General features: G+C 44.8%; 2 protein-coding genes and 1 long non-coding RNA gene across 4 annotated transcripts in view; 1 reads left to right on the forward strand and 2 right to left on the reverse strand.

The window, feature by feature from the left end:
* Window positions 1-22,744: 22,744 nt before the first annotated feature.
* LOC108799344 lies at window positions 22,745-38,570 on the reverse strand. The gene is made up of 3 exons (XR_001942024.1): window positions 38,505-38,570; window positions 33,483-33,489; window positions 22,745-22,757 (listed from the first exon to the last, which is right to left on the reverse strand). It is a non-coding gene; the product is annotated as an uncharacterized LOC108799344 (long non-coding RNA).
* Window positions 30,912-38,182, forward strand: ENG (endoglin). Of its 2 annotated transcripts, none has more exons than XM_018571200.1 (5): window positions 30,912-31,007; window positions 33,210-33,467; window positions 34,557-34,617; window positions 35,647-35,748; window positions 38,043-38,182. In XM_018571200.1, the coding sequence occupies exons 1-5, from the start codon at window positions 30,933-30,935 to the stop codon at window positions 38,159-38,161; spliced, it is 615 nt and encodes a 204-aa protein (XP_018426702.1). In that variant the 5' UTR covers window positions 30,912-30,932; the 3' UTR covers window positions 38,162-38,182. The 2 variants fall into 2 exon arrangements, with proteins under 2 accessions (XP_018426702.1, XP_018426701.1); XM_018571199.1 differs by having other exon boundaries at window positions 33,210-33,464; window positions 34,554-34,617.
* A 23,523-nt stretch (window positions 38,571-62,093) lies between the features above and the next one.
* The window catches only part of FPGS (folylpolyglutamate synthase), a 37,565-nt gene continuing 29,454 nt past the window's right edge, over window positions 62,094-70,204 (reverse strand). The window contains exons 12-15 of the mRNA XM_018571196.1: window positions 69,331-69,481; window positions 68,751-68,826; window positions 68,440-68,506; window positions 62,094-62,860 (exon numbers count right to left, since the gene is read on the reverse strand). Coding sequence (XP_018426698.1) covers window positions 62,436-62,860; window positions 68,440-68,506; window positions 68,751-68,826; window positions 69,331-69,481 — 719 coding nt within the window. The 3' untranslated portion in view covers window positions 62,094-62,435. The remainder of the gene's footprint in view (window positions 62,861-68,439; window positions 68,507-68,750; window positions 68,827-69,330; window positions 69,482-70,204) is intronic.

Raw genomic sequence — 70,204 nt, forward strand, 5'->3', positions numbered from 1 at the left:
CCTTAACATTTAATTTGTTCTGTACATGGGAACCTAGCGGGGGCAGGCCCTATTAGTCTGACTTAATGTAGTTCATTCTGAATGAATTGTTCTCATTTGGACTCTGTAATATGTCATTTGTGACAATATCCAGATCACAGAGAGCTCAGGGGACATTACTCATGTCTGCCTGCAACTTGCTCCTCACTTCGGAGGGTAAGCAGAACACAGGGGAGGGCCGGCTTTTGTATTGGAGATAGAGATATAACTATTGCTGGCTTGTTTTTACCTAAAGGAAACTCATGCTAAGATGTAGCCATGGAACGTAACATCTTAACTAAAAAGTTGGCAGTGAAGGATTATAGCTTCTGGATGGATTATAACTTCTAATGTTTCCTGTAGGCCTCCCAAAGTGCCTTTGAAAAATCTAGATGTCAAAACTTTGTATGTGTATATGCATAGGTGCGGCTCTTTGTCCTCCCACGTAGCAATACCCAAAATGACTCTGGGTCGTACAGAGGGTTTGCCTTTGCTCCACTATGAGAAAGTAGTTGGCGTTTTGCTGGAGGACGAGGGGAGGGTTGTCGGGTATGTCCACTCAGCCTTCACTAGGCTGTGTCCACTCAGCCTCCACTTGGCTGTGTCCACTCAACCTCAAAATAACCCCTAAATCAACACTTTATGTTAACCCTAAGGAATCTGTCTATCAGAACATTTGGTATTCGTCCATCGAAATTGCATGTACATTTGTTCCATGTGAATAAACTAGCTATTGCGAGAATGGGGCAAATCAAACGTTCTTAAGGCTATATTTTCTTTGGGTCGAATGTTCTCCAAATAATATGGGCAGTAGTGAATGGGGGAATACTGCACTGTGGCCACTAGATGGAGCTGAGGATCAGAGGAAATAATTACGTCTTAGTAACAAGAGATACAATGTAACAATTCTAGAGACAGCTGGAGGGAATTGGCAGATAACTGTAACCATTGCTACTACGGGGAGTTTTGCTAGAAGACTAGCCATGCACATTTTTTTTATAAGTAGACTAAACTCCAGAATTAAAGTATCTTAACTAGGAGAACTATGGGGTAAGAGTTTTTCCCCATAGGTCTCCTAAGGGTCACGGGAGGACATAAACTAGTGTCCTCCCGTCACCCAATCTCTGAGCCTGGCGAAGGGGACCCTGTGTGGCCCCGAAAGCGCTTGCCAATGAGAGACAGCATCTGCCAATAAATGAGCATCTAATTGCTGTTATTATTGTTGTTGGAGTGCTGGTGACGTCTTTCTATTTGTCTACGTGTGGCAGAGCCATCCGCAGTCATTTCGAGCACCCGTCTTTTTTGGGAGAGTCCGGGTAAGGAGTGCGGCAAGTTTTCTTTTTTCTTATCCAAAGCTCAGTATATCGCGAGCTACAGCTCGCGGTATAGTGAGACAGCTGCAGCCGGGACGGATTCCGACATTACTGTCGAGATCCACCCAGCTGCGTGAGTGACAGCTGGCTCTGCCTATCTAGAGGCAGAGACAGCTGTACCCGCCCCCTCCCCCGTCCGTTCCGCCAGTCAGCGCTGGAGGATCGAAGCGGGGAGGGGGGAATCCCTGCAGGGAGCCATAAGTGACAGTCATGGCTCTCTGCAGGGACATGATCGAGAAGTGAGCGAGCGACGGTATGTGTTCGCTCCCTTCCCGATCTATTGAGCCGACGTGTGACAGATTAATTATCACACATCAGCTCGAACTATGAGGTTGAGTTAAAATCACTCACCTCATAGTTCTCCTTTAACAAAAAATGTATCTTATTTGTGTATCACTCGGCTGTAGATCCTCCAATCATCTCTGAATTGGTGCTGACACTGTCCTTCCTTCTCCAACCTCGCTCCAGTCATAGAATACAATCCCAATACAAATTAGTAAACTAAACATGAGATTGTAATCCATCACAGAAGCGAGCTTTGATCGGTGGCTACCAACACACACAGGGACCATGGGGAACAAAAGTAGCCCCCCTCCAGAAGGAAGGACAGTGTCCGCACCAATTCAGAGATGATTGGAGGATCTACAGCCGAGTGATACACAAATAAGATACATTTTTGTTAATAGTTAAAATACTTGAATACATTTTTAAGATGTAATTACTGAGTTTAGTGTCACTTTATTGAAACTGGTTAATGGAAAGAGGTTTAGGGAGGATGTTAGATAAGTGTCGTGTTCCTGCGCCTTAACGAGTGCCAGCGATTAAAATACTGGCCAGGCATATAAAAACACAGACCATCTGTGAGTCCTTCACACTCCGCATTCTGATGGGTGTAATTTTTGCCTCTCTGACGTCACATTTTGCAGCCAAGCACAGGAGAACACAGGATGTCACCAAAAATAAAAACAGGTTTTTTTTTTTTCCCAAAACGGCTGTTTTCCTGTTTACTGTAACAACATTAATTCTGTGGGGGATGCTGGATTTTTGTCATAGCATCACCCTGGCAGGGCCACTGTTTATGTGTTTTATGGCTTTGTTTATTAGGTTTGTTCAAGTGTGAAAGTCAGTTAGGTTAAAAAATCTAAATGCGCATTCCAGCAGCCAATCACAGGGTAGCTTCCAATAGCCACTCAATAGCTTACACTAAACTGCTGACAGCATGCTACTGATTGGCTACTTTGTGTCAAAGTCAAACTTAGCTCTATTTCCATTCAAAGAAAAGAACAGCCAAAGTGATCATTTAAATGTTACCAGATGGTTTAAATCACTGATCAATCATTGATCACCAATATAAAGGTGGCCATACACTCTACAACCATCGCAAGACTTTAGTCTTGCGATGGTTGTAAAGGGATTAAAAAAACGTACGATCTGCCTATCTTGGACAGGCAGATCGCACTCTCGATCATCGCAAGCCCGCCCTCCTGAGGGGCGGGCTTCCGATGACCGCAATGCTGAACGTGCAGTGTGCGCGTGCGCACACAGGCCCGTTCAGCATTTATCTTCCGAGCACCGTTCTAACCAGCCGAGAATCATACGATTCCCGGCTGGTTTTCGAACATGCTGGTTCGATAGAAGACGTGCGACCGTACAGTAGAAACGGTCGCACGTCTCCGTTCACACTGCTCGATTATCGTACGAAAAACCGATCGCATACGATTATCGTACGATAATCGTGCAGTGTATGGGCACCTTAAGGGGGTATTTCTCTACTAACCACCAATGTAAGGCGATCTTTCTTCACTGACCACCAATGTAAGGGGATATTTCTTCACTGACCACCAATGTAAGGGGATATTTCTTCACTGACCACCAATGTAAGGAGATATTTCTTCACTGACCACCAATGTGAGGGGATATTTCTTCACTGACAACGAATGTAAGGCGATCTTTCTTCACTGACCACCAATGTAAGGAGATATTTCTTCACTGACCACCAATGTAAGGGGATCGTTCTTCACTAAACACCAATGTAAGAGGATCTTTCTTCACTGACCACCAATGTAAGGGGATATTTCTTCACTGACCACCAATGTAAGGGGATCGTTCTTCACTAACCACCAATGTAAGAGGATCGTTCTTCACTGACCACCAATATAAGGGGATCGTTCTTCACTGACCACCAATGTAAGGGGATCGTTCTTCACTAACCACCAATGTAAGGGGATATTTCTTCACTGACCATCAATGTAAGGGGATCGTTCTTCACTGACCACCAATATAAGGGAATATTTCTTCACTGACCACCAATGTAAGGGGATATTTCTTCATTAACCACCAATATAAGGGGATATTTCTTCACTGACCACCAATGTAAGGGGATATTTCTTCACTGACCACCAATGTAAGGGGATATTTCTACACTGACCACCAATGTAAGGGGATATTTCTTCACTGACCACCAATATAAGAGGATATTTCTTCACTGACCACCAATGTAAGGGGTTATTTCTTCACTGACCATCAATGTAAGGGGATATTTCTACACTGACCACCAATGTAAGGGGATATTTCTTCACTGACCACCAATGTAAGGGGATATTTCTTCACTGACCATCAATGTAAGGGGATATTTCTTCACTGACCACCAATGTAAGGGGATATTTCTTCACTAACCATCACTGAAGACACCAGTTGCCTAACGCTAACCAATAGCATAATTGTTTTCTGGAACAACAGAGACAAGTTAAAAGTCCTTCAATCAGGTCAGCAACTTAAAATGCTCATGCCAAAGAAATAGCATGGCAGCTAGGAAACTGGCATTTTCAGGGGAAGAGAAGAATAACAGCCTCCATATTTCTATTATGACAGGTCCTTTAGGAGGATAAAGCTTGCCGTTAGACCTTGTATGACCTACAGCAATGTAATGGATTTTGACTCTCAGTGACAAGAGCTAAAAAAGTTGAGTCAGAATGGTGGTTATTGCCAGTAGATTTCCATTGCAAGGCCAGTGTTGGCAGATAATTATATTATCAATAGCCAGTAAACTGATTAAACATATTGTAGCACAAACCAAGACCGGCTGCATTACAAGACGAACACATAAGATCACTTGACATGTCCTAGACTGTTTTGTGTGCCGTAGCTGAGCGACTGATAAATAACAGCTAGGAGAGGATATGGAGGAGGTGGTGACATAGCGGAGCCTGAACCAGCTTTGTTTAATTCACTTGTAATTTGTCAAATAATGTCAATGTGTTTTCTCATGGTTATGGAGCAGATGGTGGGGAGGAAAAGCCAACAATACTTAAGAGTCCTCAGAGACAACGAAATAAGGAATACATTCCAGCAGAATGATCAGACTTTAACGAAGGGACACAGTTGTGTATTTTTCTTATTTGTCTGGGCAATTTAAGTTGAGCGTATGATGAAATATCCCCAAGCAGAGATACAAGCAGATTAAAGCTGGCCATACACTGTTAGAATGTCATTTGAACGTTAGTCCATCAGGACATTCAATTTTGCCATCATTGGGTCAGCTAATTTAATTTGAAATCCATAAAAAATTCCATCCAGACCGGCTACTTGAATGGAATCCCAGATGCATTAAACAGGTTGCTTTTCTAGAAACCTGAGAGAGCCAATGAATATACACTGAGTGGCCAGATTATTATGACCACCCCATCAGTACTTCGTTTGGCCACGAGATGACTCCACGAGATGACTTTGTTGGGCCGCCTCGTGACTCCACGAGATGTTGAAAGGTGATGCGAGGAATCTGACACTGCACTTGTTGCCCTTCTGATGTCTTGTACCAGCCTTGCCACTCTCAGTTCTGCCCTAACATTGACTAGTCGCTGACGGCCATAATTCGCATGTTCATGACCCAGATTTTCGGCTGACAGTCCGGTCTTCAAACACTTTAACAATGAGCCTCTCTTGAACATTTAACAAATTCTGCTGTTTTGCTGATACTCGCTCCATGGCTCCGAGCGCCAAACAACCATCCCACGTTCAAAGGCTGTTAAATCGCGTTGTTTCCCCGTATCTTCAGAAACAAATCACTTCTACTGTCGTGGTAAACAACCTGCTTCCCTATTTATAATGGTCTGGCCCTCTAGCAACTTCAGCGCAAAATTACAGCTAATTAAAGCTAATTTGACTACAAACGTCAGGTGGTCATAATGAACTGGCCACTCAGTGTATAAGTAAGGCATAGTAAGATTTTACCTTTTACTACGCTGACTGTAATTAACTTGAAAGCCAAAGCTTTTTTTATGTGAGTCTAAGGTGCCCATACACCTTACGAATATCGGCCGATTTTCGTAGGCGATCGCGCTTTCGTCCGATATTCGTAAGGCTGATGGGCAGTGTACAACCGCAAATACCGTACAATCAATCGCCTTTTGACTAACCAGCAGGTTAGAAAACTTTGGTCGTTCGTACGATTTTCGCAAGGTTGGTGGCGTTTACGTAAGTCAAAATGCGTACGATCTACACTGCACATGCTCACACGGAAATACGTGCGGTCGATTACCACAATTCGTCCAGGTGCTTTCTTTTAATTACCGCTGATCCAACCTTGCGATAATCGGGGCAGGACGGGGCCGCTGTATGAAAATCGTACAACGGTTCGAGCATCGGACGAAAAGTGTCGTCTGATGATCGCAAGTTGTATGGGCAGCTATAGGTGGACTTAGGCTGGCCACAACACTCTTCGAATATCTCACCTTCAGCTTTGCTGGCTGAACGAAAGAAATCTATCGATTCCTCCATCCCTGCTAAACAGCATAGATGGAGGAATGCTCACTGCTGGCTATTGTATGCAGCAGTTGCTGAATACCCAGACAGTACCTACATCTGATGTAGGTACTATTCAGCCAAACATTTTCGGACCAGCTTGGAGGGGTGCTGACAAGACCACCCATGGTTCGAATTCTGGTTTGTTCATCCAAAACCAGCCAAAATTCAATCCCAAGTTTGGCAAGTTTAAGATATATCTCCTAATAGTCTCCTTATAGGAACACAGAGAGCAAAGCTGAAATATAAGAGATTTCCCCCAACTTCCTGTATAGGTGCTATATCTCACACAGATCAGGAAACAAAAGACAATCCTCCCAAAGGAGACAGAGACAGTATTTCAATTCTGACAAAATTCTCCTCAACAGGGAAACAGAAAGGACTTAAAACCTGACAGAAGTTCTAAACTTTCCCCAGTCTATGTAGAACTAAAAAAAAAAAGGTTTTGTTGGAGCTGAGCTTTTAATCGGATTGATGGAACTTTGTCCATTAGCATTGCGCCCTGCTCTGTTAGAGCCGGGTAGTGTTAAGTGAAGTTCTGTGGAGCAGCAGAGAGACATTCATGAGGCTGAGAAGCTTGTTCCAAGCCCAGCGTCCATCCGTCTGCCTGGCTCCATCCTGTTAACATTAACTCGGGGTTGAAGTGCTCTTCTATCCTGTTTCTTGCTCTGCTCTGGGGATTGGGAGTTAGAACAGCAGATCTACAGGAACCGGCCTAAGTTCCTGAGTCTCGCATACCGGCATGGTTAAAGTTTCTACAGCCAGCTAAGTTTTAATTAAGATTTTGTAGCTTCATCTGCTGGAAAAAATAATTTCAAGGAGGTTTTTCTAGAGGTGGCCAGACATTAGCCATGGGGATGAACAAGAAAAACCCCTAAAGTGTTTGTAAACCCTAAGGCCTCATTCACACGAGAAACGGCCGGCACGTACAGCTCCGTGCTGCGTGCACGGCCGTATCTGGCAGCTCCAGGGAAGGACAGGTGCTGCGTGTGATTAGTACGCAGCCCCTGTCCTTCTCTATGGGACTACGCGGCCGTACACCACCCTACGCTCACCTCAAGCGCAGGTCCGTAAGGGTGCGGGTGTCCTGTCAGCATACAAGTACGCTCACCAGCACCCGCACAGACGTTCAGGGCGGGTGAGCGTAGGGAGGCGTACGGCCTCGTAGTCCCATAGAGAAGGACGGGGGCTGCGTACTAATCACACGATACTAAAACTAGTATGTTAGTTGTTTGTAGGTGCTGGCAAGTTAAACCACCTCTGTTAGTGAAATGTCCATTGAGATGCTGGGTCCAGTGGCGTCACTAGGGGACTGCCAGGGGTGCGAGCTGCGCCCGGGTGACACCATCGGATAGTCATTTTGGTGTCACCCCCTCTGAAGAGTCGGGCACTCAGTCATGGACCGAGAGCCCGACGGTTGCTGGAGAGAGAAGAGGACTCGGCGCAATACCTTTTACCGCCTGGTGAACATTTCCTCCTCGCTCTGCCGGCATCCATCACCAAGATGGCCACCGTCAGGTAACAGCAAGTGACGTCATCACGTACATGGCGGGGTGTCATCCGGTAGCTGCTCAGGGTGACACCCCGCTTCGGGACGCCCCTGGCCGGGCCTGGCCATTATAAGGGGCTCCCACCATCCATGTTTGATGCAATTAGTGTCCGCTTGCTATAGGTTTCTGCACCGTGCATGTGGTTCTTTTCCCTATTATGTTCATACGTATGTCAGGCACCACATGCTGTCCTACCTTCCTCTTCCAGGCATTGACACTGAGGGGGATTTATGAAAACTGGAGTAGACAAAATCTGGAGCAGTTGCCCATGGCAACTAATCAGCTTCTCTCTTCAGTTTGTTCAGTTAAGATTTGAAAATGAAAGGGAGAAGCAGATTGGTTGCCATGCATATCTGCTCCAGGTTTTGTCTGCTCCAGTTTTGATAAATTCCCCTCACTGTGTCTGACTGAACCTAGATGCCATTGCCATTCTCAGTGTTGTTTTGCTGCCTGGCTCTAGGGAGACACTGAGACGCGTCGTGACGCTGGATCCTGTACATGACAGGGGGAGGGGAGACTGTATTTATTTTTGCTTCCAAAGAACTTCCCTTTTGCATTTTCCTCCCTATCTGATCCGCTGAGCGCCTCTCTCCCGGCACCCGCCAGCGAGACTTTATCTGATAATGACATAATGTGGTGCCAGCTGGCCTCAGAATGACGCAGGGAAATGTTACAGGATCTCGAGGTAGCTGCAAATACCACCCGACTGCCCAATTGCAGCCACTTTACCGGCTGGAAAAGCAAATACACAAAGATCAACACCTAAAGCAGCCCTAAAAAGGGTATCTTTAAAGCAGTAATGAATATTCTCATGGCTGTGCCCTTACTTGCTTAAAGGCATAGTCCACCTTTTCAAAAAAATCACAATATGCATAGATATTAAAGTGGAAGTAAAGTTTTGAATTGAAAAAGTGTCAGCACTTTTTTTCTGGCTTCTGCATGCGCAGGTCAGTGTGCAGGGTTGGCTCAATTCCTTGCCGAGACCAAGTAACTCACGTGCACATGCTGAGGAGTTACATCATCTATGCCTGGACCAATCAAGCGACCAAAGTCTCCGAACCTGGAAGAAGACAAGGGAGCGTTGGCGAGGGAAGGCAACTTGGACATCGCTGGAGGGGATCCCTTTGGCATTTAAGACTGCCACAATTGGCTAGTATGCTGTACATACTAGCACAATATAGCTAACAGCTCCTGGGGGGGCCTCTACTTCCACTATGATGAAATTAAAAATGTACGTTTATTAATTTTTTGCATTTTAGCCTGTGAAGCATTGCAACCACAATAGTGGACTGTGGGTGCAATGCCCAGGCTCCTGTAGACTGCTCGTCTCATGTCCTGTCTGTAGCAAGGTACAGACTTTCAGTTGTGGAACAGTAGGAAACAATGAATGGACTAGAAGTGCGATAGCATCTCTGCACTTGTACTCCATTGAGAACTAAGTGGGGGCTGAACGAGAACAAAAATGTACAGTGTATGGCCAGCCTTACAATTAGTAGCAGTGTTGTCAGCCTGCTGTTGGTCGTTGAGCTAGCCAACACATCTTTGGCCCATTGGCCAATTAAAGCAGTTTAGCATTGTCAGCTTGCCATGCGGGCTCCTTCAGTCGGTCGTTGAGCAATCTACCCCCAGACACATCTTTGGTCCATCGGGCTCCTTCAGTTGTTGAGCTGCTCCTCCTCCTTGGTTTTTGAGCTGCCCAACACATCTTTGGTCCATTGGGCTCCTTCAGTTGGATGTTGAGTTTCCCAACACATCTTTGGTCCATCTGGCTCCTTCAGTTGGATGTTGAGATACCCAACACATCTTTGGCCCATCGACCAACTGAAAGAGCTTAGTGTTGTCAGCCTGCAACAGGAAGTGCTGGTACTGGCAGGTAAGAAACAGGTTGACAAAAAATTTTTTTTTAAGAAAATCATATACAGTGCAGCATGATGTCAAACATACTAAAAATATATCTGGGGTTTGCATAAAATTTCATGATCTGGGTCCTGAAATTTCAGCTGTCCTTCCAAATTGATTTATTCAGACAATTTCCACACATAGACCTAGTGGGTTGTCTTTTTTTTACCAGCGCTGACGAAGGGCTATTAAAAATATGTTTTCATACTAAGTGTACCTGTCCTCTATGTACCATAGAGCAGCTATTTTGGAACTGGACTAGTGTTTCCTGAAGAATACAACCTGTCTTTTCACTGACCTGTTGTAAAAACTCAGGGCTTAAACAGTGTATCAGTCACCCATGCACAACGGGGAAGCCATTGATTGAACTGTATCCTATCAAAGCAAACAAATCTATGAGGGGTGAGGCCCTTAAGCTGGATGTACACGGTTAGTTTTCTGTTGGAAAACCATCATCTTTGGAACATTCATTCGATGTTATAATAGGTAATGGGGTTAAATCAATTAGACAGGTACACTTTAATACTCTTTGCCCCAGCCCCAGGTCACTAGCTTCATTTGAACAAGTTTGTAAGCTTGGTCAGTGGTGGTGATTTCTCTGCAGAGCGTGTACCACTTTAATACTTCTCATTGCAGCTATGACAGGTTGAGGAGAAATAATCCTTGATGTAGCAGCCAATCAGAATTCAGATCTCATGCCATTGTAGGCTGCTGAAATGTACATTTTGATTGGTTGTTATGGTTTACATATCTGCCAAGTGTCCTTTCTGCCGCACAGTTTTCCACTATACAAACTAACCCGCCAGGCAGGAGGGTGGCACGCAAACTGCCGCATCAGGTGGCTTACGTAGCTCACTGCTATCTTTTCATATCGCCGAAAAGTGACCCCCTAATTTATCTTGGGAATTTTAGCAACTGTACAATTTCAGAAAATAGCTTGCCCTTGTTTTATTTCCTCTTTATGGGCCTCTAACAAAAAATCTCATAAAAGAAAAACATGTTCCTGCAGCAACCGGATTCTCTGCTTCATTTACCCATAAGAGCATGTCACACTAGCCATGCTGTCGCCGGTAGTCGTAGAATTACTAAAGCATGCCATACACCTGGAAAATGTTGCTTCAAATTTTTCGTTTTCTGAGCATTTATTTGATTTTCCAATGATTAGCAGGGTCTAATCGACATTCATAGGGTTATTCACAAAAGGGTGAAGGGTTTGGAGGAGGCAGGAGAAGTGAACAATCTAGGACAACATATCTGAACTGGAAAGTGAGCTGAATTTTTCCAAATCAGCTATTTCGGCCTAGATTGTTCACTTCTCCGGCCTTCTCCAAACTCTTCACCCTTTTGTGAATAACCCTGTCAGTTTCTACTGTAGTGGCGAGGAAATTAGAAGGAGCAAGGTGGAAATTCTAACCGTGAATGTGATACATATTGTAATACTCATGTGTTGAGTAACATGTCTGTGATTCCATTCAAGTAGTCGGTCTTTGGAACTAACTTAGTTGACTGAATGATTGCGAGAACAGATGCTAGAATTAACGATTTCGGACAAACGTTAGAACTAAATTCTAACAAAGCTAGGCCAACTTAAATGGGACCTCTACCCACCCATTTAAAGTCTACCAAAACAGTTACTTTCAAGGCATGCCAACTGTCAAGGTTGCTTATTTCAGCTCTCAACCGAACTTTTAAGTCCTCAAACTGCAATAAAAATAGAGGTTAAGATGGCACCTTCCTTGGCTGCAAAAAATGGGAGAGAGTGTAGTTCCTATGGTGTCATTCCTTTGCTAGCAGTTAAAGGAGAACTATGAGGTGAGTGCTTTTCACTCATCCTCATAGTTCTAGCCGACCTGTGACAATGAGACTGTCACAGGTCGGCTCAGTAGATCGGGAAGTGAGCGAACACATACCGGCGTTCGCTCACTTCTCTATCCTGTCACGGCTCTCTGCCGTGACAGGGGAGGAACTGGATTCCCCCCTCCCCGCTCCGATCCTCCAGCGCTGACTGGCGGAATAGACGGGGAGGGGGCGGGTACAGCTGGCTCTGCCTCTAGATAGGCAGAGCCAGCTGTCTCTCACGCAGCTGGGCGGATCCAAACATCCCAGTCAGGATCCGCTTCAGCTGCGGTGTCTCAGCGGTAGCTCGCGGTATACTGAGCTTAGGGTGACGGGAGGGCGCTAGTTTGTGTCCTCCCGTTACCCTAAGGAGAACTATGGGGAAAAGCCCTAACCCCATAGTTCTCCTTTAAGGCTCTGCACCTGAGGGAATGATGTCCATGGCAGTTCCATCTTGGTGATGGTGTCGCCAGGAGCTAGGCGTGCCACCTTTTCTTCAAGCGAAACCCGAACATTCTAGCCATGCACAGACATTTCTTTGGGAGAACGAGTCATGGCTTTTTCATATGTAAATAGCACTGCCCAGTCATATGTAAATATCACAGGTGAGACTATTTGTGGGGGGCCAATAACCCCTATCTTAATTTTGGTTGCCCCATGTCTGCCTGACATCTTGTGTCTGGGTTTCTGCTGCCATGTAACCCGGACACAGCATTCAAAACCCGAACTGTTCGGGTGAATCCTGGACTGGTGGCAACCCTACCAGGGGCAAGGCCTGTAATGCTCTGGAAACATGAAAGGGATACAATGGTTACTATGGGCTGCAAGACCCTTTCTTCCTTCTTTGATCATAAGGCCTTGTTATATTAAATAAGCCTGTGAGTTTAGCAGAGCGTCCATACAGTGTGCTGACTCAGTCGCAGTCGCATTCTCAGTATATGGCTCCTGCTGCTACAGAGGCCATCCACAGAGTCAGTCTGTTCTCCATAGATAAGGGTTGTTTTCTGTGGAGGCAGGAAGCTGCGCACAATGGTGACTGCTCAGGTCTGTGACCCACTACGGAGTTTGGATGTGAGCCCCACTCATTAATTAAAGCTTCTATTAATCCAGTGTGGAGCTTCCGTGTGTCCGTCCTCACCCCCTCGAGGCAGGAAGCTGCCCACACATCCAGAGGGCAGACTGCTATTTTTACTATGTGTCTGACTGGAGAGCACGTGGTGACACACAGGGGAACTCCGGCTCCCTAAGACTGACCCTTCTGCTGCTGAGTGACATGGTGGGACAGTCTATGACTCAGTGACAATGCACCAGCCATGAAGTCTTGAGTAAAGAATGATTCAACGCTAATGAAAAAAAAAGTAGAAAAAATGGAGACCTGGTGAAATTATATTCCTCCCTGCCAGGAATGAGCAGAGTGATTTTGGCTGAATTGACTACACGGACTACAAGCAATCCTTACAATGGGCAATCGTGACAATACTCAGGCAACAATAAGGAAATTGCCCATTTCTTGCCAGGCAAGAAATGGGCAATCTTGACCAACTAAAATGGGCAATTCTGACCAACTCAAATTAACAATTGTTACAATATGCGGACTCTAAATGGGCAGTTGTGATGTAACACGGGCAACAATTAGGCAATTATGATAATAACCAGGCAATCCTGACCATATGAAATGCTGAATGGGACCCTCTATAGAGGACTACAAATCTCAGCAGTACTTTATACAGCAATGCTATTTTTTTATTTTTCCTATTTTTCCAACTTTTTTTGTGTGTGGTTGCTACAGGGGATGTGGGTTGGGTTTTTTTTTTTGGGGGGGGGGAAGCGGTGGCCCGAAAACAAGTCTTGCACCAGGGCCCTTTGTTCCTTAGGTCCGCCACTGCATAGCGGAAATGTACAAATTGTTCTGGTCCATGAGGGGTATACAGGTGTGAAAGCTAAACTGATTAATATAGCAAATTTATAAAGTTAGAGCCAAAGGAAATCTCACCGCTCCAATTCCTTAGCCACCATCAGGACTCCCCAGGTGCTGGTCTAATAGGTGTGTCTCCACCTTGGAATGTAGTAGTATACGAACAGACCGCACTATCCAGAGAATTCCAATACTTCAGTCTTATTGAAATTCACGGAAAATCCAGTATAACAGTGAATAAAAGTGTATAAAGCAACAAATACCAGCACTGCACACCCCCAACCAGCTACAACCTCTCACATATTTCACCGGTAGGCTTATTCATAGAGGTATATAATGTGTTTAAAGTTTATAAAGTGTTAGACAGTGAAACCTGAATTGGCCAAGTAGAATGATGGGCGTCCATGGTTCCTCTGGCCAACCCCGAGACAGGGATTCCAGGGATGAAAAAATAGTACAAACCACCCAAGCCTTGGAATTGTCCTTGAGACTCAGGAACACATGGATTTGTGTTAACACTTCAATTCTTTTTGTTCCAGATCCAATCTCCCAGCGGTGTCAATTGGAACCTGCGGACGAAAATTCCGGGATCACCGCAACTGGCCAGCGTCCTCTCGTCTTAAAGGGCTGTGTGGGGAAATTCACAGATCAGGAAGTGTATGTGCTCAATGTAATTACACCCAAGGATAACCCTGTGAGTCTTTATCAACATCAATTTTTTTGTGGTAGAGTGTATGTTTAGCCAATACCTTCTTCCAGCTTTGGGTAGAAGTGGAATCTCTATCAGGTGTTTACCGCTATCCAGGACTTCATTAGAGAGATTCCCCTCACTTCCTGTCCTGGTGACAGAGATAAAAAGTTGGCTGTAGCCTTCTACTCTGCTAATGGAAAAAAATATTTTTGTCTCTGTTGCTTTTGGAGATTCTTCCTCATTTACTGTCTGTTAAAACCACAGTCACCAGGACAGGAAGTGAGGGTAAATCTCTCTAACGGAGCTCTGAAAAGACATAAAACCCCAGTATGGGTTCTAATTCTTCCCTATGGCATCTAAACTTGAAAATACAAACAAAAAAGCAAGTGCAAACTCACATGTCTTGGTCCACGATTCCAAATTAGGCTTTATACATCAAGTATTAGATGGTCCAGGCCTGCAGTAGTCCAGGGTCAAGTACAATGTATATTGAACTGTATGTTGCTAGCCTCATGTTCAGGGCCGGATTTACTCCCTCTGCTGCCCAAGGCCGGATTTACTCCCTCTGCTGCCCAAGGCAGGGAAGCGGCGGCTTCCCTGCTATACATTTAGTTCTGCTTGCCCAAAGCAGGACTAAATGTAGAAAACAACTACCCGCCCGGCACCCGGAACTGCATGTCCCGTGCATTAGGAGATAGGAATTCCACACCCCTGCTGCCCCTCTACTCCCTGCTGCCCCAAGGCCGGGCCTTGGTTGGCCTTATGGGAAATCCGGCCCTGCTCATGTTTCAGTAAAGTGGTTAGTATTAGCCATGACCTCTGAGGGCAATACAAGTATATGAACTTCTGTCTTGATAGCCTCTGTTCCCTGTAAGCATATATAATGCAAGGTTCAGGTCTTAGAAACTGCTCTAGTGTTAATCATTATATAACCCCAACTTCATAAACATGGTGCCAGCCTTGTGGTGGTGCAGCGGATGGAACCACAGAACGCAGCAAGGGGGACACAGATATCCGACACACCCAGTAGTACCAAATCCTGAATATTCTCCTGAATGCCTTAACACTTGAAGAACGTGTGTCAGAGAGAAGTATTAGGAATCCTCTTTTGCAGGCTTCTTGCTTTAGAATTGTATTTTTCAAGTGACAGAGTCGCTTTCAAGATCTGGTACAGTATAAGCATGATATAGCAATACAAATAGAGAATATTATTTATAAAGTTGACCATTTTGAAGCCCCTGCTCAGAATATTGGCATAACCAAGAAGGGTGTAAAAATGGAGTCCCCCTTTAAGCCATCCTGTCTTGTGTCATTGTGTTTTTATTGATGTGTGCTTTCTGTGTACATAGTGCACAGGTTATAGTAGGCTGGGTGGAAGGGGAAGCACCGTGCTTGGCTTGCAGAAGAATTACTGGAAATGGACCTTAAGTTACCATCTTAGTTCAGTTCACGTGAAACAATGTCTGCAAATTCAGGGTGTAAAAATAGAAAGTGAGCCGAATCACCAGGCGGCATCATCCAGGGCGACATTGTGTCGATAGGGGATTTAGTTTGCTGGGTCAGCGTGGTGACAAAACGCCCTTCTTTGTGAGGGGTGCTTAGCTCACCGATACCGTCATGCGGTTTAAAGAACATTTTCTCGGGAATTTCTCTTGTTTAACTTTCACCTCGGTGAAACAATCCTTTTCTCTAGAGCTTTTATTTTTTTTATCTTCACATTTTTGTGTTTTAATCCTAAGTAAAAACAAATGTTTTGGCTACCCTGGGGGAGGCCTGAATCAGGATAAGTGATTGCAGAAGAGACGTGAGCCTGGAATTCATTTAATGCTGTTTGTTTTTTTCCCCCAAAATGTTATTTGACTTCATTTAAAGTACAACTCTACCTTTATCCCTTCACCCCTCCCCAGTCCTAATAAGCAAAACAGCACTAACTCCCTTCCAACCTCCCACCTCCAGCTGCTTACTTACCTCCACTGCAAAACTGTAGCCTCATTTTATTGCAAATTATTATGGAGCCTTCCATCCAGGCAGCAGGGGAAGCTATAAGCCCCTTTTCACATTTTCCTTTGCTCCTTTGTTGTAGATCTTTCTGCCTTGTTCATGGTTGTTGTGTTGCATCATCTCTGGCATTCTGTGATCCCTTTTCTCCATAATGCTATCTTATGTGTGTCTTGCCTCCGAATACTATCCATTAGCAAACTCCAAAGCAGATAATAAATGCCACCTTACATAACAGGCAATAGTCCTGCATGTGGTAAGGACTCTCTCGATTTCACCAACAACCACCTCTTTGGATAAGTCCTACCACTTGTCAGAGCTGTGTCATGGCTGGTGGAAATACACGTTATGCCCCCAAAGAAGGAGAATCGTCATCTCCATTATTCGCTGCCTCTACTCTCTTAACCTTCAGTCTATGACCAATCCCTCAGCAAAATCTCCCACTGGAAAACAATCAGCTGCTACTTCTCCCAGTTCCATCTTCACCAAAACTAATTACTAGCTTTGCCACCTCTCTCCCTTGTCCACTATTAGCTCCCCTTCTACCTTCTTCTCGCAACATTAATCTTTCTTTTTGGCCCCTAACTACACTCAGACTGACTTCACTTAGCCTCCTCCAGCTTCTGCCCATGATCAGATTCCACTGCCTTCCCTCTATTCCCGTGATGATAATCTAGGATGATCACCTATGTGCCTTCTTTGACCTCCCATGATGATCTCCTCTTTCACGTCATTGAGTAGCTCATAGTCTGCCTCCCCTCTTTTCCCCATCCATGATTATATTTAACTCCTCATGTTACTTGGTCAGCTCATGCTCTTCTTTTGCTTTCCTCCCCGATCAGCTTCTACTCTGCTTTGTCTTCCTCTCACAATGTTTCATGGTCAGCTGTCCCCCTTCTCTCCTCTTCAGCTGGTCATGATCAGTTTCCATTCTCTCTTATCTGTCCTCCTCTCCCTTCCGCAAGGTCATGATCATTCACCCATCCCCTGTCATGATCAGTTTCCATTCTGTCACATCTGTCGCCCTCTCCCTTCCTCAAGGTCATGGTCATTCATCCTTTTCTTATGGTCTAATGTCAGCTTCCCCTCTTCTTTCTATATCTATATATTCTTATATCTATATTCTTTCTACATCTTCTTGGGGAACTAAAAAAAAGTGTAAACTGATCCATGAACTGGGATCACTTTACACTTTTTTTTAGTTCCCCAAGAAGATCAGCTATTATATCTAGATAAAATATTTTCTGATTGGGCAATGATGTATACTGGTTATTATTGTATCACTCAGAGCTCAAAGCATATATAGATAAAATATTCTCTGATTGAGCAATGATATATACTCACAGCTCAAAAAACATTCAAACAACAATAAAGTATATCTAAACCTAAAAACAAAAATGTAATCAATTGCAGCTTCCCAGTACTTAAATATGGTGGATGCATAGTATTCTTTTTCAAGCTTTTCACCTATATTTTCACCTGGTGATCCGGCCAGTAACACACTTCCTGTCCTAGGGTGACAATGTTGACTCACCATACTGTATCTATAGAGGAGGAGCGTTGTCACCTTAAGACAGTACTACAGAACACCTTTCAGAGTGCACTGAACACAAGACAGCTCTGTATTTTTTAGCAAGATCAAACAGATTTAACAAAACACTTCCAATAGTATATTTAACAGGCCAAAAGGGAGCAAATAACAGAAGTTCATTGTTAGGGTTTCCATACAATTTAATCTGTTCATGAATAGCACATATTTGATGATGATGATGATGATGATAATAATAATAATAATAATAATATCTGGCTGATATATTTTATCCAAGATTCTGAATTTGGTCATCTCAAGGGAAGGATCAGAAGGAGAAGCCTCACAGAATCCTCCTGTGTTCATTATAAATGCCGAAGAGAGCCTGTTTTTGAACATCAATGACACAGGTCTTCCAGTTACTGTTATTGTAAGTACTATTGAAGGTGTGTGTATGTGTATTACATATCATAATGAGAATGGAAAGATATCATGCAATTGTCCAAAACAAGATACTAATGCCACCTTAATCTTACAGTACGCCATTTGTCACACAATCTCATCAGAATCTGGTCACTTCCCTAGAAGTGGAGGTGATGCCAGAGCAGAGGTTTCTTTGGGAAATAATATTTTACAATGTTTAAAGTTACAATATATGGAAGAGAGCTGTTTTACTATCAAAAGATTTGCATTGCTGTCCTCCCAGTCCTGAGAGTTACACAGCCCTGCCAGGCAACATAGCCAGGCTGGTGACCTGACTTTTCTCTGCTACAGTTAAGCCATACAACTTGGTAACCTCCCTGTCCAGCTGCAGCAACATATGCAACTGTTTACATCAGAATAGGATTGCTGACCTTGTTCTGAAAGTTCTAGATGCTTGGCAGTCATGCTGATCCTCTGGTTTGAGTTCATTCTGAGTGGCTAACACCGACTAAGTCACAAGGTCTGACTTCATGGGCTGCATACTCTTTCCAGGTCATTGTCATGGCTATAAAAAAAATGGACTGCTTTTATCTTTTACTGGCCAGCTCATTCATATATACAACTGCAAAAAGGTGGGCTTTAATGCCTAACCGCCACAAATATGTGTCCACCGTTCTCTGCTGAAAGCAGGCTCACTTTGTGCTCCCAACACGGCAGCTCCCGATCACTATTTATGATCAGGACTCAGGCAATGGACTTCTGAATATGTGATTGATGTGATTGGCTGTCACAGTGATCACATATTGGGGAGCCAGTCCCTGCCTCTTTTCATTAATAACTTTCCACATTGCACATTCCCATGTTCACATATATGTTTTATTTATTTTTTATTAGCATTCCAAATCAGTTCAGATCTTCTCATCGCACCGTAATGATTCACCTTTCAATGATACGGAGAGTGAGGAACTTTTACTATGGGCAAGGCGGAAATATGGGGAAGTCTCCTTCTTCGCTGAGCTTAAAGATAACCATAACATTCTTCTGAAGATGAGGAAAAGTAAGTGACAGTGAATATCATTTCACATAAGGTGCTATAACACGTAGAGGTGATCCCCCCTAGACTTCCGAGCCCACATTTCATATTTTAGCTGAAGCTTTAGTACTTTTTATATGAGTTCATGAATTCAGAGTCTGTCTATCCTGTGGTTATAACCTGTCATTGGAATACAAAGGGGGTGATTTACTAACCTAAACACACGCACACACCAGGTGCGTGTGATTTTCACACAGCAAAACGTATTTATCAACCAAAAAGTCTCTAAAAGCACATTTCCACTAATGCCATATATGGAAAAATCATGCACATGATGCATATATAATGCTGCTTCACAGTTTAGACAAAAATGGTTAGCTCATGCATTTACATTCCTGCATTCATCAACACAAGCAACACAACATAGAGCTAATTTACACAACATCACCTTGCAATTCATGCTTGGCTTTGCACAACGCACCTGCTGGGTGTGTACACACTACAAAGGTGTTTAGATTCCACCCATAGATCATGCTGGGAGGGAACACACTACAGAGGTGTATACATGTTCGTGGTGTGTTTATAAGGTTAGTAGATCAACCCCAAAGAGTCAAACTGTAAAAGAAAATGTTGAAAGCTAACCTATCTAGCGGGTGGTGAGTCCAGTCTTTGCGAAGCTATGGGTCCATAGAACACTTCCAACTGTAGGATACACAGCAGCTGGCAGCTTGAAAAGTTGAAGATGTGGGACTGGATTCCAATGTAGTCAATACTGTTCTTCACCTAGACACCGGACATGACTCTGACTGCGCCAACAATGAGTGTAGTGTGATCTGGTAACATCAAAGGGCCCATTTACACTATTGCGTTGCATTAAAGGAGAACTGTGAGGCGAGTGAAAATCACTCACCCTCATAGTTCTAGCCGACCTGTGACAATTAAACTGTAGCAGGCCGGCTCAATAGATCACGAAGTGAGCGAACACATACCATCGCTCGCTCACTTCTTGATCCTGTCCCTGCAGAGAGACGTGACTGTCACTCACGGCTCTCTGCAGGGATTCCCCCCCTGCCCGATCCTCCAGTGCTGACTGGCGGAATGGACGGGGGAGGGGGCGGGTACAGCTGGCTCTGTCTCTGGATAGGCAGAGCAAGCTGTCACTCACGCAGCTGGGTGGATCTCGACAGTAATGTCGGGATCTGTCCCGGCTGCGGCGTCTAAGTATACTCGTGGTATACTGAGCTTTGGGTGACAGGAGGATGCCAGTTTGTGTCCTACCGTGACCCTTAGGAGAACTATGGGAAAAAGCCCTGACCCCATAGTTCTCCTTTAACTGCCATTCATTTTCTATGTGCCCCCTTGTTGAGTCTGTGTTGATCAATGCAGCTCACCAGACATGGTGTGAATGAGCACCAAAAGAATATATACAAGTCATTGTAACACCCATTAAATAGACCCTGTCACCAACTTGCAGATAATGCAGTGAAAATTAAATATTTTACATGCTTCATTGCAGCGGTTTTCCTTTCAATAAATTAATTTATTCACTTGCAATGTACTTTTTGAGCTTGCTAGCAAATTTGATAACTGCAGAAAGAGTCAATTCCCCGGCACAGCCCCTTCCACCCTCCCCATTGGCACATCATAGCCCTTTCCTCTTCTGAGAGTATCTAAGTACTGTTCCTGTTGGCCCAGCTCCCCTGCCCCTCCCCTTACCTTCCTATATAACCTTTTTTGTAGCTGCTGTGGAGGAGCGTAGGGTAATACTGTAGAGCGGGGTAGCCCTCCAGCTGTGGTGAAACAACAAATCCCATCTTCTCTCTGCCTCTGGGAGCCATGCCTGTGGCTATTAGAGTTTTGCAATACCTCATTGGATTTGTAGTATCACCAAAGCTGGACTGCCGACGTTTGGCCACTCCTGGAGTGTCTCTTGAATGACAGCTCTGAGTCTGCTGTGCTACTGAAAACACATCCAAAATGGTGGCACCCAGTAGCAGTTAATATTTATATTGTTATATTTTAAAAAGCTTTGGCTGGAGTTGTGCATTAATAAGGAGATTTTTGTTTCTCCCAGGTAAAACTGGACCCGAGTTTTGTATCCCGCAGGACAATTTCAGCTTTGGGGATATGCTGCAAGCAGTAAGTGAAGGCACACAGAGCATAGAGAGCTGTAGTTACAAAACCTCAGGGCCAGACTCAAAGGCTGAAATAAATGCCTACATTGTACAAGTGACCCACGATGGACCTCTGTCAAGGTACGGGTAACCTTTGATCGTTCATAACTGTCTGTGAATGGAAATTCGTTTTTAATTTTCCATAATGTGAGCCATTAACCCCGACACTGAATGCTGATTAGGGGTCAGTGGCATAACAATCACCATAGCGACCCAGGCTGGCCAGGACATCCCCCTGGTGCCGTTCGGGCCGCCTGGGTGCTGCTATTCACATGTGCAGCGGCGCGTTCCTCCTCACAGCCGCTGCTGAGTCGGTGACAACCAGCAGCTTCGGAGGAGGTGGCTGGGCCCGTCATCGGCAGCGATGGAGGAGGTGGGGCCCATTGATCGAGTAAGCAGGGCTTAGCGAAGGGGGAGGCGGGCCCTGCCTCCTCCATCACTGGGGCCCGTCTCCTCCATCATGAAGGAGGCAGGGCCCGCAAGCGATCGTGGAGGAGAAGGAGGCGGACAAAGGATCGGAGCAGACAGATAAGAGGGCTTGACCGCCCATCTGAGACCCTGCAGAGCCCACCATAGAGAGTATATGGTGGGCTCTGCAGTGTCACCCTCAGGTGGGCTGTGCGGGATCTCAGGTGGGCTTAACTAGAAATCACAGGGCCCCATACAAAAATTTGCTATGAGGCCCTGTGATTTCTAGTTACGCCCCTGGTAGGGGCGCTGACGTTCAGTATGTGTATGCATTCTCTGGGTCAGTGACTCAAAAGGTATTGAAGTCAACCAACATTTTCTTAAAAATGGGTGAACAAGGTCCTTCAAACCCTTGGTGAACGACAGGTCATTTACAACCCCTTAGCCATAAAGTATGGGGAGCCCTCAAAATGTGTTGGCTGTTTTGTGTTATCCTGTTATGAACTAGTACTAATATTTAAAGAATTTGGACCTTTTTTGTTTGACGCTATCATTAGAATTTGTACATGATGATCCTCAACTCTGCGTTCACTTTTAAAGGGGTGTCCTGTTGTGGGGTGAGCAGCCTTACCAGAGACAATGTTCCCTGTTAAAATTTTACTGACTTTTTAAAAAGTAAAATCCGGCTCCTTGTTTTCACTTTTTGGGCACTAATGCATTTCCAGATCATGTAGATATTCCACCGCACACCTGACCATTATATCCCCTGCTTCTCTTTGTGGGTGCCGCATGAATACAATCAGAAGAAAAGCACACCAATGTATCATCATCCACCAATGCCTTTATTGACATTGAAATCAATATATCAAAAGTTGTAGTGATGTTTCATGACTAATATAGAACAGATGTCCCAATTCCTTTGATGTCAAGACTGCTATAACCGCCCAACCTCCCCTATTCCTCCCAAAAACCAGACTACACAATGTTGGAGTTAAATTATACAAAAATATAAAACATGACCGAACTATAAATCAAGCATGAGGTTTCAGGGTCTTTTTGAAGGCCAAAACGTATTAACCGATATGCTGTCTCGGCGGAAAACTTCTTGAAACTGTTAGGCCCCCAGCCGCACCACACCACCTCAGGGACAACCTGCACGTTGACCGTGGACACATCCATATCTAAGTGACCTCTTCACCTACCATAAATCACCATGACTTGAGGACCCATACCAAAACAGGTCCCCAACCGTTATCAACCAGACCTATTTTCCACCTTCAAAAGACCCCAAACCACCAACACTGCTATGACAGAAAATAGACTACAAAAAACCCCCAATAATAGTGTGGGTGGGTGAGAAGTTCTCTCCAACGATCTCCGACTACAGCCAATGAGACCCTCCTCCTCGGACCACCCCCAAAGGCTCCGCTCAAACTTTGAACCTGACCAATGGTAAGTGACCCCACCCTGTTATCCGTCCCTTAATTAACTCTTTATTTTCCTTGTCTCCCCTCTTCACTTAGTCATGTAAGCCCCTCGCCTATATTTATTTTTTTTGCTTCGGGCTTAACCAGACCCTGCAGGGTCTCCTTATGATTCCTTCATTGATGAAGAGACCCTGTGAGATCTCAAACCGTCACTACATCTTTTGATGTAATGTTTTAAACATCAATAAAGGTGTTTTTTTGGATGAAGAGACATTGGTGTGCTGTTGACTTATCTTCTGCTTGATGAGTTTCAGGGTCACGTCGCTTTATCAGATTATGATAATGACTCTACCTTGTGCAACAAAAAGAATAGAACTGTAGTCCCATGGACTACTGACCACAAGGAAAAATGGTAGGAAAGCCTACCTATTATTTCTAAATAAACAATGAGACAGAATTTTGACCATTATTGATTATACTTGTAGAAAGCTATACTTGTCATGTCTAACTAGTGATATGCAATTCTTCTCACCCTGTTTTCCAGTCACAAAACAATAGACATTCATGCCAGTACTGTCAATGGACCATGTGGTAAGCCGCCAATGTTATTCCTGCTGAGTGACCCCGACTACATCTGGAATATTCTGAGTAGAGAAGATATCGGTTTAGAGGTGAGATAATGGTCATATGTCTTCATGAATTAACAATGACCTTTGTTATCAGGAAGTGTGTTAGGATTGCAGTAGACCTCCCCCATATCTTATGGTGGGATCACCGGGTAGAAATAAAGGAAAAAAGGCCTAACAAAAGGTAAAATAATGCAGATGCCATATGGAAGGACTGGTAGCCTGCAACATATAAAATGTTTCATCTTGGATTTAGATACTCTTTAACATAGGACGCACAGACATTTTTGCACGCCTTTTTTGGGGGGAAAAAGTGTGTCTTATGGAGCGAAAAATAAGGTAATTAGCATGACTTTTTCATTTCCTATATTTCCTGGCTTCTATGTAAGCACCCAGTTCTATTAAATCCCAAGTCTAACTTGGATAATATGTAAAAGGGTCGGAATCATAGCTGTTCATTGACGTCTGTATTCTCATTTAGGAGATATCTTCCAACTTCCCATGCCTTTGGTAGGTTTTTGACAGAACAGGAAGTAAGGAAAATCTACCCTCCTACTGTCTATTTGACAGGTGTCAGACAGGACAGAAAGTGAAGGGAAATCGCTCCATCAGGGACACAGACAGCAATAAAAAATGCATCTTGTTATAGAGTGTGAAAGGTAGATCCCCTGTGGGGACTATATTAATTTGGGAAAATTGACCTCACTTTCTTTGCAGGTGACAGAACAGGAAGAGATGACAGCTCTCTTTAAGGGGGGCATGGAGAGCATGACAAAAGTTGTCACCATTTCTCATTCTGCCCAAAGCTAAATCGTTTCAGCTCTATCAAAGTTTACATTTTTACATCTGTAGGATTGCACAATCCTGAAGGGCAGACTGAAAGAGAGCTCCTAAGGGGTCATCTCTTTACATTCCTGCTTACATAATCAGTGATGGAAAGTTGAATGTTTTGGTGCCTTTTCTATGATGTATAGTAAGGAAAGCACCAGGCACATTGTTTAATTTTTATTACGGTCACATTTGCTTAAAACCAATCCGCTTTGGTGGTTCAGAAGGTCCCCCTTCACCAAGGCAAGGTAAAAGCTGGAGGAGAGACATAGATGCCTACTTGAAAAATATGGAACAATCTCAAAGAGTAGTTTGGAAGGATAAATGGATCTGCTCCAGACACCCAGTGTCCATTCCTCTCCTCTAACTTTCATCAAGGTCTGATAAAGGGGAGCCCCTGATGCATGTTGTCTCAATAAAATTAACGGTGGGATTTAAGACGTGTCTGGTGCCTCCCTCAGCTCACACTAGTCGAAGACTTGCCAACTCATGGTCATTATTTTTTGGAAAGTTGTCTAAAGGGAAATTGATTCCCATATACCAGACCTGAGACTGAACTGGAACAGCTATTAGACCCCGCACTCCAGTGCCCCATAGCTTTTTGTAGTTGTGGTTCAACTTTAGGCCCAAATGATTCTGATGCTGGCCACTCGCCAGGCACATCACCACAGTTGGAGTCGTTCCCACTGTGATTCTCGGCAACACTTTACTAGCAGCAGATTCCCCCGTGTTGACATGGGGCTTAACGGCTTTTCATTTTGTACATTTTGTATTTATTTTTTCAGTAAATATTTTTGTCCTTACTGACATTTGGGGTTTTTTCATTCCCAGGCTTCAGGAAAATATAAATTAGGTGATATAGAAATATCTACTGACCAGCAGCTGACATATAATACAATTGTGGAGAAAGCTGAAAATATGAACGTGGATACTATATCGTTAATACAAGTTGCCTATGCCAGATCCGTAAATATATCTATGTCATGTGGTAAGTTCTAGCAAGCCCATATAATACACACACACATATTTATATATGTACACAAAGGGCATGTGCCGCGGTTTTGTATACACTTATGGTCAGAAAAAAATGAAGATTATACAAATATTTTTAGGCAAGAAATATTGCATATAGATATTTTGTATTCTCTTTGGTGTTGTTCACAGAGCTCAGTAGCTGAAGTTTACATACAGGAGTGAACGAGCCAGAGCAGTGACTCCTCCCCTTCCATCACTGTCACCGGGCTCCATAGAAATTTCCACCAAGCTCTGCCTTTAGAAAATCCATAGTGCTCTGTGAATCCAGTGATAAGGGTGCACGTTGTTTGAAATGTTTCTTTGTGAAGTAGAGATTTTATAGAAGTAGTTATGAACAGCAATGGAATGCTGGTTTAAAAATCCGTGAATAACATTAACATGAAATTGAGCAGAAAACCATTCTAGCAGTATCTTGTAAGGACTTTGTCAGCCTATCTTTGACTACAAGCACACCTCTCGACTGAGATGAGAAAGAGGGACCACAATCAGCAAAATGTATACATGTATGCCGGCCTGGGAGTGGACCCCAAACCCACCATGTTGGGGAGTTTGTAAAGCTGTGAGAAATGACGCTTAATGGTTTTTAATGGTCTCCCTTCTTATATGACTATAGTAAACCAACCAAAAATGACAACTCCAACTCCAGTGAAATCTGAAGGGCCGTGTTTCAGGACTCAGTCTGTGTGTACAGATGAATACTTGGTCATCAATCTGGAAAAGAACCCACAGGTAAGGCCGACTTTAGATATACTAAACTGGCTAACTGGCCCGCTGTCCAGGGGAGAACCTTTGGCCTGGAGGTCAAACACATCATGGTGGCCCTTTCATGGTATGGACACATTTTTATGGGCAACAGAAATTGTACCACACAGGTTGTGCCTTTGATTGGTGGGCATGGTGAAAGGTGGGTGTTTAGGACATGGTTTATTGTGACACACCTTTACAACTTCCAACATCAGCTTCCTCTTCAACGCTCTGCACTCATTAACAGGACATTTGAGAGCCGCAAAGGAAGTGCAGATCTAAGCAAGGGGCAGATAGCTTATACAATGTCCAATGGGCCCTGCCGATATCAATATCTGAATGGTGAATTATGTCGACTAAGTGCTAAAACTCCAGAATATCGTATTATTACTGGCCTAGGGGCAAATGGCCCCCAACCATCCAGCCCAGATCTCCCCGGCTTCTGTCTTTAAAGGACAACTTCACTTTTAGCTCTTAATATCCAGCTTGACCATGCACAAATAAAAAAAAAGTAGCTTTCGCTGCCATACTAACCCTATCACTAGAGCTTTCCCTGTAGATCTTGCTCCAGTCCTCTTCTGGTTTGAATGACATCCAGCATGATTTGACCCACTTCCTGTAAACCTGAGTTCATCATGGCACCGCCATGTGCTCACAGGACAGATTTGTCTATACATTGTATTTGCTAGATGTGATAATTATGTCAACCAGGCAGGGCAGTGGTAGGAGAGTATCATAAATATGTCAAAAGATCCCTTCTGTGACTTAGTTCAATGTTGCCTATATGATACTGAAGATATGTCTGCACAGGGTGACCACCGTCCTGCAGCGTTGGAAACTCGTGGTCACCCCATTCAATAAAGCTTCAGTGAGAGCAGAAACTGGAAGGATCCACGGTCCATTTATTGAATGACAAATCCAGCATCATTCAACCGACTTCCTGTAAACACCAGAAGTCATAGGCACGTTCCTGGGAATTCATTAAAAGTATAAAATGACTTTGCATTATAAAAGTACCCTGTGCACTTGGTCATATGTTGTTTATTTAAGGGGAGGTATTGGAGCTCAAAATGTTCATTTTTTATTGACCCCTAGGTGAACTGTCAGCTTCCAGAACCTGCGAACGTATACCTCGGGGAGCCTGAATGTACTGCTAAACTGGAAGATAATTCACTGGTGCTTGTTGTTTCCAGGAACGAATGTATGTCCAATTACAAGTTTGGACATATAATGAACCTGGTAAGTAAATCAGGCCTCTATCAAGAGTAAAGCACAATGCAGTGAGAACAGTATCATTGCAAAGTTTACCGTATGTTTAATGACTATTAGATTTTTATATATTTGCTCCTTCTTATTATGGTCATTCTACTAAAAAGAAAGCCTAGTAGATTAGTCACTAAAAGGGGCACATTTTTAATATGCGACTCTGCTGTTTCTACTACCAAATCTAAACAATGGCTCCCTGCAATAAAATACTCTGTATCTCGAGTCCAAATTCCTCTGTCTTCAGAGGCTGCAACCTCCAGCAATGTCTCCAACATTTGACACTTCCAGGAGTGTTAAATGTCTGTGCCCCCCCCATCAGATGCCATGGTTTCTTCATCCAATAACACCTTTATTAACACCCATTCAGCATATCAAAAAAAGAGCAAAAAGGGACCCTGCGAGGTCCTGAAACGTTGCTCTGTTTTGGAATGGTCATCAATAAAGGTGTTTTTGGATGAAGATCAGTAGGTGTGCTGGCATATTTTCTACATGGATCACATGTGGTGACATCCACAAGTTACTACAGCCCCCGACAAGAAGGGGTATGTCAGGTGGGTGTGCCGTGGTGATATCTTTATGAGGATGCAACACTCCTGGAAGTGTCAGATGTTCACAAAAGGTTGCAGCGCTGGAAGACAGAGGTCACACTTGACGCTCACTAGAGAGATAAGTATTTGCCGAAATCTGATTATTTGAATTGGATTAATTGCCCCCTCTGAAGACAAAATGCGCATTATTTTTTCTGGGCCCTACCACAGGTTCAAACAACAAAAATACATTGTAGTAGATCCCACTGTTGGTTGCCTGAAGAAGGGACTGCCAGGTCCCGAAACGTTGCTTTGTGTACGATGTGTATAATGGTCTGGCCAACTCGCAAGCAACTTCAGCACGAAATTATAGCTAATTTGCCCACAAACGTCAGGTGGTCATAATAATCTGGCCACTCAGTGTATAACTCTGCATACCTATATAACTTATATAGAACTCTATGTACCTACCTATATAACGCATATATAACTTTGTAATCCTATATAAGTAATTTTTAGAACTCTGTATATCTGTATAACTCAATTTCTCTGTTTTTCTTTTCTTTTATTTCCAGCTAAATATAAAAAGTGAACAAGACCCAACTGAGCCAATGGTATGTGACCATGCATTTTAAAAATCATTTATACATTATAATTAAAAGGCCAAATTTTATTTAGTTTTTTTGAGTAGGGGAGGGTTATAACCCTAAGAGAGGGAAATCCCTGGTGGTCAGCAGGGTCACCAGAACTAGTATCCCCATTTCCCATCTATTCTTGTTCCGATGACAACCCAATATTCGGGATTTCCTTTTCACTTTCAGTGTCAACAGGACAAAAAGAGTGAATACATCTCCCTAACAGGGACCCAGACAGCAATATAAAACCTGACAGGTGTTCTGATCCCTCTCCAGTCTATCCAAAACTAAAGAAAGGTTTTGCTTTCAGTTGCACTTTAAAAAAAAATATTATTAAGACCCTATCTCTTTCTGAAATACCTTCAATTTCAAATCTGCTATAAAATATACTTTTGCTAACGTACAGAGGGAACTTATCATTCACCGCAATGTGATATGCAGAACTCTGACCCTGAGATGGTTAAAGAACCTCTGCTGAGCCGCTCTGCTTCTCCCACCTTGGTGCTTGCGTCAGGCCCCGATCGCCACTGCTGGCTCTTCCACTGTAGCATACAGACCAATCTATAAACAATGTAATTACAATGTTGATGGATCTGCATCTTAAAAACGTTACATTACAGTATTAAAGGTAAACTATGGGGTAAGTGTTTTTCCCCATAGTTCTCCTAAGGGTCACGGGAGGACATAAACTAGCGTCCTCCCGTGACCCAAAGCTCAGTATATCGCGAGCTACAGCTCGAGGTATACTGAGACCACCGCAGCCGGAACGGATCATGACATTACTATCGAGATCCACCCAGCTGAGTGTTTGACAGCTGGCTCTGCCTATCTAGAGGCAGATCCAGCTGTACCCGCCCCCTCCGCCGTCTGTTCCGCCAGTCAGCGCTGGAGGATAGGAGCAGGGAGGGGGGGAATCCCTGCAGGGAGCCGTGAGTGACAGTGACACGGCTCTCTGCATGGACATGATCAAGAAGTGAGCGAGGGACGATATGTCTTCGCTCACTTCCCGATCTATTCAGTCGTCGTGTGACAGTTTCAGTGTCACACGTCGGCTCGAACTATGAGGCTGAGTGAAAATCACTCCCCTCATAGTTCTCCTTTAAACTAATATTTCATCCCAAATATTTCAAAGTCCTGTACAAACAGTATATTCTCTTTCTGTATTCTGCAGGATAATCTAGGAAAAACGATATCTGTCTCAAATTCTTCCTTTACCATCTTGCTTCTTTGATGCTTTTTTCATATTCTGTCTCAATGTTTTATCTTTCTTATAGTATTGTTGCCCTATCTCCTTATTCCATTGTTCTATACTGTATATATCTCTCTCTCCTCCTCAGCATATTTCCTGATTCCAGCTAATATTCATCCGCCCCCCCAAAAAAACCATTTACAACACATTGCGCCACATTTATGGCTTCGTCAAGGAAATGCAACGTGTAAAAGTACTTGTGTGCATTATGCACAAAATGTTCCCAAAATCCATATTTGCAAGAAAAGTATAAAAACAAGTAACCCAGTATGTGTAAAAATAGAAATTTTATCTCTCCAACCCTGTTCCATCTGCTGGGTTGAATGATGATCAGCATCTTTACACACACTTGCTGTGGGCCCAGTACATCATGTACGCTCACTTGGGTACATCCTCATACCAGGCTGGGCTTAAAGTGCATCCGCGTATGGTGCTCATGTAAAAATGAGATCACATCATTCCATGAACGCTGTTCTGTGCAGAAATAAGGACTGCCTCCCATCAATACAAGGACCAGTGCCATCATGTGATGTGTCAGAAGACTGCAGGATTTACACCATTCTTTATTAAAAATATATGTATACTTACCTTTATTCCTAAGGTCTTCAGTCCAGTTAGACAATGTCACAAATCACATTCCTTCTGTCATATCCTCAGTGATGATGGGGTCCTAAATACTTTGTCCTCAGGGTCCAGAGGAGGTGTGAAATATCCCCACGCTATCGACCCCCTTTCCCAAAACTCCAATCACAACACATAAATCATATTTTCGGAATATGTTTGCACTTGGCTCATTTTGGCTGCACGGTTGCTGTATGTGTCCTCTGAACTCTAACATGATGATATCAATAATTATAAGACAATGATAACTCTTCATCTCATCCAGTGAATTAAATTTTCTTCCTTTGTTCTTCATCAGTTAATAAATTGCGAAAGTCCCGTCATCGAAATGGAATTGCGCCATGGTCCTGATCTCCAGCTGAACACAACCACTGTGGATCCAGACCAGACCATTCAAGTGCTGGTAAGTTCTTCTTTGCCTTTTACGGCAGCCAGTAGAGATGAAAGCACAATCTAGCTTATAAGTGCCAAAGCTGTAAGGTGATAATAAAATGAAACGAAGGGCCCAGTACGCTGGTGATACACCTAACAAACTGATTGTACAATCTCCATTAGACCTGATGACAACTATGTAGTAAAAAGGGCCTGTCTGGTAGAATATGAAGGTGGGGTATATTCAGCAGGGCCGGACTTCAGCATAGCCAACATGGGGCATTACTTGGTTTAGCAGGGCTTCCATAAGAGGCGCACAGCCACCCACACTTCCTGACTGTAACACATTGCCGTGCATGATAAAGTTGGGACTGCCTCCCTGCATGCCAGTGCAATCTAGTCAAGTCATCATTATTGCTGTCCCTGCTCATCTTTACTATGTACTTACAGTGCTCCTGCTCTAGAACTGTATTCCTAGAACCACCTAGCAGAGAAAGATAAAAGTATACCCAGGGCCGGTGCTGCCACTAGGCAGCTGCCTAGGGCGCAGTCTTGACCGTTCACCGCCCAGGGTGCCCCACGTCTATTTCAAATTGCAAAAGCCAATAGCAGGCTGGCTATTGCACCCGCCCACTGAGCAGAGGAGCATAACTGAGAGACAACTTTCTTTCTCAGGTCCGCTCCTCTGCTCAGTGGGTGGAGTTTCAATAGCCAGTCTGCTATTGGCTATTTCAAATTAAATTACATCCACCTGTCGCCTGCAGAAGCTAACCCGCAGGAGAATAGGGCTGTGCAGGGGGGGGTTAGGGGTTGCGCCACGAGAAGTGGGGTGTAAGTAGCTCAGCTTGCCTAGGGCGCAAAATAGTCTAGCACTGGCCCTGCGTATACCCTTTTCTTCTAGTGGGCAGTTCCAGGTGTACTGATGCATACTCACCATGTGGAATCACAATTCTTGACACGTCTTGCGCAGCATCTACACTTAGTGTGATACCAAGGCTAGCTAATCAACTGGAGCAGCAGGGAGGAGCAAAACACAGTATAAGAACAACTGTGCTTTACATTCCATATTTCACACCTCCTTGTTCTGTGCACTCTGCTGTACATTCCCTAATTCACACACTGCCTTGTTCTATGAACTGTGCTATACATTCCCTATTCCACGCTGTCTCACTCTTTACACTGTGCTGTTCATTTCTTGTGCCTCAACGCCCCATTCTGTGTGCTGTGCTGTACATTCCCTATTCCACACTGCCTTATTCTATCCCATATGCTGTGCAGTACATTCCTTATTCCCAGGGCCGTCCCTACCCTATATGCCACCTGAGGCAGTGGAGCTGGGATGAGGGGGTTTGGGATGGCAGAGGGTGCTGCTGATAGTGCTGAGAGGGGGTGCTTTGTGGCGGATGCACTGGGACGGCGGCTGTGCCAAAACCATACTGTGAGTGGCTCTCTGCCCGGTCCCACTCACTGACGCACTGGTTGCCAGAAGCACGGTGGGGTTAATCGTCTCCCTGGCAACTGATGACGTCGATAAGCTAGGCAGGAAGCTGGACAGATCGTCACAGGTTGCTAAGAGCTATTAGCAACCTGGAACACTGTGGCCACCCCTCTGCCGCCAACTCCCTAATGAGATGTCGCTTAAGGCGACTGCTTCAGGCTACCTCATTATAAGGGCAGCCCTGCTTATTCCACACCACCTCTTTCTATGCACTGTGCTGTATATTCCCTATTCCATACCAGCCCATTTTGCGCACTATGCTGACAGTCCCTTTTCCATGTTGTGCCATTCTGTATGCTGTGCTATGTTTGTAAAAGTAGGCTTTCTGTTAAAGGCACGGTTAGAGTATTTCCCAGCCATACTAATAGTTCCCAGTCATCCCTGCTAAGGGTGAAACCATACACATGGTGGACAAAGCCATCCATAGGAATTAATGGGGTGAGGAGGGCTCGGGCACAACAGACACAAAGCCCGGCTGTCACTATTTACACTCAAAACCTGTGTAGTGCTGGGAAAGGCCAGGCAGTGAAGACCTCCAGGGCAGGACTGAAGTATTTCAAACTTCTGGGTACATAGAGGGTGTGGTAAATGGAAAACTATACTAAGTTTACATCTAACCTACATTGGCAGGAAGTACAAATACTGCTTTAGATGTACTCTAATGGTTACAGAGTTTCCAGTATGGTTTTGTAGCCACCTTGTTTGTCATTGTGGTTTATTTATTTATTTTTACAGACATCGGTCAACATTCCAATGCATAACCTTCCCAATACCATGACACTGAGCATGTGTTCCCTACTGGTGCGGGACCATGAGCAGATCCTTCAGCAGACGAGCCCAGGCGTAGTCAATAACAGATTTGTTTGGACGTTTAACACAAGACTCCCAGTGGTAGAAGCCCCAGTCTGTGGAAAGATCACATGTACCTACTGCATGGCTAACTCAAAGTCGAAGATGTTAGCCATCGAGGGAAACTCAAGTGGATTTCCAGTAAGCAAGGATTTGTACTGTTCACCTTAAAATAATACTTGATGTAACTTTTACATGTTCACAGGCTTTCTCTACCATATGTTGTATTCTTGTATTACATCTACAGACATTAAAGGAGAACTATGGACTAAGTGTTTTTCCCCATAGTTCTCCTAAGGGTCACGGGAGGACATAAACTAGCGTCCTCCCGTGACCCAAAGCTCAGTATATCGCAAGCTACAGCTCGCGGTATACTGAGACCGCCGCAGCCTGGACGGATCCCGACATTACTGTTGAGATCCACCCAGCTGCGTGATTGACAGCGGGCTCTGCCTATCTAGAGACAGAGCCAGCTGTGCTCTGAGTCAGCCCCATATATACAGTATGTCTTAGGCATTTACATCTATTGGCCTTAATTCTTAGGATGTTCTTGGAGTGTTCCATCTCTTCCTGTCGCATACTCCATGTTATACAATAAAAAATCATGCAGGAGCCCCTCCACTCAAAGTGGCCACAGCATATGTGCAGACCCAGGAACTCGGCACAGAGATCTTACCAATAGTGTCCCCAAGACCTGTAAGATCTGGTTTGACAATCCAGCACCTACCAACAATAGGCAGTTTTGGCTAGATTAACCCTTCAAATCTCCTTGTCCTGATTTTCTCTGCTGCAGTTAAGAAACACTTAAGGCTCTTTCCCCTCCCCAACCCTGTCATTGGAAAGTGAAAGTCCTGCTATCAGCTTGCTAGCTCATGAGCACACAGGTGCAGCCGATAGGCTGCTTGTGCTGTTTCTACCTTTCTCAGTCCATGCTCTGCTGTACAGGGATTGCAAGAGGCTGATTCCAGGTCAGCTAGCTACACGGCTTGAATTTAAAATATACATTTCATTATTTATCAATGAATACAGAGCTGCATTCATGTTTCTCCTTTTTACCTCTGCCTGGAGTTCAGCTTTAGGTTACTGGATGCTAAGCAGAGAGAAGGAGTACTTGACACAGCGGGTTGCTTGCAGTCTCTATGCATGAAATATTTTGCTGGTGCAATTGAATTATGGTGGTGATAGACTGTGAATGCCGGTGACCCAATGCCTTTATTTTCTTTATTCCAGAGTTGCCCGGCCCATTTCCAAATGCAGAAGTCACTGGACTTGATTATTAGATCTCCTAATCATAGTAAGTCATTATAAAATGTTTGCTTGTCAGGGCTTCAAGTGTGGACGGGAGCTCAGGGTGAGGGAGCTGAGCTGCTGAGAGAATGACACTTCAGTGTGCTTTGCATCTCTTTCCCTGAAAGCCCTGTTCTGAATGCATTTTCCAGGTCATTGACTTTAGAACGTAAAACTAAGCTTTGATCAAATAATATGGTCTTAGTGTGGTAGAACCAGGCGTTCCAGTACGTAGCCCATGAAGCCGCATTGAAAAAGTCTTGAAGGTGCTTTTGACTGGTGGAAACGCCAAGGCTCAAAGTCATATTTGGCCAACAGTTTTTGCAATGCAACAGATGAGTAGCCAAACTTCGGCCCTCCAGCTGTGATGAAACTACAAAACCTGTCATGCTTCAGCCTCTGGGAGTCATGCCCAGTGCTGTCATAGTCTTGCAATGACCTTTAGGACTTTCACTGTAGCTAGAGGGCCAAAGTTTGGCCACCCCTGCAATAGACTTTTGTCACGTAGCTGTATCAGTTTGAAAGATAACACAATTCTTTGGTTACACTCCAGATGGGACTGTTATTGTCATTAACCTTGGGGGTGAGCTGCCTCCCTCCTTTTTATCACCCGAGTCTAATGATGTTATAGTCAGGGAGCAGATTGCACGAGTGCAGCGGCTGACCTCAGGAAGGAGTGTGAGGTGACCCCAGAGAACATGGAATGAGGGAGATGAGAGGGCAGGAAGGAAGCCACCGGAAGCCAAAATAAACATGCGGCCATCAGAAAGGAGAGGGGAAGAGACACTGAGGACCCATCAGCTAGAACAGGGAGGAAGGGTATCATGGATGCCGAGTAGATAAGCTGGCTGGCAGCAAATATCACAACTAACATGCCAAACCTCATGAGCGGAAATACATTAAAATGCATAAATGTTCATTGCGGTAAACCGTGGTGGTCACATTTCTGCTTAGAACTTCACATTAAATAAGCAAAGAGAAAAAAAAATGATGTTCCTATGAAAGAAAACTGGCTTAAACTGTTGTGTCTCTCCAGAGCAGGGACTCGGGATGGGATCTGTGCTGGGGATCACATTCGGAGCATTCGTCATTGGAGCGCTTCTCACGGCTGCCCTATGGTACATCTACACACACACACGTGAGTAATGAATGCTGCTTATTATTTTGCTGGTTTTGCACTTTACTGAATTTGTCCTTGACGTGACTTCCAATGTTGTATCCAATATTTGTTTAATAAAATGGGGAATTTTAATGGATTCACTGGGTTAATCAATCCAGTCTAGGGACATTACGTTTTTACCTCTCAATAATCTCCTATTTTAATCATAAAATATTTGTAACTGATCAATATATAAGATCACTTTAAGGCAATAATTAGTGACCGTCAGAGGTCACCTTTACAAGGTGTTTGCATATTCTAACACCTAGGAAACAGACAAATAAACTATATTGCCAAAAGTATTGGCACACCCCTCCAAATCATTGGATTCGGGTGTTCCATGAAATTTCCATGCAACTAAATATTCCGCGGTCACCTGTTAGTGGTATTATAACAAAGTGGAAGCAACTGGGAACAACAGCAACTCAGCCAGGAAGTGGTAGGGCACGTAAAATGACAGAGCGGGTTCAGCGCATGCTGAAGCGCAAAGTGCACAGAAGTCACCAACTGTCTGCAGAGTCAATAGCTACAGACCTCCAAACTTCGTGTGGCCTTCAGATTGGCACAACAACAGTGCGCATAGAGCTTCATGGAATGGGTTTCCATGGCCGAGCAGCTGCATCCATGCCTTACATCACCCAGTGCAATGCAAAGCGTCGGATGCCGTGGTGTAAAGCACGCCGCCACTGGACTCTAGAGAAGTTGAGACGTGTTCTCTGGAGTGACGAATCACGCTTCTCTGTCTGGCAATCCGATGGAGTTGTCTGGGTTTGGCGGTTGCCAGGAGAACGGTACTTGTACTTGTTTTTCAGTGGTTGGGCTTGGCCCCTTAGTTCCAGTGAAGGGAACTCTTAAGGCATCAGCATACCAAGACATTTTGGATAATTTCATGCTCCCAACTTTATGGGAACAGTTTGGGGATGGCCCCTTCCTTTTCCAACATGAGATGCCCGGGACATGACCTCACAAATGGTCCAACATTCCCATAGACACACTCCTAAACCTTGTGGACGCCTTCCCAGAAGAGTTGAAGCTGTTATAGCTGCAAAGGGCGGAGCCAACTCAATATTGAACCTTACGGACTAAGACTGGGATGCCATTAAAATTCATGTGCGTGTAAAGGCCGGTGTCCCAATATGTTTGGAAATATAGTGTATCTGCCATTGTCTTTCTTCAAATGTTGGGTGTTTTTGCATGTATATATGGCAAATAAAGGTTTTGTGAATTCCTTCAGAGTCACTTCTGTTGTTCAGTCTGGGGAAAAAGAACACTTTTAAATGCTGAGTAGGTGTTTAGTTAAATGAACAATTTCATGGATATTTTTAATACTTAAATTACAAATACCCTGACAATACATTAGTATCAGAACATTCTGTGTCCCTCTTCCACTGCTGGATTTACCTACAATTGTTCAAGAGAGGACAAACAACAAAGCTAAAATCTCACCAGGTTAAGGTTCCTTATTTTCTAAAAAGTGATAGTTGAGTCCAATGAGATTTAAAAATTAGTCACGTAGCTAAAATTAAGGTCCTAATCCTTGTGTTAAGGTTTTGTGGATTGAGCCTAAAATGCATTTGCGTGATGCCCCATCAGCCCCTAGGGCCCATTCAGACCTATCCATTGCGGCAGCTTGTATCAGTGTGTTGCAGTGACAATCATTTACAATGCAAGCACATGTTTATTCAATGGCAACACACATCTGACTTCCATGTTCAATGCATGGTAACACAATGGTGTGCATTGTGGTATGCTGCGTCACAAAAAATTGTGCATGTCTGATTTATGGTCCATTTTAGAGCGTTTTCAAATGAACGGGCCGCCGTAACATAACACACTTGAACACGCATGCATTAAAGCACATGTGCCAAAATCAAGGCCCAGGGGCCGAATCCGGCCCACCAGGCCATTTCCTAGACTTCAACTTTCAGATCTAGGTATTAAATTATTACTAAAACCAGCGATAATCGAATGCAGAGGCAATTATGATAAAGATTAGATGCAATTTATATAGTCTTACAGATACCTTTGAGGGCAACCATAATGTTGATGAGGCCCACGATTAAATTGAGTTTGACACCCCTGCTTAAAGCAACTTCACAGTAATCTAAATGGGCCCTTAGGTTTGCAAGTGCTTATAGTAGCTCTGGCATTGAACACTTTCAGCAATTTTATAGTCTCACTGCCCTGCCTTATAATATCCTGGTTAAAAAAACAAGAAAAGATGGAGTTGACATCCCTGTTACTTGAAGTGACATTTGTTTCTCTTTATTTAGGTTCATCAGTTAAAATGCAGCCAGTCCCAACGCTAACCGGAGGCTCGGAAAGTAGCAGCACAAACCACAGTATTGACAGCACGCAGAGTACCCCGTGCAGTACCAGCAGCAGGGCGTAACGTGATGGTGCCTTATCACGGGGAAGGGGCATCATTTGAAGGGTCCTAAAAGCCCAAACAGCAATACTATGAGCTGACGTTTGAGCCCCCATCAGATGGAATCCATCTTGACAACCTGCTTTGCTTATTTTAGCGTATTGCTGACATCGGGTAAAATAGAAGACGTGGACTCTTTATGACAGATCAGTGATGGCCATGGACCAAAGTGGGTTGACCAGAGTAAAGGTGGCCACAAAACAACATAATGGAACTGACTCAAGTGGCATAGTTGGCAAAACTCTCGAGAGTCCAAAGCACATTTTTGTTTTTTTTCTTTAGAGACATAAAGCTATAAACATCCTACATATGACATTATACATCCAACCTACAGTTACTTGCTTTTACATGCAGTTTAACTTGACATCAGAGATGTATTCTGAACACTGTTTTGTTTTTTTAGCCCTAAGGGGGAAGTCTTGTGAGATTTCCCAGCCGTTATTCCTTTTGCCGTGATAGCTTGCCACTCTAAAAGTGGAAACTGTAGCAGATACAATGATAAAATACCTCAGGAAGATGGCAGGATTCATGTATTACGGCACTAGGCTGGGGTCTAGTCCGGCCCAAGCTGTACAGTGCATCACTCATCCTGGCTTGAATACTTTCTTAAATCGTATCACAGTTGCATTATCATCCCATGTTATGCCAATACCATTTTTTAATTCGTTATTGTGTTGATAATATCTATTGCTCAAAGTGGTATCAAGGTGGATATAAACTTATGTGGCTAGAGGTGTCCATAGACATGAGATAATTGGTACCTGTTACAAACAAGTGCTAATCAGGGCTACACAATGGGTACCTGCAAACTGAACAAAAAAAACAATAGCCTGCTCAGGGATTTTCCACAAGGCCAAGCAAAGCCCGGCCTTGGGGCAGCAGGGGTGTGGAATTCCTATCTCCCGAATGCCTGGGACATGCAGTTCGGGCTCCGGGCGGGTAGTTGTTTTCTACATATAGCTCTGCTTTGAGCAAGCAGAGCTAAATGTACAGCGGGGAAACCGCCGCTTGCTTTGTACAAGTGATCCCGGGGATGTCGCCAATATCCCTTGTATGCAGCCTGCAGGTCTGCCATTCTCTATGTGGGGGGGCGTAGGCATATAGGGGGGCGCATTGAGGAAACTGGCCTTGGGGCAGCAGAGAGAGAAAATCTGTCCCCGAACCTGCTTGTACTCCATTCCATAAAGTGCAGAGATATAGCTCCCTTAGATATGGGGTGGGTGCAATGGTGGACACTGGCAGCATGACATGTAAAAGTAAAAGTAAAAAAACAACTTATCAATCCCCTTCCGATAGGCACACTGTAAAAAAAAATGAAAATGAACCATTGACTTGCATACAGGGAGCACAATCTACCTGCTAATGCTTCAGTTTTTAGTACTGCCATCCACCATACTGCCTTTTGTTGGCTATCTATTGATCTTGGAGCACGCTGGCCCTTAAAGCTTGTTTTTTTTTACCAAACCCTTATACTGAGGTTTTGGGGTTCTTGGGATCTCCACGACAACTTTCTCAAGGTAAAGCGAAGTCAACATATAACAGAATAATATTTTGGTCAATTCAAGATTCAGCAAAGCAATTAAAACATATATTGAGGGTGCCTGCAGGCAAGACTGGCCAAAGATATTTGGAGGAAATAGCTAATGGGCAGGTTAAACTGCTATTGTTTTTCCTTAGATCAACTGACTGAGAAACTGTCTACATGTACATCCCTTCTCCCCATTGTTAATGCCTGAAGCTAGACTGATGGACACCATCACATGGTCAGACTACATCTATATATAATCAGACCACACCTATATATGATCCGACTACACCTATATATAATCATACCATACCTAAACATGATCAGACCATGCTTATACATGATCAGACCACACCTATACATGATCAGATCACACCTTTGCATTATCAGAGCAGGTCTATACATGATCAGAGCAGGTCTATATATGATCAGACCATCCTTATACATGATCAGACCATCCTTATACATGATCAGACCATCAGACCATGCTTATACATGATCAGACCACACCTATACATGATCAGACCATGCTTAAACATGATCAGACCATCCTTATACATGATCAGACCAACAGACCATGCTTATACATGATCAGACCACACCTATACATGATCAGACCATGCTTAAACATGATCAAATCACACCTATACATTATCAGGGCAGGTCTATACACGATCAGAGCACGTCTATATATGATCAGAGCACGTCTATATATGATCAGACCATGCTTATACATGATCAGAACCACACCTACACATGATCAGACCATGCGAATACATGATCAGACCACACCTATACATGATCAGACCATCAAACCATGCGAATACATGATCAGACCACATGCTAATACATGATCAGACCATACCAGGTTCTTAACGGCTGTTCTGATGACAAACATACTGAAATATGAGGTGTACATACACCGCCCTGATCATTTAGTACCACTATAACACGCACAAATATATAAATATTTTGGGAAAAGTAACTGTAAAAAGTATTGATTAGGAATTTCCAAATCCAAAACCCCACAAGACTATACATAGACCTATAAAAAGAAAATTGTTACATTTTTATTTATATATTTTTTTTTACTATGTAAAAGCTTTTTTTTATGTACTAAAGGTTGGATTTGTATATTAACCAGTAATGCTACTTAGTATAACAATTACTGGGGTATTGATGGCTGCTGACTACAGCTTGGAAGGTTTGCTGGCCTTCTTCCTGTAATGAGATCAGACGATGGTTGTATATATTTATTCATGCTTATGTATTACTTGTAAGGTTGTAGAAAACAAAATGTATTTTAGTGTGTTTAGAATATATGTCTATATATGTTGGATGCTGGTACATTATATATTGATTATAACCCCCAATGTTGGACTTGATACATCTCCTATAAAAGCTCTGTGTGACGCCATTTTCTGTAAAGGAAATGGATTGAAAATAGATATTGTTCTATCCTATTTATCACATGTATATGGTCTAGAACATGATATAATGGCCATGTTACACACCATGCAAAATGCAGTAACCCACAACAACCAATCATTTCTCAGATCAGTGAAAGATTCATTTTGATTGGTTGTGCGCTCCTGATTTCAGGACATTGCTCTTTCATCTTATTTAAAGTGCAACTGAAGCCCAAAATTTTTATTTTTGGATAGAGTAAGGAGAGATCAGAAGACCTGCCAGGTTTTTATTGTTATCAATGTCCCCGTTAGGGAGAGTCACTCTCTCTACTTGTCCTGGTGGCCATTGTCACTGAAAGTGAAAAAATCCCAACAGGAATAGATGGGAGATTTTCTAATGGTGGCCCTGCTGTCCACCAGGGATTTCCCTCTCTGTGCGTGGATTTCCTCTTACTTCCTGTTGTGGCTATCAGACAGGAAGTGCGGGGTAATCTCCCCAATGGGACACCGATGGCAAAAAGAAGCTGTTATAACCCTTGCTGACTCTTTCCAAAATGTTGGCTTCAGTTCTACATTAACATGCGTAAAAATGCTTCTATATTGTTTATGAGTAGGAAGTCCCTTTTGTGTGATGCCCCTCAACATTCTGCCTCCGGATTCCATACAGACATGAATAAAGTAGAATCCATTAAGGTATCTATGAAAAGCTGAACTATAGTGAAAGTAGCTTCACCTCCACAACCCGACCACCCCGCCACCTTACATTAGCAAATGGTGCAAGAGAGCACTGTAGCCTTTACCTGTCCTGCAGATGATGCATGAGCATCCAGGGTGGTCAACCACATGACCAAATGCCTCGGCGTTTGTCACATGGTTGTACCATCTATTATGGTAAGAGGGCAGGCTGGTTAGGAGGGCAGGGGGTACTTTTACTATATGTCTGCTTTATAACAGGTCAATGTGAAGAGTGTAGCAACCAGTACATCCACATTATGTACCGGTGTGGTGTGTTTATCTCAGTCCAAGGCACCCTCTTTCCTATGGCGGCCTCCATTGGATGCCTCTCATTCTGCAAATGCCAGTTTCCTCATTGTCATGCTGATCCTCTTGAGGAGAGCAACTTTTCCCTGACTGGCTGCACGCTTGCCCTGGGCATGTGAATATTGAAGCCAGACAGAGCTGGAGGCAATACTATCTGAGTCCCTGCCCTGGGGCAAATGTGCAGACCAGGAAAGTAGAAGTTCTTATCTGCATTCTTACTCTGGGTCACAGACTCAGAGTAATTCACACCTATGCGTGAGCATAGGCAAGCAATTTAGAGGCTTTTTTTGTAGTACAGTAGCCTGATTGTGTGATTTTTGGCACCCGTAGAACTATGAATGGGAGTAAGCTTTAGAAAAGTCCATTAGGCCAAAAACGGATGACTCTGTTCTCAAAAAGGCTAAATTTTCAAGCTGCACACGACAACATGCCAAAAGCGACAACGCGCAGGTGTGCAGGCCCATTAAGAATAATGGGATTCTTCATTGTGAGCATTGCCACACATCAGGAATCATGCCACAAAACGCTCAGGTGTGAATGGGCCCATTGAAAATAATGGGTTCTTCATTGCGAGCATTGCAACACATCGGGAATCACACCACAAAAAGCTCAGGTATGAAAGGCCCATTAAGAATAATTGGATTCTTCATCATGAGCATTGTCACGCTTTGGGAATCGTGCCACAAAACGCTCAAGTGTAAATGGGGCCTCAATGACCTAAAAAACTGGGCTAAGAGTATCAGCATAACAGCCAGGCACCAGGCATTTTCAGAAAGCATTTAACAATATCAGGCCCCATATTTCTTGTAGCAAATATTTACTTTAAAGGGAATCTGTGAGCACAGGAACATGGGAGCTGCAATTGGTGACTTGATATTTAAAGATGCAGGCTCCAGGGATGTTATCCTGATCACTTCTTTACTACCTAGAGAGTCACTGACCATGAACAAGCATACAGGACAAGAGTTCAGACTTCACTGGCTGCATGTTCTGTTCCACGTCACTGGAGCCTACACTGGCAATGGTGGTGGCTCCCAATTTCTGTTTCACATTAATGGAGCCTACACCAGCAATGGCGTCTCCCAATGTCTGTTTCACGTCACTGGAGCCTACACCGGCAATGGCGGCTCCCAGTTTTTGTTCCATGTTACTGGAGCCTATACCAGCAATGGCGTCTCCCAATTTCTGTTTCACGTCACTGGAGCCTACACCGGCAATGGCGGCTCCCAGTTTTTGTTCCATGTTACTGGAGCCTATACCAGCAATGGCGTCTCCCAATTTCTGTTTCACGTCACTGAAGCCTACACCGTGGGTGGCTCCCAGTTTTTGTTCCATGTTACTGGAGCCTATACCAGCAATGGCGTCTCCCAATTTCTGTTTCACGTCACTGGAGCCTACACCGGCAATGGCGGCTCCCAGTTTTTGTTCCATGTTACTGGAGCCTACACCAGCAATGGCGTCTCCCAATTTCTGTTTCACGTCACTGAAGCCTACACCGTGGGTGGCTCCCAGTTTTTGTTCCATGTTACTGGAGCCTATACCAGCAATGGCGTCTCCCAATTTCTGTTTCACGTCACTGGAGCCTACACCGGCAATGGCGGCTCCCAGTTTTTGTTCCATGTTACTGGAGCCTACACCGGCAATGGTGGCTCCCAGTTTTTGTTCCATGTTACTGGAGCCTATACCAGCAATGGCGTCTCCCAATTTATGTTCCATGTTACTGCAGCCTACACCAGCAATGGCGTCTCCCAATTTATGTTCCATGTTACTGCAGCCTACACCGGCAATGGCGGCTCCCAGTTTCTGTTCTCACTTTAAGGAAAGCAAATGTCATATTGCCAAAAAATGATGTAAAGTTCCTCCTAAGCACAGTCATTGGACTGATTCATGAAAAATGGTAAAGAACGATCTCAGAGCCATGAGACCTGATTGGCTGTAGCATTTACCGCTTCCCTTTGTCCTCCAGTCTTCATGGATCAGCTGACCTTTGACCTTCTCCCTACCCCCTCAGCCCTCGCCCCACAGGCCAGTAATCGTTACAGTCAAGTTATATAACTATCTGAAATGCGGATATCACCATTATTTCAATGGATGTAAAATGTAACCTGAAAAATAAAGATGTTCTATCCAATGGATGAAGTGAACTAATGATGCACTGAATTTATTTATCGTCATTGAAAGCAAAAAAAACAGAACTTGTCACAATTTTCTTCTAGACATATATGATAGGATCACATATTATATAGCGCCAGCAGTTTGCGCAGCGCTTTACAATATAAGGAAGACATTACAATCACAATACCATTCAGGACAAGAAGGTATGGAGGGCCCTGCCCTTTATGGAAAGTTACATTGGTCCAGACCAGCTTGACTCAATGTAAGTATCCACATCTGATCTCCGGAGGGCCACTGGGGATGCTGAAAATCGCTTTATAAATCAGCGCTGGTCTCTTCAGGGGCTTCTCCTCCTCGCGCTGAGCACAGCTCGCCATTCCGAGGGGAACGCCTATTTTTCTCAAAGAACACAAGGCGTTTTCTAATTGGATGAAGTGGACAATCTCTACTTTGTCCAATCAGAGTCTATGGCAGTGTTAGACCCATCATACGCATTAATAAGCACTCAGTATCAGAGGCTCACCATTGTGGTTGTTACTCCTACGGTGGGGCGGTTGAAAGCTACAACTTGGACTTCAATGTTAAAGTAAACCCTCTCTCTCTCCCACATTAACATGTATATACTTTATTATATGTATATACAGGAGGGATGCACCGACACCGGTTTTTCGGTTTTTCGGTATCGAGTAGCGATACCGGTGCTTTCGTTGGCATGGAGCCGGCTTCACGGGCACTTGATTGCCCGAGAAGCCAGCTCCATGCTGTCTGGCCGTGAAACCAACTTCCCAGCCAATAAGCATCGAGCCGGCCAATCAGGAAGCCGAGCGATGAGTAAAGACCCCCTCCCAGGTTCCTGATTGGCCTGGAAGACGGCTCGATGGCCGGCTGGAAAGCTGGTTTCACGCCCTAGCACAATCAAGCCGACCAGACAACATGGAGCTGGCTTCCCTTCCAATCAGCAACGAGATGGCTGTTTGGCCAACTCGATACTGATTGGCCAGGAAGTCTAAATCTAATAAGCCCAACAGATCTTCAGACAGGTATTGGTTAAAATACAGAACATCTTCCAGTCACTCAAGCAGATTCCCTTTTATAAAAGTTATTCACTATTTGACATGCACCTAGTTGCCAAGGACGACTGCATTGCACGCTACCCGGCTTCCTGATTGGCCAGGAAACGGCTCCATGCTCTCTCCTCACTTGTGAGGAGAGAGCATGGAGCCAACTTCCCGGCCAATCAGGAAGCCGGGAAAGTACTTGATCAAAAGTGTCGGTACTCGTACTCGGTCTTAAAAAAGTGGTATCGGTGCATCCCTAGTGAGTACCATTAGAAGTCCTGGAAGATTCTGGCAGTACCATTGGAAATACTGGCATAGATTCTAGGAGTACCAGTGGAAGTACTGGCTGGGATTCTAGGAGTACCAGTGGAAGTACTGGCTGGGATTCTAGGAGTACCAGTGGAAGTACTGGCAGGGATTCTGGACATACCATTGGAAGTACTGGCATAGATTCTAAGAGTACCAGTGGTAGTACTGGCAGGGATTCTGGACATACCATTGGAAGTACTGGCATAGATTCTAGGAGTACCAGTGGTAGTACTGGCTGGGATTCTAGGAGTACCAGTGGAAGTACTGGCTGGGATTCTAGGAGTACCAGTGGAAGTACTGGCAGGGATTCTGGACATACCATTGGACGTACTGGCAGGGGTTTTGTGGGTATCATTGAAAGTCATGGCAGGGATTAGCTGAGGAGCTGCTGTAAACATCAGCAGGTGGAATGGGGAAAAGCCTAAAACTGTCTGATCAGTACAACAGCCAGGTAGGAAAAGCCGACATGTTTGTAGAACTAAAAGTAGCAGATCAGCTGCAGAGCTTACCTGTGACAGTACTGCCACCGTTACTGTGCTCAGTGTAGTTGCCCCTTCATTACAGCCAGGGTAGTTCCCCATTAATTGTTATTTTTGACCCTAGGTAAAAAATGAGCTATTAACCCTTGCGGTGCTGGGGTGGCCCAAATGAAAAGGTTACTGGAGTTTAATTGGACTTGTTCTTTCATTGTTGTCAGCGTAGTGCCCTGTTATTTGTGGTCAGTGTAGTTCACGCTTCATCATAGTCAGTTTAGCTCGCCTTTATTTGTGGTCAGTGTAGTGACCCCGTTATTGTGGTTAGTGTAGGGACCCCGTTATTGTGGTTAGTGTAGGGACCCCGTTATTGTGGTCAGTGCAGTGACCCTGTTATTGTGGTCAGTGTAGTGACCCCGTTATTGTGGTCAGTGTAGTGACCCCTTTATTGTGGTCAGTGTAGTGACCCCTTTATTGTGGTCAGTGTAGTGACCCCTTTATTGTGGTCAGTGTAGTGACCCCTTTATTTGTGGTCAGTGTAGTGATCCCTTTATTGTGGTCAGTGTAGTGACCCCTTTATTGTGGTCAGTGTAGTGATCCCTTTATTGTGGACAATGTAATGGCCCTTTCGTTGGTGGCCAGAATACCAATTGACAAACATTGAGGAGGGGTGGGGAAAGGACACGAGTGCTTCTCTGTATGAGAGGTGCAGCTTTCATATAGCTTGTGTTCGGAATCTCGCGGGCCCCCCATGTTGCCCCCTTTGTACGTGATACAAACCAAGGCCATGTTGACCTCCCTACCCCACACAACCTGAGGTGTGCCATGATTTTTATGGTCAGTACGTCAAATAAGGGGGCGTACTCAAGTAAGCTTTGAAAATAATACTAGTAATAATAATGGGGATAGGTGGGAGGGTACGCCGGAGGTCAGCAGCACCTGCGTCCTCCTTTCCCCTCCATGTTTAAGGGCCCTGGAGGCTCCGACTCCTCCCACAAACTCTGCTAATGTTATTAGCCTCAAACATGTCACAAGTACAGCAATGGCTGTAGTTTCTGGCATGTACAAATGTATGAATGACTGTGAAGATCGCTTCTATTTACAGTCCAAAAGCTTCCCAAAAGGTAATGTTTTACATTTATAGAGATGTGTATGTACCCAGAGTTCCAATTTAAGCCCTCACTCACACAAGAAAAGGCCGGCATGTACAGCTCGGTGCTGTGTGCGCGGCCATATTGGGCATCTCCCGGGAAGAACGGGTGCTGCGTGTGATTAGTGCGCAGCCCCGGTCCTTCTCTATGGGAGTACGCAGCCGTACGCTGCCCCACACGTCCGTGCGGGTGTGGGTGAGCGTACTCGTACGCTGACAGGATGCCTAGCCTCTAACTGTACCTCATTATAATCCCTAACACAGAATTAAACCAATGCTGAAACCACCCAGTCCCTGGTTAAAAACAAACTTTTAAAGTAAAATGCTATTTTTACTTTTTGGTGCCATGACCCCATCACCATGGGCCACAGCACAGGGCACGGGGTTTACTGATGGTAACAGCCATGCCAAGCCATGAGGGCTTTAAACCTGATGTATATTTGTCCCTTGAACGTCTCAGTCAGGAGGTTCAAGCTTTGAATCCTGTCTATAGATGTTTATCTTGTTTGCTTGGAATTGTTAATAGTTTATTATAGCAATAATGACCTCTGCCAGTTTGTGAAATAATAGGCACTTTCTTTCCTGCATGGTCCCTCTCCTCTGCCAGGAAATGCCCAGCCCAAGGTCATTATTAATCCTGTGTACAGTGAATGGCACACATCTTCCATACACACACTGAAGAGTAGAACTATCATACAAATACAGGACAGTGGCCCTTGTCCTTATAGGGATTCAAATGACATGACATCAGATCGACCTTTGAATGACCATAAGTGCCAAGACATGCGACCTTAACCCGTGTCTAAGCTTCAACCCGATCAACTTTGAGTGTAATCCCTGCACTGGCTTCCAATCGCCCCAAAGGGTAAAATTCTAAATATTAACAACCACTTACAAAGCCATTCACAACTCTGCCCCTGGCTATATCTGCAACCTGGTCTCAAAGTATCACCCTAACCGTCCCCTACGCTCCTCCCAAGACCTCCTGCTTTCTAGCTCCCTTGTCAACTCCTCCCGTGCTCGCCTCCAGGACTTCTCTAGAGTCTCCCCCATTCTTTGGTACTCTTTTCCCCAAACCGGACCGTCTATCTCCCACCTTGACTGCCTTTAGGCCTAAAGACTCTTCATCTCTTCAGGGAAGTTTATCGGACCTCAACTTAACCACTGAACCATCACATTCTCAAACAATTCACAAAGCTAGTATTCTGTACTAAAACCTCCATCTTATCTCTTCATTATCTTGTCCATTGCTTTGAAAAGCCAAAATAAAGGAATCGAAAAAGGTGAATAAAAACAACTTGGGTTTGACCAATCATTTTTGGCATATAAACTCCTAATGTTCCCATACCTGGGGACGTGGCAGGGTGTGTCCATTGCCTAAATACATTGTGCTGGAAGTTTCTTATCTCAGAAAGTTGGGAGGTATGCTGTGGTGGCGGAGTGCGAAGGGAAGATGGATATACACGACGAGCAGCAATGTGGTGGTGGACAAGGGAAACTTGTTGTTGGATATGCAAAATGTTAACATTAAAGAAAAGAAGCAAGGCTTGTGCAAGGCCTACATGATTGGGATATGCGGTGGGGACTGGACACTGGATAGTTACTGTTGGCAAGATATGGTCAAAGAGGACCGCTCTCACCTGAATGGTGCTTCAGGCTGCTGGCTAAGGTCCACAGAGGTTGCTTGCAAGGAGAAAACAAGTTCATACTCGGTTGGAGGTCAACCTGCGTTGGGCAGATTCCCCACACTCCCATCCTAATTATTCTTCATTTTAATTTGGTCATTTTATATTGTTCATGTCATGGCAGTATTCTTGGTCAAGCTGGGAAAGCTAGATGGGTACCCAACCATCTTGGGTGAGGTGTCCCCTTCCTTAATTGAAGTTACATTGTGATAACATGCAGTATAGAGGTAGTATCTGCAGTAACTTGGTGTAAATTGTCTCCAAGGGACCCACTCCCCCTACAAAGAAGATATATTTTCTAGTTCCATCCTTCCCATTGCAGGAGAAAGGTTTATAAGGGCCACAAAACTCACTGGGATTCCATTTAATGTTCATTAGTGATGGACCCGATGTTCGAATCGACCAACCGTTCCACTCGAACAGCGTCAGTCCGTGTGTTCGGCGAATACATGAACGGTCAGGGCGTTCGGCGGGCTGTTTGCCTGCCAAGTGCCCCACAAGGCACTGCACACCGCACAGTGCCTTGTGAAGCCCTGATTGGGTAAAGCAATGCAGCTGACCACAGGACTTTACCCAATCACACCACAATGCACTGTGAGAGCAATGAATGGGCAAAGTAATGATGACTTTGCCCAATCATAGCTCACACAGCTAAGTCCTGTCAGGTCCAGGACAAATGTAAACAGTTGGGGGCAGAGCTAGCTAGCTGTCGCCGCTAGCTCCGCCCAGTTGTTTATATATTGCTGGCATCTGTCAGAATGCTATTCTGCGGGGGGAGTTTGTTGCGAGCAGACAGGTCGGCGCATTTTTTTTTTCATTATTTCTATTTATTTTTTTATTTTTTATATTTCGTCAAGTCATCGTCGTGTACAATGCTGGACGTCGTGATTGATGCTGGATTAAGTTGGTGGATCCATTTTTTTTTTTAATAAAAGACTTAAAAGACTTGTCAAAAACTTGTCTTTTGTTTGTTTTTTTTTCAATTAAAGGATTTTTTTTAAAATCTGGTATTTTTGTTTAAATTTATCTTAACCCTTTAGTGAATGGGTAGGGGTACCCCTTAATCATTCACAAGGGGGGGCGCATCTTTATTAAAGGGGTACCCCAATGTGAATAAGCCCCCCTGCCCGCACAATGGGGTCCCTCCTAACATTCCTACTAGACCTAAATTGAGTTCGAAGTTCTCTAAAGTTCAACTTCGACCTTTCACTTTAATTCTTTTATTATTCTGATATGTATGATTAGGTTTTGATGACATACAGAAGTCAGATCTAGCAGCTACTTGGTTGATTTTTTGCTTTCTTTGCACATCCTATGACATCTTTCATCCAAGGCTGTATTTCTGGCTCTGGCTGATCGGTGAAGTCATTGCACATGGTGCCTCGTGCCTCAATTGTTTTGCTATCCGGCACTTTTACTGACAGCTGACTCAGCCTGAACTCCTCAGACTACTAGATACATCCCCCCCACCCCCGGTGTTTTCTGAGTGTTCCTGCTCTCAACCTGGAACTGGCATGTCCACATTCAGCTAAACCCTCCATATTTCACCATATTTATACCCGGAGAATTTTTGTACAAGTCATTCTGAATCGAGAAAGCTTGTTGGATGGCCAGTGAAACGCCTTCAAGAAAAATACAGCAAATCCAGTTGCCTTGACTTATTTTTTTACAGATATACCATGACCTGGATGAATGAGAACCTTCACAGACAGTGACCATCACAGATCGGGCATTCTGACAGCAGCACAGCCACCAATGGCAGAACACAATAGCCTGCAGTCAGTATACAATACCCAACAGCTCCTTGATCTGCTTAGTGTGAGCTACTAAACATGCCTCAGAACTAGTGTCCCCATTGGAAGATTTCTCCTCTATTCCTGTTCTGATGACAACACACAATTTGTGATTTTCTTTCACTTTCGGTGGTAACGGTCACCGGGACAAATAGCGAGGGTGAATACCTGGCAGGTACCCTCTCCACTCCATCCAAATCTGTATCTGGCTTCAGTTACACGTTCACAGGACTGAGCTCCAGCTGTTCTCTGCATTCCATTGCCTTTGTATTGTGGACATGACCACTTGTTGCCCTCGTATTGCAGCGGTTTGTTCCCTGCACATTGGGATGACGGTCACCTACTGTCACAGTTGCCACATTTGCCCTTCTATTAGCGCAGTTCAGTGCTATATGCGCTCTGTATGTGGGACCAAGTCAGTGCCATTTGCCTTGAGGACCATATCACTATACTGGACTATCATAGTAATAATATAGTACCGGGGAGGACAAATTAATAGATAGTTCAGGAGCCAGTGTGTCCAATCCTGGAGCCAGTCAGATTTTTAGGAGCCATTATTAAATGACATTAGCTGTCCTAGTGGCCCTATCGGTGGCCTTAGTAGCCATGCCAGTGGCTCTATTGCCCCCTGTCCATGGCCTTAGTTACCCTAGTGGCCCTACCAGTGGCCTTAGTAGCCCTGTCAGTGGCTCTATAGCCCCCATCAATGGCCTTAGTTACCCTAGTGGTCTTACCAGTGGCCTGAGTGGCCCTATTTATGACCTTAGTAGCCCAGTTAGTGGCTCTATTGCCCATATCAATGGCCTTAGTTGCACTAGTGGCCCTACCAGTGGCCCTATTAATGACCCTAGTGGTCCTAGTGCCCCTATCAGTGGCCTTAGTAGCCATATCAGTGGCCCTATTGCCCCTATCAATGACCTTAGTGGTCCTAGAGGCCTTAGTAGCCCTATTGGTGGCCTTAGTAGCCCTGTCCGTGGCTCTATTGCCCCTATCAAAGACCTTAGTAGCCCTGTCAGTCGCTCTATTGCCCCTATCAATGGCCTTAGTTACCCTAGTGGTCCTACCAGTGGCCTTAGTGGCCCGATTGATGGCCTTAGTAGCCCAGTCAGTGGCTCTATTGCCCCTATCAATGGCCTTAGTTGCCCTACCAGTGGCCCTTTTAATGATCCTAGTGCCCCTATCAGTGGCCCTATTAGTGGCCTTAGTAGCCCTATTGCCCCTATCAATGGCCTTAGTGGCCCTATCATTAGCTGCAAACAATAGCCCAATTTCTGACTCCTCACATGATATCAATGGCCTTACTTGCCCTAGTGGCCCTATCAATGACCTTATTGGTGACCATAGTGGCCCTATTGGTGGCCTTAGTAGCCCTGCCAGTAGCCCTATTGCCCCTATCAAAGACCTCAGTGGTCCTAGTGCCCTTGTCAGTGGATCTATTGCCTTAGTGGCCCTATGCGTGGCTGCAAACAATAGCCCCGGTACTTCCCCAGTGCCAGGATTCATGGCGGGCCCTATTCTCCATGCTCCGCTATGTCTGGTAGCGTGGGTCACGTCTGGCTGGTCACATGATTTCAGTCGCAATATTGTTTTCCTCAGATATGAGCTTTGATTCCATAACTTGGCTGAGATTCAAAGCGTTGCCTGAGCAGCGGAAACAGACCCGGGAGTCACGTAAGAGGAGGTGGAATATTCCATCTGGCGCAGACTCTGCGTCTACGTCGGGCGACTCAGCGGAGGGGTCAGGGATAAAAACGCCAATCAGGAAGAGCCGTTATCAGAATGAAATTTTCAGCTGCGTCAGACAGAAGAATTTCTAAACAAAATAGTTGTGTTTCCCCTTCAGACCCCCTGACAACAAAGGGGGTCCCCGTGGCGCCATGTGTGAGGGTCACGGCTGATTGAGGCAGCAGGCGGTAGGGGGCAGGATGAACATAGGACTGGGCAAGAGGCCAGGAAGCAGCTTCCTCACAATGCACGGAGCAGGAAGGACTCCAGGTCTGCATTGCAGATTCAAGGACAGGACTTCATGGAAAATGTTTTATATCCAAAGCCAGCTCTGCACGGCGCCCCAATGTGTTATATCCAAAGCAAGCTCTGCACGGCGTGTCTACCCCAATGTGTTATATCCAAAGCAAGCTCTGCACGGCGTGTCTACCCCAATGTGTTATATCCAAAGTCAGCTCTGCACGGCGTGTCTACCCCAATATTTGTTATATCCAAAGTCAGCTCTGCACGGCGTGTCTACCCCAATATGTGTTAAATCCAAAGCCAGCTCTGCACGGCGTGTCTACCCCAATATGTGTTATATCCAAAGCCAGCTCTGCACGGCGTGTCTACCCCAATATGTGTTATATCGAAAGCAGGGGCGTCCCAAGGCCGGGTGTCACCCGGTCTACAGAGCGGGTGACACCGCGCTGTGTCGTTATCGCGCATGCGCAGAGAGGAGGGGACTGTCACCCGGCGGGATAAGGTATGCCGCCGCGTCCCCTCCTCTCTCCTGACACTATCGGGCTCTCGGTCCATGTCCCACTTTTTAGAGGGGGGTGACACCAAAAGGACTGTCAATCATTTTGGTGTTACCCCTGTAAAGGTGTAACTCGGGTGCACCCCCCGCATGACGCCACTGATCCAAAGTCAGCTCTGCTTGGGATGTCTACCCCAATATGTTTTATATCCAAAGCCAGCTCTGCACGGCGTATCTACCCCGTACTCTATACTGACATAATGTGTTATTTCCAAAGCCAGCTCTGCACGGCATGTCTACCCAATACTCTATACACACATAATAGAAGACACTCTAAGTTTAAAATACATATATACATATATCACATACACACTCGTCCAAAAAAATGAAAAGGAACACTTTTTAATCAGAGTATAGCATCGAGTCAATGAAACTCCTGGGGGGATATTGATCAGGTCAGTTAAGTAGCAGAGGGGGTTGTTAATCAGTTTCAGCTACTTTGGTGTATTTTTCCCTACTCATCTTCTCTGACTGTTGTTCATTAGTTTTGCATTTGGCTATCGTCAGTGTCACTACTGGTAGCATGAGGCGATACCTGGACCCTAAAGAGGGAGGTTGCACAGGCATACCAACTCCTCCACGTTGGCACATCAATACGTGCCATTGCCAGAAGATTTGCTGTGTCTCCCAGCAGTCTCAAGAGCATGGAGGAGATTCCAGGACAGAGGCAGATACTCTAGGAGGGCTGGAGAGGGCCGTAGAAGGTCCTTAACCCACCAGCAGGACCGGTATCTGCTCCTTTGTGCAAGGAGGGACAGGAGGAGCACTGCTAGGGCCCTACAAACTGACCTCCAGCAGGCCACTGGTGTGAACGTCTCTCGGAACAGACTTCATGAGGGTGGCCTGAGAGCCCAACGTCCTCTTTTGGACCCTGTGCTTACTGCCCGGCACTGTGGAGAATGATTGGCATTTGCTATTGAACACCAGAATTGGCAGGTCCGCTAGTGGCGCCCTGTGCTTTTCACAGATGAGAGCAGGTTCACCCTGAGCACATGTGACAGACGTGAAAGGGTCTGGAGAAGCCGTGGAGAACGTTATGCTGCCTGTAACATCGTTCAGCATGACCAGTTTGGTGGTGGGTCAGTGATGGTCTGGGGAGGCATATCCATGGAGGGGCCCACAGACCTCTACAGGTTAGACAATGGCACCCTGACTGCCATTACGTATAAATGAAATGATTGGACCCATTGTCAGACCCTACACTGGTGGAGTGATTTTGGACAATTTCATGCTCCCAACTTTGTGGGAACAGTTTGGGGATGGCCCCTTCCTGTTCCAACATGACTGCGCACCAGTGCACCAAGCAAGGTCCATAAAGACATGGATGTTTGGGGTGGAGGAACTTAAATGGCCTGCACAGAGGCCTGACCTCAACCCGATAGAACACCTTACGGATGAATTAGAGTGGAGACTGCAAGCCCGACCTTCTCCTCCAACATCAGTACCTGACCTCACAAATGGTCCAACATTCTCATACACACTCCTAAACCTTGTGGACACCTTCCTAGAAGAGTTGAAGCTGTTATAGTGGCAAAGGGCGGAGCCAACCCAATACTGAACCCTACGGACTAAGACTGGGATGCCATTAAAGTTCATGTGCGTGTAAAGGCCGGCGTCCCAATACTTTTGGCAATATCGTGTATATCTATCTACATATACACACAGTCAGGGTAGACATACTCAGAGCAGACACACACACACACACACACACGGTAGACATACTTAGGTCAGACACAATCAAAGCACACACAACAGAGCACAATCATAGAACACACACACGAGGATCAGAACTGCTGGGTGTACAAACAAGGGAATCTAATGCAACACCGCTCTAAAGAAAGTTTATAGACAAAAGCTGCACCACTTTCACATGTAAGTATTGTATGTGTATTGATCTTTATACAAATGATAAACATTTGACACTTTCTACTTCTCCCACTAACATGTAAAAATCCACACCCTATAATAAATCATTTCCACCTAAGTGAATCAGATTGCACAACATCTTAACATTAGAAAGACATCAGTCAATGCCGATTACAGTGCTTGTGATATGATCCGGATGATGATCCCTGAAGTACCAGTAGTGTTATAAGTGCATCCACAACAAAGATTTGTGTATAGTGTGTAAAGTACCAACAATTAAATGCAAAGAAAAAATATTTTGTGTGCATCCACAAAAGTAATAAACAACTTATGCTCACCAGATGTGCAAGCAGATCCCCATCCATGTACGGCTAAATCATATTAATGGCAGAGTTATCTAACCTAATGATACAAAACACATGTGGAGATGCATGGTACCGACCCAGGAACTTCCCCATTTATTAATGTTGTGACAAGCATTGATATGAGTGCAGAGGCTGCATGGTGCAAAGTCTAAATCAGCACTTTCTTCTTGTATGTAATGCATTGACGTCCACATGTGGGAGATTTCTATTTCGTACGCCAGCGAGGTATGGTAACCGGGATCCGGCAAATGGTGGTGGCTTGGGCGGCACCAATGTGCTTAGCAGCATACAGGAGACCAGGACAACCCTCGCACAAACCTCCAGTAAGAATCCCTTGCCTAGATGGACCATAAAAAGTCTTTATAGGGCCCTGACTTCCTACCTGGTTTAAAAAATTAAGTGGCTGAGTACTGCTTACTCTCTGCCCGCTCCAGACCTCTTCTCCCACTTCTTCCCGCTAGACAACCTCATTTAAACCATTCTTCTGGGTCAAGGTTGTCAATGACACACCAACTTGGGTACATCATCACGCAGTCGGGATTCAAGGTGCTCCTAGAGTGGGCTCACGGAGCTCCCGGACAGAGCGGGCTCGCGGAGCTCCCGGGCAGAGCGGGCTCGCGGAGCTCCCGGGCAGAGCGGGCTCGCGGAGCTCCCGGGCAGAGCGGGCTCGCGGACAGAATGTGGGCAGCGCTAACATTTGTTTCAGGTTTTTATTTGTGACTCCATTGGGGAGATTATTCATCCTAGAAGAAATGGTGATGCAATTGTTACTGGGACAGATCGCCATGAAGTGCAACAAAAGCATTGCAAGCCGTTCTAACCCTTCCTCGTGCTACAGAAATTTTATTTTTACTTTTATTTGTCTTTATTTGAAAGATTTACCATCACTTCCTATCAGTCACGGCTCCCCGCAGGGATTCCCCCCTCCCCTCTCCGATCCTCCACCGCTTACTGGAGGAACGGACGGGGGAGGGGGCGGGCACAGCTGGCTCTGCCTCTAGATTGACAGCGGGGCTCTGCCTATCAGCCAGCTGGGTGGATCTCGACAGTATTGTCGGGATGCGTCCCGGCTGCACCGCTCTCAGTATATAGCGGGCAATAGCTCGCTATATACTGAGCTTTGGGTCACAGGAGGACATTAGTATATATCCTCCCGTGACCCTAAAGAGAACTATGGGATAAAAAGGTTACCCCGTAGTTCTCTTTTAAAGTAACTGTCAGATGTGACAATGTTATTCCAAAGTGGACATTTTACTTTGAAATATTTCCAAGTCCAGGGACAAAAATACTTTTTTTTTTTAACAATTCAGCATCCCCAAGTCACAAAGTTAATTCTAGAAGCGCGTGATGTAGAGGAAACTGTAAAGCACATCAAAGCCTCCCTCAGACTTTTCATTTCAGTCCCAAGATGACAAGAATAGGAAGCTGACTCAGATTCTTGAGCCGAAACCCAACAGGAATTTGTCAGACTTCTTAGAGGCTATTCTGAAGCAGCTAGAGCTCTGCTGAGCCCTGGAAGCAAAGATGGGGTGAGAAGCCACAGTCAGCCCCCCATGCCTTGTAGTGCGGCATCTCCCAAACTAGTCTTCAAGTCCCACCAACAGTGTCTGTTGTGCAGGAAACATCACATATCCACAGGTGGAGTGGTTATAAGCAGCCCAATGTCCTTTAAAGGTCCCCACACACCTTACGATAATCGTACGATAATCGCGGGAAATCCCGCGATCGTACGATTATCGTAAGGTGTGTGGAAGCCGTGCGACCTCTACTACTGTAAGGTCGCACGACTTAACTTACGGACATGTTCGAAAACCCGCCGAGCATCGTACGATGTTAAGCGAGTGTGTAGCATGTCCGTAAGATAAAAGCCGGACGGGCCGGTGTGCGCAAGCGCACACTGCCCGTTCGGCATTGCGGTCATCGGAAGCCCGCCCCTCAGGGGGCGTGGCTTGCGATCATCGCAAGTACGATCTGCCTATGCAAGATAGGCAGATCGTACGTTTTTTTAAGTACCTTACAACCATCGCAAGACAAAAGTCTTGCGATGGTTGTAAGGTGTGTGCCCAGCCTTACATACCTTTGTAAATCTTCTACACAATATTAATAGACGCGAGTGGAAGAGCGTGGCTTTTGTTGAAGGGGTAGTGAATGAAAATAGAAGTACATCTGGTAAATCAAATTTACATTTAGTCGAGGTCCTAATCACGGGCCGGACAGATTGGTCATTCAGTCAGTGTCTGGACCACAGTCTGCCATTTACGCTGCATTCATTCATGTGCTCCCAGGCACAGTGCTGAAGCGCCCTTCCTAGCGCATTGCACGGTTTATTTTTATTTTTTTGTTAGCTCTCCCCCTTCCCGTTTACATGAACGTGAATGCCATACATGCACGTGTTCATTCAAATCAGATAGCTGAGGCGGCAGGGTCGGGTTTAATTTTATTATATTTGCTTATCAACTTTTCTATTTATTTTTTGTTTCATTTTTACTTCATCACATTTTTAAATTTAGTTTATTCTTTTTTTAACTTCATCACCTTTTTAATTAAATTGTTTTCACCTTTTTAATTAATTTTATTTTTTACTTTTTCTTTCACTTAACTTTTGCCATCACAAAGGGGCTAACAAGCCCCATATGTGACATTTGGAGGCGACAAGTCGTCTTTATGGAGACACGTGGCCTCCGATGTCTACCCTATGCTTCACCTTCGGTTTACCAGCATTTCAGCCAGCTTCTCACAGCAGACGCATAAATGCTGAGAGCATTTCATGTTTCAGTTATCACAGAGCAGATCAGGGAACGGACGTTCCCCAGTCCGCTCCCCATCCTGACACTGTTTGTTATGGTGCCGGGTCCCCTCAGTGGAGCAGGGAACCCAAAAATCACAGCAGAGGAAGTGGCTTGAACCTGGCTATGTCTGTATACCCGCCCAGATCACTTGTAGTTGTAGCAGCCGGCCCTGCCTGCCTGACGTCATTGGTTGCTAGCAGCCAATGACTGAAGCAGAGGGGAGACCTGCGCCGGGTTATTGCTGGCAGTGGAGGCAAGTGTATCCACCGTCAGTCAGCCATAACCCAGTGATGCGGACAGAACCACCACACATCTGTGTCTGGACCTTGGTCCGCCATTTAATGACCACTGCTTTAGAGCCTCAAAAGCAACCACTAAAAACATTCTTTGGACATAAAATCTCTGGATTAATTGGTTTCCAAGTTCATTCTGGAAACTGGTCATATTAATAATGCTACTTGCCAGGCTATCAATTGACTTCAACACGTTTTGAATCGCTGGCCAGGATCATGGATCTAGATCAGGAGTGTGCAGTCAGAAATCCCGCTATGCTTAATCCTTCACCAAAATACCCGTGCTCCTAACTCTTCCCTAAAGTAACCCTAAATAGTGTGATAGCTTCAGTGAAAAGGCAAGTGTAAATCACCTCTCATAAGTTATAAACTAAGGTGTTGAGAAGAGATTTGATTTTATGAAGTGACTTTTAGAACTCAGAGTGTGGAGCACATTACACTGCACGGTAGATGATTGGGACACTTTCTTCCTCTTAGTTGCAGAATTACAATGACACGGTTTGTTTTATAAAAAAATTTTTGGGAATGGAATTTATGTTTTCGGGGTTAGGATATATACACTTCAGATTTGTTTTTTGGTTTTGTAGTTATGATACATATACTTTAGATGCATCTTGGTTTAGAACGCCGGATATGCTTAAAGGGTTATTAAACCCTCCGTTTATCTCGGGCAGCCGCAAAGCATCTTGGGGTGGGCGCATGCGCAGTTCCGATTCTCGGCCGGGAGACGAGGAGAGACACAAAGGTAAGTCTATGGACGCGTGCACCTGCATGCAAACACAGTGGGACAGGAAATGCCTGCAAGCACAGAGGAGTCAGCGCTGGATCGGAGACCCGCAGCAGCGCTGAAGAGAACGCTGAAAACAACAGGAAAGAAGATGATCGGATTAGGAGACATCATTTAAAGAATTATCAGCCGAGTGATTTTCACAGCCTCATAATCTGAGCCGACCTGTGACAAGGAAACTGTAGATCAGTAGATCAGGAAGTGAGCGAACACATACCGTCACTCGCTCACTTCTCGATCTATCCCTGCAGAGCCATGACTGTCACTCACCTGTCTGATCCTCCAGCTCTGACTGGCGGAACGGACGGGGGCGGGTACAGCTGGCTCCGCCTCTAGATAGGCAGAGGCAGCTGTCACTCACGCAACTGGGTGGATCCAGAGAGAATTGTCGGGATCCGTCCCGGCGTCTCAGTATACTGCGGGCCGTATCTCACGGTATACTGAGCTCTGGGTGACGGGAGGACGCTAGTTTGTGTCCTCCCGTTACCCTTAGGAGAACTATGGGGAAAAACACTTAGTCCATAGTTCTCCTTTAATGTCTGTAGATGTAATACAATACAACATATGGTAGAGAAAGCCTGTGAACATGTAAAAGTTACATCAAGTATTATTTTAAGGTGAACAGTACAAATCCTTGCTTACTGGAATTCCACTTGAGTTTCCCTCGATGGCTAACATCTTCGACTTTGAGTTAGCCATGCAGTAGGTACATGTGATCTTTCCACAGACTGGGGCTTCTACCACTGGGAGTCTTGTGTTAAACGTCCAAACAAATCTGTTATTGACTACGCCTGGGCTCGTCTGCTGAAGGATCTGCTCATGGTCCCGCACCAGTAGGAAACACATGCTCGGTGTCATGGTATTGGGAAGGTTATGCATTGGAATGTTGACCGATGTCTTTAAAAATAGTTCTCCTTTAAGGTAAGTGCTTACACTAACATTGGGGGAAGGGGGAAAAAAACAATTATACTTTAATATCCCTTCAATTGTTCCAGTTATTGAAGTGATGACATCCAGTCAACTAGCTTTCTTAGAAGTAGACCATTGTACTGGCGCAAAGGCTGATTTAATTTTTGTTCTTCCTGGAATGTATTATTAATATTTATACAGTACATCAATTCCATTTTAAAAACTGAAGTTAGACATTAAGAGGAATTTGGGGAGTTTGTTGATGACTGGGGAGAGACAAATGTCAATCCGTGATTATTTCCACTTTGGGGTGATACAAAATGATGCCAAGACCGAGGAAGGCATCTACCCAGTTTGTGACCCAATCTCAAAGACTTGTATCAGATATAATTCTTGTCCAGATGGGTCACCTCTTGTGCCACGCAACATATTACTGCAGACAAAATGCACCACATTGTGGCCACATTATAAGGTTTGATTTAAGTTCCAGAACGGGGACAATGTATAATCTTCATGACTTTGAGCTCCAGAGACTACAGTGTAGTGTTTATAAAGTAGATCCAGTAAGTGACGGGTTTGTGGAAAACACCTCGTTAATGAGGCAGGTCACAGGACAATGGCCAGAATTGTACGTGTTCACAGGAAGTGCTCACATAACTGCTCTTTACTAAAGTGTTTTGCAGAAGGAGGACATCTCCGATTGCTCAGCGGCTAACTTTTACCAGCACGCTCAAGGTTGGAAAGCACCACAATGAGCCCGGTGCCCCAAGGTCACATTCCAAGCTAACCCAGAAACATCCAATGGAGCAGGGTACAGGTATGGCCTCTAAAGAGAAGTTGAAAAAATTCCAATCTGGATAGCTCAAGCTGTGATGTGGTGAGAAAAGTCAATGGGAAAAGGAAAAAAGAAAAAAAAAAAAAAAAAGACCCTAAAAAGGACTAGCAAAAAATCAGACATGGTGGGTAAAGGAGGGTTTCTGGCGTACAATTTTTCCAATGTCTAATCCTCCTGTAGGCAGCCGCATAAAACCAATTGTATCTGTGAAGGTTCTCTTTTGTATCTGTGCCTCAATGCACAGGAAAAACAAGGTTCCTTGCCCTGCCAGACACATCCGTGGATGGATCCATAAAGAAATCCTTTGTCAGATAACACATGTTCCATATAGATATTTCATTTGTACATGTAGCCATTTGGATTTAAGTTGTATGTCTATAGTTCAGACCGACAAAAAGTTTTTTTTTAAAAACCCGCTTTAAAAACTTACCCATGTCTTCCCCGCGCGCTCCTGTCCGAAAATCCAAAACTGTTCGGGCGGCCCCAAAGCATTTTGGGGCGGGCGCATGCACAGTTCACATTTTCGGCCGGGAGAAGAGGAGACACAAGGTAAGTCTATGGACGCGTGCACCCGCATGCAGACACCGTGGGACAGGAAGTGCCAGCAAGGACAGGGGAGTCAGCGCTGGATCGGAGACCCGCCGCACCGCTGGAAAGAAGGCTGAAAAAGGACAGGAAAGAAGAAGATTAAGATCGGAGTAAGGGACATCATTTAAGGTAAGTGTTTTAATTAACATTGGGGGGGAGGGAATTTTTTTTTTTTACTTTAATGTCACTTTAAGCCCCTTACATTGAACTGAGCATCACATCAATGCCATAGCATAATTGCGTTGTTGATACACCTAATAGTGTATTAACATTCACCGATGCAAGCAAAGGCAATACATTGCCAGGAAAGAGAAATTAAATCTACACCCGCCACCAGGACAGAGCACAAGTTTATAGAAAGAAAAACCCAACACAAGAACCGTGTTAATAAATATTTTTCTGCACGAATGAAATAAAAAATATACAAGGCAGTTATCCAAAATGTATCCCACCTATGTACAGAGAGGGCACCAGGAATTTCATCATCTGCTACAGAGGTCTGGTATAGATTATTCTTTAAAAAAGGCAGCCCTTCACAAAAGAGCATGGTCCAGAGGTAATGAGCATCAATGATCCCAGCACTTGCCAGGCTATTACAGAATGCTTTCAAGAGATTATTGTGAGAGGAGGTCTCTGGCAGCTAGGAGGGTAACTAATATCAGGCAGCAAGGGCAGGTCCGCCATTCAAGTAAACAATAAGGTGTCGAGACGGGATAATCCCTGGTCACTGAGCAAGGGATTGGTCGATCAGCTTCAGAGCTCCTCCCACCAGGTGAAGGCTCCCGGTTATGAGGATCTGGATGTGGGCCGCTTCTCTTAGCAGTACAGAGCCAGAGCTGGCTACTGGGTGATGGTGGAACAGATTATTGTCCAGACAATGGAAGTTGGGGTCTCGCCCCTGCGTGGCCCACTGCAGGGCGTGAGAGATACAGGGGAACACCAGCGAGTTACAGTTTAAGAGACGATCTGAAGAAGGGGAGAGGAGCAGGGGAGAATTGCAGGGGCTGTCCTTAATAAGGGTGTCAACAGGCAGTGGGGAAGCCCAGGGATCAGAACAGCTTCTCTCCTCCATTAACATGTTCCACTTCTTCTGGTTCTCTAGACATCGGGTCAGAACATTCTCCAGAGTCACATTGTAATTCTGCTGATCTGTGAAAGAAAAAGACGCAGTTTGGTTATTACCGTAGGAGTTATAGGAAGTTCGGTGGTATGAGAGCAAACTGCATACCTAGCAGCAAATAGGAGGAGCAAGGCAAAGCAAGATCTACACCTGGTTTAAAGAGCTGAAACTCTGCCTTCAGGTTAAAGCCTGCACCTTCTTCCTTTTAGCTCCAGCAAATACTGCAAGTGACACCTAACTGTACCAGGGTGACCTGCACTACTAATCCAGAGATTAGTATCTCACTGGCATTGTGAAGACTTCAAAAACAATGTGCCATCCGTCTAGGTAGTTCCACTCCTTACTTGCAGCTTTCCATTCTAATGCTACTACAATGTCCCTCCTAGCCGACACATTTCAACATAACTCTTCCTCAAAGCCATCTCTGGAGCATGGCTCTGCTCCTACATGACCCGCCTCCCTTTAAAGTTAAAGCATCCATGGTTTCCAAACATGATTACATAAGCTACCTACCCTCCACAGAGTGGTACTGTACATTCTTTACACCAGACTCTCAACCAGGTTAGGGTGGCACCCTGGGGTGCCTTCAGGCTTGGTCAGTGGTGCCATCAAATTTTACCAAACGTACCCCCCAAAAGGGGGGATTCTGATATGAGGGTGGCGGGGGGAACTCAACATTGTTTTTTTGCCTGTGTGCCCCTTTAAACTCCATACCAGACCCCTGTTTAGGATAAGAGTTTAGTACGGATCTTGAAGGGTGGCAAGGAACAGGCTTTATTTTTTTACATTCCGACATTTACAGTTTTATACATTTTAGACTGGAGTGCCTCAACATTTTTAAAGTGGGCCTTGACTGAGAAAAGGTTGAGGAACGCTGCGTTACACTTATTCTTCAGCACATCATTTATTAAATAAATTGCTGCTTTGTGCGGACCAATTTGAAATGGACATTTCTATCATTTATACTATTAAAATAAAAAAACAGTTTATAAAATATTTTCAGTATCTAGTTCAGATTTTTTTTTCCCACCGGTACTCGCCGATACCGGAAGTCCCATTAAGGAAGCTGGGCGGCGTGTAATGACTCACCACTCGGCTTCTTGATTAGCTGGGAAGCAGTCTCCATGCTCCCTCTTCACCAAGTGACGGGTAATGACTCGCCACCTGGCTTCCTGATTGGCCAGCTTCGTGACCAATCCAGGAGCCGCGTGGTGAGTCATTACATGTCGTCCGGCTTCCTGATTGGCCGGGAAGCCAGCTCCATGCTCCCTCGTCACCAGGTGATTCGCAGCCTGGCTTTCTGATACCTGAATTTCCGCTATTGGGATAGATATTAATAGTGTATGTGAACACATTATACATACTTTGAATGTTTTTTTATACCAAAAAGTACATTTAATTTGATATAATAAAGTCTTTATGATCCCAGAACACGCTTTGTTTTTTTGGAGTTTGTTGTGACCTACCAGATCTAGATCACAGAGTATGTCACCAGCACACAAGGATCTTCGTCCAATATGCCTTTATTGACATCTAATCACTCTGGTCAGACAGCAACGTTTCCGGACCACACAGGGCCCCTTGATCAGGCATATTATATACTTCATGTCTTGGATTACAGAGGCACCAGCCGCAGCCATTTCGGCACCAAATCTCACAAGGGGTAGTGTGGTGGGACACCCATATACCCTGTGTAGGAAGAGATGTGACGCTATGGATAGAAGCCTTTAATTTTTCTATGTGTAGAGGGCAATTGTATCTTTTTAAAGGTAGCATGCCATGCTACCTTCAATGATTAAATTCAATGATTAAAATATGGCCGCCTGCTACCGAGAAATGATTTAAAAAAAAACTTCCCTTGCAGTGGGGCTACCCTCGTACTGAAAGGATTAACCGCTTGTTTATGTCTAGGGTGGCTGTGTACAGGACTTTTACTTACCTGATCCCCGCTACCCCCGCAGTCAGAGCTCAGCTAGTCCCTCCTATGCTCCAGCTTGCAGACTTTCCCTCTGCATCCTCGTGTATAATGTAGGGCCTAGGGGCACTGCATTGTACTTTATGATGTCACTGGGCCTCCAACCGCCAAAGCACATGGCAGAAGAGGATGCAGGTTTCAGTCTGAGCCTTTCAGGAGCAGGGATCAGGTAAGTAACAATCCTTTGCACAGCTCCCCTAGACATAAAAGGGCAGCAAACCCTTCCAGTGTGAGGGTAGCCCCACCACAAGGGGAGATTTTTTAAATGAATTCTTTTAAAGTTTTCATAAAAACAATTACAGCAAGAACATAGTTATCAGACAAACAGAAGTTCATATAGTTATAGTTGCAAAACTGCTAACAGTAGTAGGGCACATATAGCTCAAGGGATACAAATTTCAAGGCCACGCAGCCATGAATATGAGACTCAAGAGTCATGGAGCAGGGTTAGCATAGTAACGTACTTGTAGTCAGTGTACAAATTCAGAATAGATAATCCAGGGTAAATTTTATGCGCTATGCAACTGGTCTCCTTGAAATTAGAGATGAGAAAGCAGAGAGAAAAAAGGTAAGAAAATGGAGATGGAAAGTGAAGAGCAGATGAAGTCAATAGGTAACTCCCTAACCAGGAGATTCCAACACGAAGACAAAAAAGAATAAACGAAAGAGACAAAGACCCAGGCAACAACCCATACAGGTATTAAGATAGGATTCTGACAGTAGGTAGAGTAACCGCGGAAGAATATTAATTTTAAGTACACGGTTCCTCCCCAACCACAAAAGCGTACGTCCAGACCATTTGGCAACTATTGTGGCGGCTTGCTGAGAGAAAACGGCAAAAAAATTACCTCAAATACCTTATCAATGGAGGAAGGGAGTTCCCTAGGTAAGCAATATGAGTGAGCGACCAGTGAAAGGGGAAAGCCGAATGTAGGCCTGGCAATGCGGATGAGGAAACTAAGGTTTAAGGCCTTGGGTTTCTGTAGGTTTATATTGAAGTTCGATAGCGCACCATAGGTCTTTAGTTCTCAAATCAAATTTGAAAGCAAAACAGTGGGTTTAGTCAATATGAACAGTAGGTCATCCGCGTAACCTGCAATTTTGTGAGTCATGGGGCCCCGTAAAAGTCAAGAAATGTCCAGGTTAGCTCCAATTCTGCAGAGTAACGGTTCCAGCAACAGAATAAAGAGTAAGGCCCCGATCACATTGATCGATTTATCGCGCGGTAATTGCCGCGACATCGCGGCTATTTACCGCGCGATATCGCTCTTCAATGCATCTCAATGGGGCAAAGGGTCCTGCTGTCGCGGGTCGTGTGTCGCTACAGCAGGACCCTTTTTGGAGCGGATTTTGCCGCGATTCTCGCTTGCTCAATGCAAGCATTTGCGCGATATCGCGCAAATGCAAATCACGCGACAGACGCGCGATTTGCGAACCGCTCGATGTGAACGGGGCCTAAGGGTGAAAGTGGGCATCCCTGCCTAGTACTATTCGATAGTGAGAAGTAGTCCGAGTATGTCCCATTGACTCGCACCCGGGCCATGGGTACAGAATAAACGGCAGAGATCCACCTGCACAAGTTATCCCTCAAGCCTAGCACCCGAAGTGTCGAACAGAGAAACGACCAATCCACTCTTTCGAACGCTTTTTCTGCGTCAGTGGACAATAGGATGGTGGGGATATGTTTCTCCATAGCAATGTATATCGCATTCAGCACTCTAACAGTGTTATCTTTGGTGTCTCTCCACGGTATAAATCCTACCTGGTCTGCGTGAATAAGCTTGTAAAAAAGGCGGTTTGCCTGAAACCATCAAGAGCAGCTTCAAGTCGACGTTCAACAAAGATATTGTAGGAAAGCTGGAACAGAGTGCGTGGTCCTTCCCCTCCTTAGGAATGACATTGATGGTGACTCGAAGGGTGTCGACCGGGTAAAGAATGGCCATGGAGCAAGGAATTGTAAGCCTGTAAGAACGGCTATGTCAACTCTGGGTTTGTCCACTCCCCTGCAGAGATGGGGTGAGTCCAATCCGCCACCTCCTCCGAGGACAGACGGGAAAACCCCACCTGAGCAAGATAAGCTTGGATCTGGTCTAATTTCTGCGTGGCTGATTCTGGTGACTGCGGGCTCTGAAGCCAGCTCTGGCGACATCTGCAGGGCCAGATCAGGGGGAGACGAAGCGACAGGATGCAGTCTCGGTGAACGTATGGGAGAGGGTTCACGCTCAGACAGCCCGGAGGGAGAGGAGGACCCTACCTCCGTTTTCCGAGCTGGCAGGGAGAGCCCAGACACGTGGGAGATAATATGGCCGTCTGTTTCCATGTGCCTAGGAGAGGCCGCCTTAGGTCCCGGTGCCGCCGGTGAGAAGTATCCAGGTATGGTTTGCCAGGCTGCCTTCCTGTTTGATCTGTGGGATTTCCGACCTCCAGTCATGGGGATTTGGAGAGGTTTAATGCAGGGAGTCCACTTAAATCGGTACGGTAGGGAGCAGAGCTCAGTGCACACACTTCTTTACAGCTCCATTGCTTGTCCACGCACCCAAGGGGAGATTTTTTTTTTTTTCCTGGAGATAGGCTTTAGATAGATATGGTGGAGGTGAAGGAGGAGCTAACCCCTCTACTCCCCCCTTACTGGCCTACCCCCACCCCCACCCTCCCTGGCATCATGCTGTTTGCTAGAAAGCTACAAGTGCTCTTGGCATACATCAACATCTAACCTTGACAGCAATGCACAATACATTCCCCATGCCTCCACTTCCTCTTACCTGGAAAGTTTTCTATGTTCAGTTTACACCGTGGAAATTTGCCAGAGCAACAGGACAACACAAACTGCCTAAATGGCTATTTGGGCTTCATCCGAGTAGAGGGAACAATCCGCAGCAACCCTGCAAACTATTTGATCCTTTACACAGGAAAGTCTACAGTTTTGTCAAGCGTCTGATCCACTTCCTAACGCTCGGACCAGACAAAGCGTCGCTGTTTCCTGTTCCAAAATAACCTCGCTATGCACAGACAACTCTGGAATGTCAATTAAATACCTGGATGAAATTAAAGTGGACCTGTTCTTTAATAGATTCGATATACGTGTCAGAACTCAGCTTACTGTAAAAGATTTTATTTGCATATGCCTACATGTACATGGGTGCAGGCTATTTGATGATTACATATGAATACTCTGCTTCCTGCTTTGTAATGATTGTGTATTACTATTCATCTCTCTTGCTCAGTACAAGTCTACCAGTCAGATGTGACATACACAAAACAATGAATGCTCTGCACAGTCCACATTATATCTCAGCAGTTGTTCATCAGCAAAGATTTTCTGAAACAAAGCCTAAAGTGGAAAAATCTGCAAACTTATATACGTCATACAATAGAAATATCCTAACCAGAAGACTTTAAAAAGATGCACTGAGCGAGATAGTGGAGCAATAAATCATAAATGGGTCATAAAAAAACATACAAGACTGTACCAGTTTAAATTGATGTTCTAATGTATAAAAGGCCACAAGGGCAAAAAATACAATTTCTCCATTTTATTTTTCCCTAAGCTCTTTAAAAGCTAAATCGTCTTTCCAACTAGAAAAACAAGGATGCTTCCCGACCCGTTTGAGGCCCGAAATGCAGAACACTCACCTGCGATCCCCACTCCGGACACCTCACTGATGTTCGGGCAGAAGATGGCGTAGTCAAAGTGGCAGGGCTGCAAAATAAGACACGGACTTCATTGTAAAGAACCTCCATTTTGCTGAGCTATTCTTACCAATGCCAGTATGGCTCTCAGACACTACATGATGTAACCCAGGGGTCACCAGCCTGGGCACTCCAGCTGTGCCGAAACTACAAATCCTATTATGCCTCTGTCAGTCTTGCAATGCCTCATGGGACTTGTAGTTCCAGAACAGCTGGAGGGCAGAGGTGGCCTACCCTTGATCTAATATTAAAACCTGAAGAAGTTTTAACAAGGCGGCCGTGTCTCGCTCACCCGTCGCATTAAATAGCAGAACTCGCACCACGGACCCCCTGCAATGACATTGCACCAACATTATGACACACAGCTTTGTCACTATTAAAGTGGTCTCGACTCCTACAAAAAGGTCTGGACATTATATGTATATAATTAATGAGCCATTCAATTCTACCCAAAACTGGTATTTAAAGTGTATGTACAGCCAAAACCACAGGCCCAGCAATAGCACCCAAAGGCTCAGTGTAAAGTATGTACTAGCACCTAATTCCTGTACTTGTGTACCAAGGTTCATTAATTACATTTCGCCTGATGACAGGTTTGCTTTAAAGACATTTTTTTTTTAAGATTTACTGCAGGACAATTATATCTGCATTGTCTGAAGATTGCTACTTGTGCTATAGTGGCTTTATATTGAAACAATTACAGTTTTTGCCTTTTCTTGATAGACAGCCTTTCAGATGATAAGATAATGGGACAAGCCTGAGAATGCCTTGACCACGCTGGAACGTGCAGCCTGAGAATATTATAATGGAATTCTGTGTTACCAATGAACTTACGTTCCAGCTTTCTCCTCATTGAGTGCCACCTGCTGGAACCATCTGACGCAGGCCTTCACGCTGCTGTTAGTGTGCGCTCCATCAATGTAATAAGATATAGGACCACGCTGCAGTACCTGTGTGCGCCCCAACCATATTGTGTCCTGTAGACCTACAAAGCAATGAAACACAATTTTAAAAATCACAGATTACGGTATTGGGGGAAAAAAATGGAATTAAAACCCCCCTATTTGGAACTCTGACACTGCCCCCTGGTGGCCATTGGGCCTTATTACCAGTCTTCCTCTGCAATGGAGGATTAAACATTCTTTGATAGTTTACTCATAAGTTGCATAAAGGCTATCAAGCTGAAAGCATTTTTCAGGCAGGGCACCCACAAAGACGCCTTTAGGTTTATACTGGTAACATTTTCTTGCAAGCACTTTTTTTGAAGACTCTTCTCTACAATCCCTGCTAGAATTTTTTCTCCAACTCCAGCTTTCTGGTACAGTCATCATCAGCCTGGCTTTTGGAGTACTGCGTCTGGACCTCACTGGACTGGATGTGTGGGCATAGCATGGAAGAGACTTTCAGGCACTGGACTCTATAGTCCAGGGCCTGAAGGTCTGGTAAACGTTAACTGCGGAGCGCTTCCAGGTCCAGAACACTTTTCTTTGCCTCAGCGCTTTGCCCTCTCTCTAAAGACTCTATAGTCTTTTCTACCCGTCATATGCGACTTCAAATTATGACAGGTAGACTAAAAAACCATTAAAAAGCTTATTTGAGGTCATACAAAGGGTAACCTATGTTTCCTCATGCCAGTCTGCAATCCAATATGAAAAGAATTGCTGAGAACATTTACTATATTTACTATATAAAAAAGGGTTACAGGAAA

This window comes from Nanorana parkeri, unplaced genomic scaffold (genome assembly GCF_000935625.1).
Source record: "Nanorana parkeri isolate BGI_ZX_2015 unplaced genomic scaffold, ASM93562v1 scaffold1700, whole genome shotgun sequence".
Classification (NCBI taxonomy): Eukaryota; Metazoa; Chordata; class Amphibia; order Anura; family Dicroglossidae; genus Nanorana; species Nanorana parkeri.

Bases quoted from the DNA above. Each gene is read 5' to 3' on its own strand.
- ENG (XM_018571200.1), top strand. From the start codon at position 30,933: ATGGAATTGCGCCATGGTCCTGATCTCCAGCTGAACACAACCACTGTG. The intron at 31,008-33,209 runs GTAAGTTCTTCT...TTATTTTTACAG, and splicing joins ACCAGACCATTCAAGTGCTG to ACATCGGTCAACATTCCAAT. The intron at 35,749-38,042 runs GTGAGTAATGAA...CTCTTTATTTAG, and splicing joins GTACATCTACACACACACAC to GTTCATCAGTTAAAATGCAG.